Source organism: Eschrichtius robustus, chromosome 3 (assembly GCF_028021215.1).
Source record: "Eschrichtius robustus isolate mEscRob2 chromosome 3, mEscRob2.pri, whole genome shotgun sequence".
Taxonomy (NCBI): Eukaryota; Metazoa; Chordata; class Mammalia; order Artiodactyla; family Eschrichtiidae; genus Eschrichtius; species Eschrichtius robustus.
This window is the reverse complement of record NC_090826.1, coordinates 10,116,887-10,188,975: the sequence shown is the minus strand read 5'-3', so window position 1 is coordinate 10,188,975 and position 72,089 is coordinate 10,116,887. Positions and strand designations below refer to the sequence as shown.

The window sequence follows — 72,089 nt, the reverse complement described above, 5'->3', positions numbered from 1 at the left end:
AAACTGGATTTTACAAGGAAGTACACAGACAATCCCAGGAGAGGATTCAGGAGCCGGAATAAACTTTGGTCAAACAAAGAACGTTTTCATTTGAGGGGATTGTGTTGGGGCACTGGGTGGACGGTGCAAACGCTGATTTAGTGAAGTGTGTGGCCAACTTGGGAACAGGTGAAAGTCACTGATGCTGGGCAGGGAGGGCACAGGCAGGTCACGTGGGAGTTGGAATGAAGAGGGGATCCTTTGAAAGATTTCCGTGTTCTGATTAACGGTCTCACACCCACTGTGATGGGTGCCTGGAGATGACGTTGTCAGTGGACAAAGGAACAAAAAGGGAGAGAGCACGACCCGCATCCTGGCCTGGACAGAGCAGTCGTGTTGGAGACCCACAGAGGTGGAAAGACACAGGGGTTCCCATAGCCTTGACAGTTTGCAGGAGGCTTGAGGGTGGGTGTGGGGAAAACAGAGGAGGGTGGCCGCTGGAATGCTGATTGGTCCACTGGAGTCTTGTTCTCTTTACAAGTTTGCTATGGTTGCTATGAACTGAATGTTTGTTCCCCATCCCCTACTCCTCCTGCCACACCCAAACACACACACATCCCACAGATTCATATCCTGAAGCTTTAATCCCCAGTGTGATGGGATTTGGAGGTGGTCCCTTAGAAGGTAACTAGGTTTGGAGGACGTCATGGAGATGGAGCCCCATGATAGGTTTAGTGCCCTTAGATGGGAATGAAGAGACCTGAGCTCCCCCATGCCCCACCATGTGAGGAAACTAGGAAGCTAGCTCCCTCCACAACCCGACCATGCTGCCTCCCTGATCTCAGCTTTCCAGTCTCCAGAATCATAAGATATAAATTTTCTTTGTTTAAGCCACTCAGTCCATAGTATTTTGCTATAGTCGCCTTAATCAAGTAAAACACATATGAATAGGATAGCAAGAGTGTATGGGATAGTGTAAGCCTTTGTGGTCCCATGAATGTTTTCTTTGGACAAATCACACAAAACACAATAAGAAGGTGATGCTGTCCATAGTAGGTTAAAATAAAATGCAGGTCACATGATTGACTTTCTACTGTAATCCATTCTTATATAAGGTTCCCTATGAATATAGCAATCACTCTTTCATTCATTATTTCGGGTCATATCTTATTAATATTTACTATAATCCTGGGGTTCCACTAGGTGTAGATGAAGTTTAGGAAGTGAAAGTTACATGAATCCAATCCTTGTGGAATTGAAACCCACCTCACAGGATTAGCAGAAACTGGAAACTAATAGAAATTCTTGAGTTTGTCTCACAGAACAGCAGAGAAGGGAACAGCTTGTTTAAAACACTCCTCTTGTAACCTGAGGTCACCTGTCAAGCTCGTCTTCATTGTTCCTGCAAATTTCATACCCTGAAATCTTCCCATACCTTAAACAATACATTACAACACTCCTTTAACTGTGACCTATAGATAACACCTCTGACATATAAGTCACTATAGTAATGGTTCTTTAAGTTGTTTTTTTCAGGTCATGGATCTAGTCTTGCCCAGTTCAAACCAGTCAAGACCAGCGACCATTCATTTGGGCCTGTGGCAGTGCACAGTGAATGACCATTTGACGTCAGAGGGCTAAAAACTGCATCCTCAGATCATGCTAATGCCACCATCTTCTGAACATGCATCCCATGTAGTAGCATGTAACAGAGATATGCCTGCACAAAGCAGTGATTACCTCACCTTTTTCCTGCCTTCAGTCACCTTTCCCTGCACCTCCTACCTTACTATACCCTTCACCCATAAATATCCCTGCTCCCTTGCCTTTGAAGTGGTAGATCTCAGACTTGTTCTCCGGTCTCCTCCCTTAGCTGCCTTGTAAATTAGCCCTTTCTCTGTTGCAAACCTTAGAATCCTGTTGTTTGGCTTGCTGACTGTTGGGCAAATGAACCTGGTTCAGTAACAGAATATTGCAATTCATATTTGTAAGAATCTTAGATCAGCATGCTGAGATGTCCAAAGGGTGATCATTATGGTGAAAGCACCAGAGATTGCAAAGTTCTGTAAATTTTCATTATATTTCCACTCAAGTTTCTGTATTTTATTGAACATTTTCTATTGTCAGATTCTTTCCCATGACCAGTGATGAAAATAGGGGCATTATCATTTTGGAAAATCAAGACCCAACCTACAGTGAATTGGAGAATTAAAGAGACAGAGTTTAAGAAGCTTCCATGAGGAACAAAAAAGAGGATTTCAGTTTTTTAGATTCCACATATAAGTGAGAACATACTATGTTTATCTTTCTCTGACATATTTCACTTAGCATAATGCCCTCATAGTTCATCCTTTTTGTGGAATATGGTAGGATATCTTTCTTTTCATGGCATAATACTATATAGATAGTATATATATTATATATACTATACATATATGTATATATACACACACATATGAGGAGGAAGTTCAGGAGAGATGCTTCTTCTATCTGTATTATTGGAATATTTTACACTGAGAATGTTGTTGTTTATTACTTGGGCAAATCCAACAAAAGAATGGAAAACAAATGGAGTTTTCTTTCATAGGTAATTTACGTGGACATATGTATTGACTGCAAGTGCTATTTCTTCTGTACCCTACATGTTTATATTATTGTCAGCCAGCTAACTTTGATTTTCTCCAAATTGGCATTTTAGTTAAAAATAATATTCGACTATAAACTGATGATAAAGCTTTCCATGGACCATGCAGTTATAATCTTTTACTGCCATGCAAGTCTCTGTGGGCAGTTATGGGCAGTGATTGAGACACTGTTCCTGCCCTTTATGGGACAATATCTGTCTAACAGGGGAGATTGTCATGAAAAAATAATTTTAATAAGTATCGTTATCCTATGATCCAGAAATCTCACCCTTTGGTATCCGTCCAAATGACTTGAAACCTTATATCCACACAAAAACAGGCACATGGAAGTTTATACCAGCTGTTTCATAATTGCCAACACTTGGAAGCAACCAAATTGTCGTTCAGTACATGAAAGAATCAATAAACTGTGATATATACAGAAAATGGAATGTTATCAAACCATGAAAATGCATGGAAGAACACTCAGTGTCTATTACTAACTGAAAGAATCAATCTGAAAAAGGCTACATACTGTATAAGTCCAACTATATGGTATTTTGGAAAAGGCGGACTCTGAGAAGAGTGAAAAAAATCAGTTGAGGTGTTGAGGTGATGAGGTGGGGTTGATGTGGATGAGGGATAATTAGGCAGAGCAAAGATGATTTTTAGGGCAGTGAAAATACTCTGTATGATACTAAAGTGGTGGATACATGTCATTATATATTTGTCAAAACTCAGAATGCACAACACCAAGAGGGAACCTCAGTATAAGCTATATACTTCGGTTGATGATGATGTGTCAATGTAGGTTCATGTGTTATAACAAATGTACCAATCCAGTGGGGAATGTTGATAGCTGGGGAGGCTATGCACATGGTGGGGGAAGGATTTAAATGGAAACTCTCTTACCTTATGCTCAATATTACTTAGAACAAAAAACTGCTCTAAAATATAAAGTCTACTTTAAAAAGTATAATTGTAATCCTTCCAGTTCTGAAATTTTGTTTTTCTAAGTATTTTTTAAAGAACAAACAATTCTTTTTGAACGGTCTTTAAAATCAGTTTTAAAGACACTTTTCTTTTGAGGATCCAAATCAAGTTAACATTTTTTTAAATATCCACATGCATTTTTTTTTTTAATTGGAGTATAGTGCTTTACAATGTTGTGTTAGTTTCTGCTGTACAGCAAAGTGAATCAGCTATACGTATACATATATCCCCTCCTTTTGGGATTTCCTTCCCACATAGGTCATTACAGAGCACTGAGTAGAGTGCCTTGTGCTATACAGTAGGTTCTCATTAGTTATCTATTTTATACGTAGCAGTGTATATATGTCAATCCCAATCTCTCAGTTCATCCCACCCCCTCTTTCCTCCCTTGGTGTCCATACATTTGTTCTCTATGTCTGTGTCTCTATTTCTGCTTTGCAAATAGGTTCATCTGTATCCTATTTCTAGATTCCAATATATGTGTTAATATACGATATTTGTTTTTCTCTTTCTAACTTACTTCACTTTGTATGAGTCTCTAGGTCCATCCATGTCTCTGCAAATGGCACAGTTTCATTCCTTCTTATGGCTGAGTAATATTCCATTGTGTATATGTACCACATCTTCTTTATCCATTCCTCAGTTGATGGGCATTTAGATTGCTTCCATGTCCTGGCTATTGTAAATAGTGCTGCAATGAACATTGGGGTGCATGTATCTTTTGGAATTATGGTTTTCTCTGGGTATATGCCCAGGAGTGGGATTGCTGAGTCATATGGTAGTTCTATTTTTAGTTTTTTTAAGGAACTTCCTGGCAAGGGATTAATCTCCAAAATGTACAAACAGCTTATGCAGCTCAATATCAAAAAAACAAAAATCCAATCAAAACATGGGTGGAAGACCTAAATAGACATTACTCCAAAGAAGACATACAGATGGCCAAGAGGCACATCAAAAGCTGCTCAACATCACTAATTATTAGAGAAATGCAAGTCAAAACCACAATGAGGTATCACCTCACACCAGTCAGAATGGCCATCATTAAAAAATCTACATACGATAAATGCTGGAGAGGGTGTGGAGAAAAGGGAACCCTCTTACACTGTTGGTGGAAATGTAAATTTATACACGCATTTTTTTAAGTACTGAATTGTCTTTGTAATTTTAAAAGACAATTTATATCTTCTATATTTATATAAATTACAGCACAAATATTTATACTAAATGAGCATTAACATTACAGCGATGTTTTTAGAATGCTGAACACTACAGACCTGCTTGCAACACTGGTTTATGTCATTTGGTTTGATCTACCAACAGGTGGCCTAGGAGTCATGAGGCTCAGAATGTCTATCACCAGAGAGGAATGGAATCTTTCCTGTGACATTCCCCCTGCCCCTTCCAGTGCTGGCTGCCAAAGCACCTTGGGTGAATGACGATTCATTGCTGGCCTCATGTAAATGATGAGTCCTTTCTTCTTTCCTTCCTGTTGTAAGAATAGAGGGTAAGCTTGAGGAATGAAGAACCCTGGGGGTGTCTGCTAGCAGGGGAAAAGAAGGCAACAAGTCATTTATTGAGCTCCTACTGTATGCCAGGTCCAGCGCTAGGGCCTCAACATGCATCATCTCATTCATTCTACAGGAACCCCATATGCTGCTTGTGCCTGATTACCTCCATTTTATGGAGAAGCTGTGCCTCTTGCCTAAGATCCCCCCCAGCCCAATATCCACTCCATCCCCTGAGCCAACAATACCAGCCCCTGAATCCTCAGCAAGGAACCTTCATTTGGGTGCCCTTTGTTTATGGTCTCTGTGATGGTTAATTTTATGTAACATTGATTCTGGGTATTTCTGAGATGGTGTTTCTGGAAGAGATTAGCATTTGAATCCATCAACTGAGTCAAGAGATCTGTCCTCACCAATGTGGGTGGGCATCATCCAATATCTTGGGGGCCTGAGTGAACAAGACACTCTTCTCTCCCTCTTTCTCTTCTTGACCATGAACATAGCAGCTTTTGGCTCTTGAGACTTGAGACTCCAGGACTTACATGAGTCGTCCCCTGGTTCTCAAGCCTTTAGCCTCCCACTTGGAGTTACATCATCAGCTTTCCCAGTTTTCAGCCCTAAGCTTTGGCCTGAGTTATAAAACTGGCTTTGCTCGTCCTCTAGCTTTCAGACTGTGAGATTCCTCCGTCTCTGTAACCGTGTAAATCCATTCCCGTAATAAATCCCTCCTAATATATATCTGTATGTACAGATGACTCTTGAACAACATACCTTTGAACTGCTCAGATCCACTTACCCGTGGATATTTTTCTATAGTAAATGTAGCCCTACACCATCTGCAGTTGGTTGAATCTGAGGATGTGGAACTGAGGGTAGGGAGGGTTGACTATGAGTTATAAGATGTATATAGGAGGTGTTTTTTTATACATGCTGATATGTTGATAATAAAGCATGCTATACTAGTCTTCCCTGATAGGGAGAGATAGTAGGTATTATAGGATTAATGTCAGTCTTTCAATGACATGACGTAACCCTACAAAAGGATATAATTTCTTTTTTTTAATTAATTAATTTATTTATTTATTTATTTATTTATTTTTGGCTGTGTTGGGTCTTCGTTTCTGTGCGAGGGCTTTCTCCAGTTGCGGCGAGCGGGGGCCGCTCTTCATCACGGTGCGCGGGCCTCTCACCGTCGCGGCCTCTCTTGTTGCAGAGCACAGGCTCCAGACGCGCAGGCTCAGTAGTTGTGGCTCACGGGCCCAGCTGCTCCGCAGCACGTGGGATCTTCCCAGACCAGGGCTCGAACCCGTGTCCCCTGCATTAGCAGGCAGATTCTCAACCACTGCGCCACCAGGGAAACCCCAGGATATAATTTCTTAATGTGGTTTGGAAATACTAAAACCCTGTTATATGCCCGTATGATTTTAGTATTATGCTAAAAGGAAATTGTATGTCTTTACTGGTCACAACTAGTTTAATTCAAGGAGGACCACTACCCCCTCATGACAAGCATGGGTTGACAAGGACAAGAGACTCTGGTTCATCTGCAGTGTGGACGACCCCTTCCAGAACTGGAGGTCTTGACTTGTGTAGTGAAGCCCTTTCCCAGCACACACGAAGGCCAGGAACTGGGACTAATGGACCCACTTAGAGAACTATGAGGACTGCTCATGTCCAGGGTCATGGCCTGAGTCAGCAGTGAGGGCCCTGTCAAGAGCTCGTCATTGACCACTGAGTATTTTCCCCTTGTTGTGTGTATTAACCCACTGAACAGCCACAGAAGTATGTAAGGAGGTCAAAGATGTCCAAGACAGAATAGAGAACTGATGGGAATAGTAGGGTTCCCGATCATAGACAATTTGGTGCATTTTCTTTCATCAGTAACTGGAGATTACTGAGGTGAAAACAGAGAAAACAGGGTAATATACCATGGAGGACACCAGTACATTTACACTGAAGGTCTCTTTATTTCTGACCATTTCTTTACAATCACCGCCCCCCCCCAAGGAATAACGACAACATGTGTGTCTCCAGCCCAAATTTCCATCCAGAAATTTAGATTCATATTTCTGATGCTATAAGCACATGTCCCTGAAAGTCCCCTCACCTCCCAGCGTCTACATTTCCAGTGCAATCCTGCACCTGTGCTGGATCACCTTTCCTTTTCCCATTCACATTGAGCTGATGTCTGAAATCACAGGTCTGTTTTCCTTTCATGATGCATCTATTGTCTAGATTTTGGTTTCCAAGTGCCCAGAAGAAAGCTTTTGATAGATGCACCCAACTAGGCAGAGATATAGCAGTGGTATAGAAAGGGCTCCTCTTGATAGAATGTCTTATTGCCCCAGCGAGGACATGGGCTGGAGCTAAGCCAGATGGCCCTGGGACATCCTAAATTCCTCATAATCTCAATTAGCTCATCCCGAAGCTGGGCAAGTCTGCCCAGGTGGAGAGCCCCATGAGGGCTGTAACTTTCCTGAGGGGCAGGATAAAACTCATCACTTAAATGGGGCATACCAGTGGTGTGACACAGAAGCTTCTCCATGATGGTCATAGAGAGGAGGTTCCCACACAGGCTAAAGGTCCTGAGCTGGGAACAGTGGCTCAGGACAGGCAGGACGGACTCAAGTTGAAAGTCACTGATCCCACACTGCTCTAAGTTCAGTTCCTGGAGGGAGGCTGCAACTTGCTCCAGGAGAACTTGGAGGAGCACAGGACTAAAGTCGGTCAGCGTCACACCACTCAGATCCAGGCCTTTTAGCTGACGGATGTTTGGGCACTGAGACAGATGGATCAAGTCTGAATCTGTAAGCCGGCAGTTAGTTATTGAGAGGTTGTCCAAGGGAGTCTTCAGGCATCTGGGGAGAAAACAAGCAATTAGGTCTGAGAAACCAGGGTGGCATGAGCTAAAGTTGGCAGATAGTTGATTTGCCCAAAGCCAAGGTCCTACTAACTGCCTTAAGAAGGTCGATACCTAGAATGACCAGTCTCATTTTAGACTGACTCCTGTCATCTTCTTTGTGTGAGTGGGTCAACTTTACAGTATCTTGAAAGCTCTTTCCTCATGGGTCAAACAGAGTGAAACTTACTTCACCTCTTTTAAATGATGAATGAAGATAATGAAATGCACTAGAACCTGCTCAGCAGAGAGCCCAACACTGAGTCTCAATCAAGTGTGGGCATCACTGAATTTGAATACTGGGAGAGAAAACAGAAAATGCTTTCAACTCAGGCTTCTTTCAGACCATGCTTAAGCCCTAGGCACCTGTATCTCTGGGCCAGTTGAGGCTGGTGGGAGACATGTATAGAGAATCAAACTGGACAAGATCCCACATCATCAACAGGGGTTGCCAGTCTGCAGAGGCTCACTTACAATCCTGCATCATCTGCAAACCATCTACCACTTTTTATTATCTGTGGCTCCTGCTCCACTACCATCCTCTCAGAATCATGCATTTCTTAAATATTAATTAACTTTTCTGGAGCAACAGACAGGCTTTTAGAGACTGGGAATTTGAGACAAGCTCATTGTGTTCACAAACCTGGTAAGCACAGAGATTCTCTCTCTCTTTCTCTCTCTTTCTGCCATGCAGCTTGTGGTATGGTAGTTTCCCAAGCCCTCGCCATGAGTGCAGAGTTCTAACCACTGGACCTCCAGGGAGTTCCCCAGAGCTTCTCTTTAGAATTGCTCGGGTCTGAGATGGTTTCCCTTCTTTAATGCCCTCTTCACTTACCTAATTTCCTAAGTCATCTGACATAGATATCTCTTCCTAAGGAAGAACCCATGTCCACCCTCAATGGATCCTAACCCCATGATCTATAGCTTTCTACTAAGGTGTCCCATTACAGAAACTCTATAGCAGTTTGTTCCTCTACCTTGATTTGTGTGGTTATGGGATACCACACTTCAGGATAGAGCAGCAAATGACACAGTTCACGTGACATTCTAGTGTTGTGTTCACTGTTACCTGGTCAGTGGCCCACTCTCACCTAAGCATCTGGTCCAGGCAGCCTTCAAGGAAGGAGGGAGAGTCCATATAGAGATCCCGGAGGTGGTGCAGCCTGAGGAACTGAGAGGTAATTTGGATGACGTGCTGCTGTTCCTGCTCCTCAAAGGCAGACACAAGAATGGGGGAGAGAAGGAGTCTCTGCACATTACTCATCTGGCCCAGGAGAGGAGCAAACATGGCCAGGGTGGACAGATGCCAGGCGCAATTCACTTGCACCTCCTGGATACAGTCCAACTGCACCATACTCAGGACCTTCATAATATTTTCCATGGGCATTGAAACGATCTTCAGCTTCTTACAGCACAGGTGTATGGAAACTTTTCTCTGCTCCACCCACCTGATGAGGTAGGCGAAGAAATTATCCAGGGTCCTTTTCTTCAGGCAAAGTTCTATGAACACCTCCAAGGAAGCCAAGGGCTCCTGTGTCATTGACCTGTGCTCAGCCACTGGTACCATTCCTGAGCTTGAGCACCCGTGAGTGCTGGCTCCAGACCACACGCTCCAGAAGATCTGGCCAGTATCCCGTAAATCCAGCACTCGCAGTTTGCACCTCCTATGGGGAACAGATTAGTGGGGGTGCATTAAAATCCACACAGAATAAAACCACTGTCTCAGAATTGACAACAGACTGTCCACCTGTGTTTTTATTTCACATTTCTGTCATCACCTGCTGACTCCCCCTCTTCTCTCTCTGCCTCACTTTTCTCCGTCTCCCTTTCCCCTCCGCCCCTTTCTAGTTCTTCACTTCTAGTACTGTTAAGCATCACAGGAAGGAGACGGGGCATGTTCTTTCAACCCCCCTTGCATCTAAGGTACCCTTACATATCAGGAAGGCATTTCCCATAGTGAGCCAAGGCCTCTGAACTCCCTCACTGGCATCATCAGAACCCTCTGGTCCATCCCTTGTCCATCTACTTTCCCTCACCCCACCTGTCTCTTCCAGGAAGCCCAGGATTTTACCAGGCTATACGAATCAGACTCACCTAGGGCGAACATTCTGGGCAAGTAGGACATCAAGTGCTTCCAGCACTGCTTGTAAGGGCCCCACATGAGGCATGTCTATCAGGTCCCCCAGAGGCAGGCGGACAAAGGGCCAGGCTTGCACCATGGCCTTCAGGATCTCGATGTGTCTCCCATGGAAGGCCTCCATGAACAGTGGTGGGAAGAGCTCAGTGGGCAGATCTTCCACAGCAGAAATGGCTGAGGCCTCATCCCTCAGCAGGCTTGTTCCCGCCAGGTCCAGGAGTCTGGGTGGGGTCTGGACACTCATTCTGACTCTGCTCCAAAAGGAATCCTGTGGAAACTGCCAGGGAACAAGGCATCGATTTCAGGCCAAGCAGGAGCACACCTCAGACTGTCTCCCAAACCTTCAGAAGTACCTACTCAGGCCAAGGTCACTGCTCTGGCAGAGGCGGAAGTGCCTCAATTAGCCCATATTACACTGTGGACTCAGGGGGCAGAAAACTATAACATGGTCCCTACTGGATCCAGAACAAGCATCTTACAAGTACCAATGAGGAGGAAAGGCAACCACTAGCTCATTCAGTTCCATCCACTGCTTTGCTTAATTCCTGTCCTACTGGGAATTGGGTACCAAGGAGCCTGAAAGCTTACTCCAATATTTATTTGGGAAGGACTTCCAGACCACGACTTAGCGCCCTAAATCTATGGGAAGAGGAGTGTCATGTGGACCAATACACCCTACATCCTCAGTTACCTCAGTTAACTTGGCTGGTAAAGATTAAGGAGATACTCCTACAATGAATGCTATTTGTCCACAAAATATATATTTTAAATTTAAATTTCAAGAAATAACATTCCAAACAGATGTTTTTTATTAAGAATATCTGCTTGAGGGACTTCCCTGGTGGTCCAGTGGTTAAGACTCTGTGCTCCCAATGCAGGGGGCTGGGGTTCAATCCCTGATCAGGGAACTAGATCCCACATGCTGCAACTAAAGATCCCGCATACCGCAACAAAGATTCCACGTGCTGCAACTAAGGCCTGGCTCAGCCAAATAAAAATATAAATAAATAAATATTTTTAAAAAATAATATCTGCTTGGTGGGGACATTTAAAAATGAGATAAGCCAAAGAACAAATCAGAATATTTGAGATTTAGCCAAAACTACACTGAGAGGCAAAACCAAAACCTGAAATGTGTTCATCTGAAAAAAATGATTTTTCAAAAACTCTCTGTGCCATCCAGAGATCCATGCTACCCTTTAAGATTAGCTAACCATGGGTAAGAAGAGGGTGTCCTTAGCTGAGGTTGGAAACTTACCGCTATGATGGGGTTGGCGGGGTGCTCAGACCTCAGACCATGTGGAGACCCCAGCCAGTGACTCTGAAGCCAGAAGATTCTGCATTCCTTCTTCAGAGGCTGAGGCTTTTATACACATTTCTAATCGCATCATCCCTCTGGTCAACTACTAACTCAATCAGAAAAAGATCCTTGATTATATTCCATACTGCCCATTGGATTGATCCTGATTGGATCTTCATTCTTCTCCAGATTACTTGATTGAATCAGATATCCATTCAGGAAACAGAAAGAATGATGGAGGGGGAATCAAGGACCCATTCATGGATTCACTCCACAAACATTGATTGAATTCTACCGATACAGACAGTTATATTCCTGTGGGTCAAACAGGAAAGGTATTATTGCTTCCTGATATCGGACAAGAAAAAAACATAACTTGAAAGCATCATTATTGGGGGATCTTTGGCCATATCAAAGTTATCAAAATGTCCCTGAATTAAAACAGCTTCATTAAGACAGTGGTATTGTTCCCAAAGAAAACAAAATAAACGTGTTTCTGTATCAACTTGTCACTTGGATGTTATGTAGCAAGGATAGGAGATGATGAGCCTATTCAGGGAGCAAGGGAAGAGCTTTTGTGGATGTGGTTGGTTTTCCAGCCTTAAGCCAAGCCTTCTGTGAAGGTGGGCATGTCAAGATCACAGTGAGAAGTAAAGGTGGGGGCTTCACCTCTTGGAGCTGGGCATTCCTGAAGGGACCACTGAATGATTGCAACAATTGAAAATAAAGAGTTTTTATTCTCTTAAGGAGGATGGAGATTTAAAGACATTTTTCTGGGTGATATTTAGAAAGTAAAAGAGAGTGGCTCAGAGGAAACAGTGTCACCTTTGAGGGTGTTTCCTCCTAGAAAGTGGGATCAACACAGCAAACACCATGAAAAGACTAAATCTAAGAATGTGAGAAGAGGGAGAGATGTGAGTCCTGGGATCAGACATTTCCAAGACTGAGAGCCACTGAGGGTGGGCACGGTGGGCTCTTTGGGAACTTGGAGCCAGGGAAGAAATAAACGTGGGTCAGTAGCAAATAACACGGTCATCCAGGGGCAGGTGCTATCAGGAGCGGTTTTCTTTAAGTGTTTTTCTCACTGAGGACACTTTCCAGATGGCAAATAGCCCCAGACATTTTCCTGGGTATTGGAAGCTGAACCATAATCCTATTGGCCCCTTTGCAAATGTATTTAGATAATTACTGTTTTCTCAAACTTAGCTAAGTTCAAGACAGATTCTGAACAAGGAGACACCATTAGGTACAGAAATAAAGTTTTTTTCTCTTCATAAAGAGAGAAATTTTTTTCTCTTCTATTTGGTGTTTAAGGTTCTACCGCATTCAGGGATGACTCCCACCTGGGTTGCATCACACAGAGATTCTTTTGAAGTTTAACTTCACAAATAAAGGGAGACCCTTTCTCCACCTCTAAGAATTTTCCATGTCTCTCTCCCACCCCATTTATTTGATGCCCAAACAATTCTTATATAGCACTGGCCACCAAGTCAAGGACTCTTTAAGGGTGTTTTCCCTCTGGGTCACGTTCCGGAAGATACCTTTCGCCACATTTCTGCCATGGGTATAAATGGCCTTTGCATAAAATAGGGTTAAATTGGATTCTACTCAATAGACATTTTAACTCCCAGGCCAACCGTCCCTTTTAGTAAAGACCTGCGGTAGAGTGAGATTAGTACCAATGATAATCATAACCATCTCTGTTTATTGAACAAAAACTGGGTAAGAATGGTGCGGACACTTTTTATTCACTACCTCAGATCACCTTCAGAGAAAATCTAAACGTCGCTGCTATTTTCCCCATTTTTAGGCTGGTGAATCAAGGTCTCTTCCAGGTAGAGGAATCTTCCCATTTCTGTGCAGTGAATAATTAGGTGACAGGATCAGAAGGACCCCTCAAATGGTCAGACAACCTAAATGTTGCAAACGACTGACAGAGAACCTTCACATGATGTTAGTGGAAATGCGGAAATTGCAGAGTTTAAGCCGGGGATGTTTCTATGGGATGGCAGTTTCTATGAGGTCCAAAAAGACCATTGTTTTAAAGTGAGAAGTTGAAACTAATTCTCTGAAAAAAACTCAAGGGCTGATATGGAAAATAGCAAAAGTGGCTAGACTCCAAGTTGGTCATTGTCAGATTTGTGGGCATTTGTGGGATAATCAGAAGGAGATGTCCTGCCTGAGCAGTAATCTGTTGAGGGAGATGTGTCAGAAGAAAATCAGAGACAGACACAGGTTTACATGGTGAAGGCAAATTTTATTCAGGACTATGACAATAGAGGAAAAGATACCCCAGCTTGTGACTTGGCTTCATTCAAACTTCAACAGATAGAAATAGGGATTCACATCCAAAAAGCAGGGGGGTTACTGGCTGGTAAATTAATAAAGTCTGGGAGGGATTCTGGCTGAACCAATGTAACAGATTTCTTGCTAAAGGCAACCCAGCATGATCTGATTCCAATAGTGGGCAGTGAAGAATTTTGATCAGATTTTTGGGGTCATCAGATATAAATGGTGGGGATTCTTGCTGAACTGACTTATGGTTCTTATTGAAACTAGATTTTACAAGGAAGTACACAGACAATCCCAGGAGAGGATTCAGGAGCCTGAATAAATGTTGGTCAAACAAAGAACGTTTTCATTTGAGGGGATTGTGTTGGGGCACTGGGTGGACAGTGCAAACGGTGATTTAGTGAAGTGTGTGGCCAACATGGGAACAGGTGAAAGTCACTGATGCTGGGCAGGGAGGGCACAGGCAGGTCACGTGGGAGTTAGAATGAAGAGGGGATCCTTTGAAAGATTTCCATGCTCTGATTAACGGTCTCACACCCACTGTGATGGGTGCCTGGAGATGACGTTGTCAGTGGACAAAGGAGCAAGAAGGGAGAGAACACAACCCGCATCCTGGCCTGGACAGAGCAGTCGTGTTGGAGACCCACAGAGGTGGAAAGACACAGGAGTCCCCATAGCCTTGGCAGTTTACAGGAGGCTTGAGGGTGGCCTCCAGAGGAGGATGGCCGCTGGAATGCTGATTGGTCCACTGGGGTCTTGTTCTCTGTACGGTGATGGGTTGCTATGAACTGAATGTTTGTTCCCCATCCCCTACTCCTCCTGCCACACCCAAACACACGCACATCCCACAGATTCATATCTTGAAGCTTTAATCCCCAGTGTGATGGGATTTGGAGGCGGTCCCTTAGAAGGTAACTAGGTTTGGAGGACGTCATGGAGATGGAGCCCCATGATAGGTTTAGTGCCCTTAGATGGGAATGAAGAGACCTGAGCTCCCCAACGCCCCACCATGTGAGGAAACTAGGAAGCTAGCTTCCTCCACAACCCAACCATGCTGCCTCCATAATCTAAGGTTTCCAGGCTCCAGAATTGTAAGAAATAAATTTTCTTTGTTTATGCTACCCAGTCTATGGTATTCTGTTATAATAGCCTAAATCAACTAAAACACAGGTGCATGGGATAGAAACAGTGTACAGGAGGTTAATGTCTTTGTAGGCTCATGATTTTTTTTTTGAACAAGTCACACAAAACACAATAAGAAGGCGGTGCTGAACGTAGTAGGTTAAAGTAAAATACAGGTCACATGATTGACTTTATAATGTAATCTGTTCTTATATAAAATTTCCTATGATTATAACAATCACCCTTTCATTCATTATTTCAGGTCATGTCTTACAAATGATTATTACATTCCTGGGATTCCACTAGGCCTAGATGGAGTTTAGGAAGTAAAGGTTACATGGGCTCCATCCTTGTGGAATTGAAACCCAACTCACAGGGTTAACAGAAACTGGTAACTTGAGTTTGTCTCACAGAACAGCAGAGAAGGGAACAGCTTGTTTAAAACCCTCCTCTTGTAACCTGTCTTCACCTGTCAAGCTCTCCTTCATTGTTCCTGTGAATTGCATGCCCTGTAAGCTTCCCATACCTTAGACAATATATTACAAGATTCCTTTAACCACCCTCTAAAGATAACACCTCTGACATATGGTTCACTACATTAATAATTTTTTAAGTTTTTTTTCAGGTCATGGATCTAGTCTTGCCCAGTTCAAACCAGTCAAGACCAGCGACCATTCAACTGGACCTGCATGAGTGTACAATGTATGACATTTTTACATGAGAGGGCCAAAAACTCCATCCTCAGATCATGCTAAAACCACCATCTTCTGAACATGTATTCCATGAAAAAGCATGTAACTCAGACAAGCGTGCCCAGAGCATCTATTACCTCACCATTTCCCTGCCTTGAATCAACTTTCCCTGCACCTCTACCTCCCTATACTGTTCACCCATAAATATCCCTGCTCCTTTGCCTATGAAGAGGAAGATCTCAGACTTGTTCTCCTGTCTCTTTTCTTGGCTCCCTTGTGAATAAGGCCTCTCCCAACTGCAAACCTCAGAATCTTGGCCTTTGGCTTGCTGACCATGGGGCAAATGAAGCTGGGTAAGTAACAGAATGATGTAATTCATATTTGTGATCATCTTAGATCAACATGCTGAGATGTCCAGAAGGTGATCATTAGGATGAAAGCACCAGTGATCATAAAGTTCTAGGAATTTTCTTTATATTTCCACTGAACTTTTATGTATTTTATTGAACTTTTTCTATTATCAGATTCTTTTCCATGACCAGTGATGAAAATAAAGGCATCATCATTTTAGAAAATCAAGAGCAATCATACAGTGAATTGGAGAAATAAAGAGACAGAGTTTAAGAAGATTTCATTGAAGAAAGAAAAAAGACGAGCTGACTTTTTTTAGATTCCATATGTAAGTGAGAACATACAGTATTTCTCCTTTTTTTATTTTTGGCTGCGTTGGGTCTTCGTTGCTGCTCACGGGCTTTCTCTAGTTGCCGCGAGCAGGAGTTACTCTTCGTTGCGGCACGCGGGCTTCTCATTGCAGTGGCTTCTCTTGTTGCAGAGCACGGGCTCTAGAGCACAGGCTCAGTAGTTGTGGCGCACGGGCTTAGTTGCTCCGCAGCATGTGGGTCTTCCCCAGCCAGGGCTCGAACCCATGTCCCCTGCATTGGCAGGCGGATTTACCACTGAGCCACCAGGGAAGTCCCATACAGTATTTGTCTTTCTCTGACATATTTCATTTATCATAATGCCCTCAAAGTCCATCCTTTTTCTGGAATATGGTAGGATTTCCTTCTTTTTATGGTATAATATATATACATATATATTTTTATATATATGTATATATACATACATATATATGTATATATACATATTTCTATATAGATATATCACATTTTCTCCATCATCCATTGAGGGACACTTAGGTTTTTTCCATATCTTGCCTATTGTAAATAATGCTGCAGTGAACTTTGGGCTGCCAATATCTTTTTGAGGACAGGATTTCATTTCCTTCAATATTTACCCAGAATTGGAATTGCTGGATCTTACGGTAGTTCTATTTTCACTTTCTTGAGGAACCTCCATACTGTTTTCCACAGTGGCTGCACCAACTTACATTCCCAACAGCAGTGCACAAGGGTTCCCTTTTCTCCACACCTTCCTCAACACTTGTTATCTCTTGTACTTCTGATGACAGCCATTCTAAAGGGTGTGAAATGATGTCTCCTTGTGTTTTTTATTTGCATTTCTCTGATTAGCGATGCTGATCTTTTCAGTACCTGTTGGCCATCTGCATGACTGTTTTGCCAGAAAGATATTTAGTATGAATTGTGAGGTCAGAAACATGCAGTCCCCTGCAAATAGGCAGAGTGTAAAGAAATACAGTATGTAGGTAAACCTGAAGTATGTTTTCTGTAGGGTAAGGCAAACCAGGCAGAGAACTTGGGGTCTGGGGTGGAGGGTAGCTTCTCCTGAAGGGTGGGACCCAAGAGATTTGGTGCCATCCCCTGGCTCTGATGTTGAGCTGCACACCCAGCCCGGCAGTGGCTGAACTGGTCATCTGTTCTGCCATTTCGTTATTGTGCTTTACTCTTGGAAAACCCACTGTCACCTAGAGCACCACCAAAATAAATAAATAAATAATAAAAGTCAACAAAAGTCACAGGGATCTTGGGAAGTAAATGATGTCCCCTGAATGTCTGAATAGAAGCACAAGTCCTTGTCCCTATAACTGGAATATCCTCCCCAGCACCCCTGGTTCTCACTGTGCACAGTCACAGAGGCCATCTCCAAACTCTCCCCACTCATGTTCTCAGGATACAATTCTTCACCTTCGAAAAGTAGAAACTTGGGGAGGGCTGGGACGCTGCAAGATTGTCCCCAGGGCTGAGTCACCCCAAACTCCCATCTCCCACTCCTATTAGTGTCACTGACCCCCTGTGTAGCTCTGATGCCACCTCTCTCTCCAGGAGCCCCTCACACCTGGCCTCTGCCCACAGAAGATAGGAACCTGCAGGAAGGAGAAGACTCAGGGTCCACGACCCAGGTTGTTTAGCTTCTCCTCCTGCACAGACACGGCCAAAGGTCTGATGGGAGTTTCTGGAGTCCAGCTTTACGCCCATCCTGAGGCCACCTGCATTCTTGTCCCAGCTCCATTTCCATAACCTAGGAAGCAGGGCCATCCCAGAGGGGACTCAATTAGACTTTCCTCTATAAGTTTAACACTCTTGGTCTTCTCCTAAGCTTTTCCTCTTCCAAGACTTTTTTCAAATCCAGGGTCCTGTCCTTCCACAGGGCTTCCTCCAGGCCTCCCCCCTGGCCCAGCTGTCCAGAGGATCTTGCATCTTCAGCTACCAGGGAGCACTGTGGGCCCAGAATCGGCTTCTGTGCAGGATCCCCAGAGGAAGGTGAGAGAACTTGCATTGCCTTGAACTTTGGGGAAGCCAGGGATTGGAGGCTGGGGAGGTGGAGCGAGACCACCCAGGCAGGGGATTGCTAGGGGACCACCTAAAGTTTGTGAGTAGGGTTGTGACATGACCTGATGCATATTTCCCAGTCTCCCTGTTTGCTGTTGGACAATATTGAGAGGTTAACAAGGAAGCAGGATACCAGCAGGAGACACTTTGCTGCTCTTGGCAGGGGATCCTGGCTTGCACTTGAGCGGCCCAGAGGACAGCTTTGGGGATGTCCTGAAGGCAGAATCAGCAACATTTTGATCTTAAAGTGAATGTGAGGTAACAGGGTAAGGCAGGTTTCCAGGAACCCCCTAGAGCTTGATTGTGATTTCCTGAGATTGGGAGGAATGGAAAAGGAGCAGGTATGGAAAAAGAAAGTAAGGAGTCTAGTGGGCCATGTATGTTTTGAGATGATTACATCATTGAGTGAAAAGAAATATCAAGTAGAGAACAGCACATGCAATAGAATTCTATTTATATAAAATCATATATATATTCATTCAAGAGCTATTGGATAATGCCTCCCGTGGAACATATATTTTACACGTGGTGTTGCAGGATTTGTGGGGTGTAAGGGTGACTCCAGCCCCAACAATTTCAAAGCCAGGCCCACTGACCAAGGTGGGTCTCAGGTCCAGAAGTGCAAAGGCACTTTTTCTTCTGATGTCATCAGGGTCACGGTGGGTCAGGTCAGAGTGCCATGCTCAACAGTTTTCTCATATCAGAGGCTACCGGTGGCACCCCAAAAGCCAAATATGTCCCACACACATCTTTTGGGACAAAGTTCTAACAAATAAAATTTGTGGCCAGAGGTTAAAAATCAAGTTTTATATCACAATTTACTCTCCAATGTCCCTCGGGGGAAAAAAAAATAGTAAAAGAAAAATGTAGCAACACTGAATTCACCTTCCTAAAAGGCATCACTCGGCATGAACTCAGAAGCAGCTTCCCTGATGTAGGGTCCTGTGTCCTCCAGGTCTCCCTGGTCCCCTCCTGCAATCCTTCACTCACCCCCCACCTGACCCTGGGGCATGTGGGGTTCCTATCTCATGTAGGAAGATGCCAGGCAATTTTACCTGAAGCTGGGGATTTGTACGAGGAAAGGAAGAAAACTGTTCTCCCACAACTGTAGTGGGCAATGGGTGGGAAGACCCCCAGATGGGAGTTGGGGACTTGGGTTTCAGAAACCACATGCAGCCAAGCTTCTCCTTTTCCAGTGGCTGTGGGAGTCCAAGTCCAAGAAAAACAAAACCCAGCATGAAAGCCGGATTCAGGAGTGACCCGGGGTACCTACAGTGTCACAGGAACCTCAGAAACAATTTCTTTCTCAAACAAAGCATCTGAGGTCCAGGGCGCGAAGTGAGCTACCAGCAAGGTAATGTCTGGCCAGAACTGGGACCTCGGGGTGAGTCCCAAAATGTTGGTAGGTCAACAGGGCTTAGCCTTCCAACTGAGGCATGAATCCTCTGAGCGTCTGTATACCTACGATCACCAACAGACCCCAGAAGTTTTCCAAGAAAAAACAGAAAATCACGGGACGGGGAAATATGATTTTTTTTAACATCTTTATTGGAGTATAAGTGCTTTAAAATGGTGTGTCAGTTTCTGCTTTATAACAAAGTGAATCAGCTATACATATACATACATTCCCATATCTCCTCCTTCTTGCGTCTCCCTCCCACCCTCCATATCCCACCCCCTTAGGTGGTCACAAAGCACCGAGCTGATCTCCTTGTGCTATGTGGCTGCTTCCCACTAGCTATCTATTTTACATTTGGTAGTGTATATATGTCCATGCCACTCTCTCACTTTGTCCCAGCTTACCCCTCCCCCTCCCGTGTCCTCAAGTCCATTCTCTATGTCTGTGTCTTTATTTCTGTCCTGACACTAGGTTCTTCAGAACCTTTTTTTTTTTTTTTTTAGATTCCATATATATGTGTTAGCATACGGTATTTGTTTTCCTCTTTCTAACTTACTTCACTCTGTATGACAGCCTCTAGGTCCATCCACCTCACTACAATTAACTCAGTTTCGTTTCTTTTTATGGCTGAGTAATATTCCATTGTATATATGTGCCACATCTTCTTTATCCATTCATCTGTCGATGGACACTTAGGTTGCTTCCATGTCCTGGCTATTGTAAATAGAGCTGCAATGAACATTGTGGTACATGACTCTTTTTGAATTATGGTTTTCTCAGGGTATATGCACAGTAGTGGGATTACTGGGTCATATGGTAGTTCTTTTTTTTTTTTTAATTTATTTATTTATTATTTTTTTGGCTGTGTTGGGTCTTCGTTTCTGTGAGGGCTTTCTCTAGTTGCGGCAAGCGGGGGCCGCTCTTCATCGCGGTGCGCGGGCCTCTCACTATCATGGCCTCTCTTGTTGCGGAGCACAGGCTGCAGACACGCAGGCTCAGTAATTTTGGCTCACGGGCCTAGTTGCTCCGCGGCATGTGGGATCCCCCCAGACCAGGGCTCGAACCCGTGTCCCCTGCATTGGCAGGCAGATTCTCAACCACTGCGCCACCAGGGAAGCCCCATATGGTAGTTCTATTTTTAGTTTTTTGAGGAACCTCCATACTGTTCTCCATAGTGGTGGTATCTATTTTTTTTAAACATCTTTATTGGAGTATAACTGCTTTACAATGGTGTGTTAGTTTCTGCTTTATAACAAAGTGAATCAGTTATACATATACATATGTCCCCATAGCTCCTCCCTCTTGTGTCTCCCTCCCATCCTCCCTATCCCACCCCTCTAGGTGGTCACAGAACACCCAGCTGATCTCCCTGTGCTATGCGGCTGCTTCCCACTAGCTATCTATTTTACATTTGGTAGTGTATATATGTCCATGCCACTCTCTCACTTTGTCCCAGCTTACCCTTTCCCCTCCCTGTATCCTCAAGTCCATTCTCTAGTAGGTCTGCGTCTTTATTCCCATCTTGCCCCTAGGTTCTTCATGACCATTTTTTTTGTTTGTTTTTATTGATTCCATATATATGTGTTAGCATACGTATTTGTTTTTCTCTTTCTGACTTACTTCACTCTGTATGACAGACTCTAGGTCCATCCAGCTCACTACAAATAACTCAATTTCATTTTTTTATGGCTGAGTAATATTCCATTGTATATATGTGCCACATCTTCTTTATCCATTCATCTGTCGATGGACACTTAGGTTGCTTCCATGTCCTGGCTATTGTAAATAGAGCTGCAATGAACATTGTGGTACATGACTCTTTTTGAATTATGGTTTTCTCAGGGTATATGCCCAGTAGTGGGATTGCTGGGTCATATGGTAGTTCTATTTTTAGATTTTTAAGGAACCTCCATACTGTTCTCCATAGTGGCTGTATCAATTTACATTCCCACCAACAGTGCAAGAGGGTTCCCTTTTCTCCACACCCTCTCCAGCATTTATTGTTTGTAGATTTTTTGATGATGGCCATTCTGACCGGTGTGAGGTGATACCTCATTGTAGTTTTGATTTGCATTTCTCTAATGACTAGCGATGTTGAGCATCCTTTCATGTGTCTGTTGGCAATCTGTATATCTTCTTTGGAGAAATGTCTATTTAGGTCTTCTGCCCATTTTTGGATTGGGTTGTTTGTTTTTTTGATATTGGGACTCAGTGTTTTTATCTGAGTTAGAGATTATATGGTACCCATTCAACAGAGCAACAAATAGATTCAGAGAGGAGCAGTAACTTCTTCCAAGGCACACAGCCTGTAAGTGGTAGAACTGGAAGCTCTGTCAGTGCTCTCAAATACTGCCCTATGCTGTGCCAGCACCCACTTTAAGCCTTGTAATAAAATACTGGAGTCTTAGGCTCCTCTCTTACAGGAGGAAGCGTGAAAGAACATGAGGTTCAGATGTTTACCATGTTGTTTTCTCTGCGGAACGTTATTCCAGAAACCGCACAGAGAAAATAAAAGTGGAGTAGCACCACCTACCACGGTGGTTCCCAATGTGGGGTCCCCAGACCGGCAGCATCAGCGTCACTTGAGAACGTGTTCTAAAAGTGACTTCTTGGGTCCACCCCAGTCCTACTGATCCAGAAACTCAGAGGGTGGGACCAACATTGGTGTTTTAATAAGCACCTCCCCAAACACCCACCACATCTGCCGGGGATGCTGAGCTGCCTCACTTTGAGCATCCACGTGAGGCAGGGATGTAGGAAAAACATCCTCTCTGGCTGGATTCCTCCCTCCTTTCCACTCATTTTCAGAAGGTAGGGAAACCCCCCCACCAATCAGGCTACTGCTATTGGTTGTGCAGCCCAATTGTTAATCTGATAGCAATGTTTTCGTCTGACTTTTGAGCGCTTAGTAATCCGGCTCAACTACTTCCGGTCACTACAGTGTTAACAGCCACTTTTTAGACTCTGTGTGAGTGTGTGTGTGTGTGTGTGTGTGTGTGTGTGTAAGGTCATGGAACGCTGACCACATATGGGCAGCCATGGGCTCTGGGATCCACTCAGTCCCACCTCCACCCCTAACCGTTGTCCCTCCACCGTCTCAACTGCCTGGAAAGGATTAGATGGATGGAGGGATAAGTGATGGAACATGTACTGAGCCCAGAGAGCTCCTGCCTGGCATCCAGGCTGCAGATGATTCATGATCCCCCAAAGTGTCCACATCCTCATCCCTGGAACGTGTGAATACGATCATTTATATTCAAAAGGAACTTTGCAGTTGTGATGAAGGATTTTGAGATGGGGGATGACACTGGGTTATCCAGTGAGCCAGTGAGCCTCACATAATCAGAAGGATCCTTAGAGAGGGAGACAGAGAGGAAAGAAGATGCTACACTGCTGCATCTGGAAATGGAGGAAGGGGACACAAGCCAAGGAATGTAGGTGTCCCCTGGTAGCGGGAAAAGGCAAGGAAAGAATTGACCCCTACACCCTCCAGAGGGAACACAGCCCCGAGAATCCGCTGTGAACTTCTCACCTCTAAAGCTGTAAGGGAAGAAACTTGTGTTATTTTAGGACAGTGAGTTTGTGGTATTTGTTACAGCAGCAACAAGAACTAGTACACCACCTTTCTGGACCTCTAACAAACCTGCCAAGCTCCTTCCCAGCTCGAAGCCTCACATATGCCATCCCTGCAGCCTGAGCAACCCTGTCCTCCCTCCCCACCTGTCCCTGCACCTGGCTCATCCCTCTCAGCATTCTAGTCTCAGCCTCAATGTCCCCTCCTCAGGGAAGCCCTCGCTCACTAGGTCATGTCTCCACGCCTCCATTACTGCTCTCATGTACCCCTTTAGTTCAGCACAACCCCAGTGATCTCCCTTATGACCAACTGGTCCCCAAGGTCCTCACTTCTGTAAGCCTGTCCCCCAACATCACCCTCTCCTGAACGCAGGAAAGGGATGCATTCAACCTCCCTTTCCTGCTGGACAGAAGGCTGTGAGGCCAGAGGCTGCCTTGACCACGGCTCAGTGGATGTTTGTGGGATGAATGGATGGTGCAGGAGGTGTGAGGAGGCCAGCTGGCTCCATGTCAGCTGTCACTTATGTCTTCTACCACACCCTTCCTCTATTCCCCATTCCTCATGTCACTCATTCATTCAACAAACATTCCTGGAGGATATGTACCGAGTTGTGAGAACTTGGAGTCATGTTACCTCTCTGGGCCTCAGTTTCCCCTTGTGTGAAATATGGGAACTTATGGGTTCTTCCAGTTACTCTTGACATTCAAGTCTGTCTTCTGCACATATGTGACACTCCTTGTGTCAAAGGGCTTTATTTGTGGGCTGGAAAAGAAAGGAAACTGTGGGTTTGGAGGAGGGGTCAAAAGTAGAAAACACAGACCAGGATTCCAAGGGCCACTCAGATGGGCCTGATTTAAAACTCTGGAAGTATCTGCAGCCACCTGCTGTCTGGCAGGTCTGATGGTGCATGACCCCGGCGGTGGGTCTCCATGTGATTCCACCTGGGCTGTGATGGGGTGGCAGTTCTCAGGAGTGTGGGACAGGCCGCAGGCGAGCGGGAGGCCCCGGAATCGCATGCTCCTGCTGAGACATAGCACCAGAAGGTGGTCTGGGGCAGGAAGAAGTGTAAATGTTCTCCCTCCAGGTGGCCTCGGGTGATGGGAGCCATCTCTGCTTCAACTGCTCATAGAGTCCGTAGTTTGTAGGGGGAGCTGCAAGGCAAACCAGAGTCTCAGTGAACAGGGCTTAGAGGAGGATGCCAGTGTTGATGGGACAGGAGAATGGTTGGCTGGACCCTGCAGGTTCTCCCAGGCTGCCGTACCAGGGAGCTAGGCTGGCCGTGCACCAGAGGGGAGAAGGAGGCTTGCAGGAGAGTGGTGGTCCTGCCAACCCCCGAGAGCCTCAGGGTGTGGCCTGCTCCCTGTGGACCTAGGAGGGACCAGGCACTGTGAGAAGCCTTGGAAAATTCAGCCCCATGACCTGATTGAGGGTGGCCCCATCAGCTCCTGGATAATAACTGCCCCACCCCAGTAGGGAAGGGAGCAGCGCAAGCTTGTGAGAGTGACCTTGCGAGAAACCCTTGCAAAGTAATGCATTGTGACAAGACGCTCACTCTCCACAAAAAGATAAGTGCAAAGGCTAGGGGCAGCTTGAAATGCAAATCAAACCAAGGCACTCTCCTGGTAAATCTGTGCAAAGTCTTGTTACTGAGGGAAGGACAAAATCCACAATCCTTATTGTGGCCTATGAGCCCCTACCTGGACTTCCTCTACCCCTGCTTTGCAGCTATGTCACTCGCTATTGTCTCCCCTGGGATGTTCTTCCCTCCAATTCCTGCATGGCTCCCTCCTTCTCAACTCAGTTATTTCCTCCAGAAAGACCGTCCTTTTTCATCCCATCCAAATGAGAATCAACATACCTGCCTCACTTTCTCTCCGCTACCCGTTTTCTTTTCTTTATACCACATATCCTGGTGCAGTGTACTGGATCTTAGGTTATCTTACTCACTAATGATGTCTTCTGTGTGTCTTCATGGGGGTGTCAATTCCCTGAGGGCAGGAATTCCTCCCTATCTGTCACTGCTGTGTCCCCAGGTGTTACCATAGGGCATGGCACCTGGGGATTACTCGGTCAGTATTTATGAAATGGATGATGGAACTGAGTGTGCAGTGACGCTGGCCTGTGCTCCAGGTAAACATGCTGCTGCAGGTGACAGTTTCATCACACAGCAACATCATCCAGCAACACAGGGAGAGGGCAGGTGGCCTGGAGGGTAAACAGGACTCTTTCCCTATCTTCTCATTCTAATGCTCTTCTGGAGTCTGAGTCACCTGTGAGGTTCTTCCGCATAAGGTGGGCACACCTCAGCCCTATGCAGTTATGAACCCTTTAGAGCCCAATAAAGGGGGTGATCTTGAATTATAAAATTACCGAGAAGGGGGAAGTCAGCTTTCTCTGGGAGCCACAGCAACTTATGTCTATCCCACGTGCGGAGCTGGGGCAAGCCTGGGTTGTAGTTATGCCGGTTGTAATGGTCGTCGTACGTGCTGATCAGATGGCGGCACGAGGGCTCCTGGTGATGGGTGATCAGGTGTTTGTACGGGAGCCCCTGGAAGGACAGACGCAGGGCACATGTTACCAATCGGAGGAAGGCATCCACCTGGCTGCGGCTGGAGACAGAATCTACCCGCCACGGAGATCTGTGGTGCTGATGGAGAGGGGGCCCCCACGGGAGTGTGGCTGCCTGAGCCCTGGGAGCCACCAACAGGAAACACACTTGTCTGCCCACCATGACGCAGTCCACCTTCAAACACACATCCCACCTCAGCTGCAGTCAGTTCTCTGTGTGAGAAGCTCCCAGCCTACGCCAAGACAACTCATCCCGAGACCGAGCTAGGGGGATGCGTTAAAACAAAAGTCAGGATACCCAGCTGAATAGGGAGAGTCTGAGCCATCTCACTGCATGCACTTGTGATCTGAAATTACGCCCTTTGATTTGTCTCAAGTCTCATCCTTCCAAGTGCCGATTTCCATGGCAAGTGAAAGATGTTAAATGCTGAGCCTGACGTCTGCTCCTTCTATTTCAATCAGTTACTATGGGAAGAGTCAGAGAATGCTCCACAAATTGCCTTCTCCTGCAAAGGATGTATGTCTCCCTCAGCTGGCAACTCAGGGAGTGATTTCGATGGTGCGGAGTTATTTACAGGGAGAAGAAAGCCGTGTTCTCCCGACTCTGGGACGTTTGCCTGAATCAGTGTTTTTCCTAAGAAAATCCTCTTGGGCCTAAAAGGGAATCCTAGAAGACTGGGCTGATTTACAGGGAGGATAATGTGGATTTCCATGCTCGTCCTCTTGTCTGGAGTAGTGGGGAGGTCTGTGTCTACTATGGCCTAAAAACACTGGCTGCACCAAATATTTCAAGTGGTGGTTCCATAAATCAGTCAGATCACAATGCCAGAAGGAGACGAAGGGGGATGGGCACAGACATTAAGCAGGGGTTCCCAAGATCCGCATCACCAGGTGTCTGGAGTATATTTCCAAGGTCAGGGAAAGCAAGTTGGAGGGGTTCTCATCAGCCAAGGGAAGTTCTGAGGAGGCAACACAGCAGGGAAAGGAGAGAAGCCAAGAGGGATTTTCTTGCTGTTTCTCTTGGTTTGGGGCACAGTTCTGCTATCTTGACCATGTACACAAGATTTTTGTTTTGATCAGGTACGGTAAGCTGACAGACATAGAGACAACTGCCTTTGAAAGAAGAGTTTATCACTTACAATTCCCAAGAGGAGGGGGCATGTCACATCACACAGGACCACATGGGAAGCAGAAGGGTCAGTCAGGAGGCAGAAGGACTGAAGATAGAACATGGCCCAGAGCCTTCGTTGTGCTTTCCAACAAAGGAATGGGCAAAGCAGGGTAGGCATGTTTGAGAAGTGTAGGATTGCACAGTTTGGATAAATTCAGGGTGTCTCTGGTTGTCCCTGCCTGGCCCTGGAGTGGGGAATATTGGCCTCGCATGTGAGCATTAGATAAAGGAGGTGATTGGAGGGATGGGCTCTGGATTGGTTGGTTTGCATCTGAAAGGCATGATGGCAGGCAAGTTGTTTACTGTCCCTAGGAATTAGCTAGCCCTGGGAGGGGCAGCCTCTCCAGGATTAGCAAGGCCCCTAAAAGATCAAAGTAAAATACAGAAAATAAAAAACATGATTAAAACACCTGCCTAGGGGATAAAGACTCCATTGATCCATGGTCAATCTGAAGAGCAGATGCAGCATTTGCCAAAGGAAGAAGAGTAAAGTGGGGAGGGAGATGGAAATGGAGGCTGTCGCAGTAGGGGAGCACAGGGTGAAGCACACAGAGGAGCTGACAGAACTGAAGCAGCCACGTGGAAGTGATGCTGTGTCCAGTGTCCTCAGCACACAAACAGGCTATTTGAACAGAATCCCTAGGAACGAATATCCAATTGCTCGGTTCTATTTTGTGTATGTGTTGGAGGAGGTATCTTAATTTTATCCAGACTCTATGTATGTGTGGTTATCCCTTCATCAGGGTTTGTGATGGGACAACAAATGTCTTTAAGAAAGGGCACCAAAGGTATACTGAGAGCTAGGCTAAATGCCTTTACATTGATGGTTAGGGGATGGTTAGGATTGTGGGTTCTAATTTTGACTTCCTTGTATTAAAATATGTTTGTGTCTTCAGTGCACACTAATGCTAATGGTTGGCAGCACCAAAGCATCAGCATGGTCCGAGGACCATGCAGTGTGACCCAGATATGACAGCACAAACCAGAGATGCCAACAGGGTCCAGGGATGCTAGCACAGAACTGAAAATCTGGCACTGTTTTATATTGACATGAATCCCCAAATGCAGAAGTTGAAGAGTCAACTCTGGCAGGTGGTAAAAAGGGATCTGAGGAGACTCTTTGCTTGATTTCTTGATTTGCTGAGCAGCCCCCCTGCTCAGTCCCTTACCGACAAGCTACACAGCTTCAGACAAGACACTCGCCACCCTTGGGCACATTTAATCTGAAAATGAGGGTGCTGAGCTGGACAATCCCTTGGGTCCCTTCCAGCTCTAAAATGCTCCATCCTGAAGGATGTCCATCCCTCATTCTGTGCCTCCCTGCCCCCACCCTGAATTTAGGCAAAGGTAGTGTTATGTGGGGTGGGAGTGAGGGGACAGAAATCACCTCTATGAGCAGCACGCTGGCAGAAGAAATAACTTGGGGGAGCACCCAGATCATGGTGGGGACAGGGCATAGTTGTGCACCCAGTGGGTGAGCACCTACAAGCTTAATCTCTCCAGGCTGAGCCTGGTGGGAAGTACCCATGAGGGTTGATATAGGAAGAGGCTTTCCCTCCTGTTCCTGGAAGGGCCAGGATCTCTGAGCCTCTGGCACCTTAATTTGATAAAGGTCTCAAATGTCTGGTCTTGGGCGTGGGAGGCATGTTCTGAGGTTGCAGTGCCCTGCTCCCTGTTCCGAAAGCCTGGAACACAGCCACACTCACAAACAGGCACCCAACAAGTGAGGGTGCACTGAACGGTCCTTGACTTTTCATACAAAAGAACAGGATGCTTGGGCATATCTACTGCAAACACTGTCTGTTTAAACTTCACCATCACTTAACTTTTGGAGTACTTTGTGTAATTCCTGACTACATTTACCTTAATTGAACACTTACCTTTGTTTGTTTCCCATATTCTTTGCCTGCACCCTGTTGGAAAAGTGTGAAGGAATGGGTGAAATGGCCCAGGAAAGTGCTGGGATACCAGCCAAGGGGAATGCTACCAGCTTGAGATTAGATTGACATCTGTCCACCCGGTAAATAAGGGTAAATGACATTGGCAGCCCCCTGGCTGGGGAGGGTATTTAATGAGGTTACTCCCGAGTTTCTAAGAGGGAAATGGGTCTAGAAAGAGTCTGGCTGTTAGTGTCTCCTGAGCATCGGGAGGAAGTCAGGCCTGAGTGGGGGGTCCCGAGCCCTCTTACCTCAACTCTCCTCTTGCTGTACCACCTGGAGATCTGGTCCAGTCTGTGGCCTGGGAAGGGGACATACTCTTTTCTATAAATGGTCTGGGGTGTTTTCTCAGTGGCTTTGGTGAACTGAAAAAGACCAAATATTCAGGACAGTTTCTGTGATGCCCCTTCTCAAACTTCTGCTGCATCCCCTCCGCTCCCAACCATTGGAAGCTGGGCAGAAAAAGGGTAAACATGGGCCCCGGGCATCCTGCACAACACAGGCTTATCTGTGCCCCCCTCCCTTCCAGTACTTGAAAAGGAATGTGCTCAGGGACTTGGCACCCCTCCAAGAGCCCTTGGGAAAGCTGTTTTGGTGTCACCTGACCATATCTCATGGTCTGCACCTGTTTCTGTTCTCTCCTCTCTCTCCCTGCTCCTCCCTCCTGCTTGACTCCTCCCTTTCTTTTTCTCTTTTGTTCCTCACTCTTCCCAACTCTACTCTTTCTTTCCCCCATTATATTACATTTTTGTGGTTGATTTTTTTTTGAAATTCATTGTGGTAAAATATGTATAATAAAAGGTACCATTTTAACTATTTTTAAGTGTGTGGTTCAGTGGCATTAAGTACATTAACCCTGTTGTGCAACCACTACCACTCTCCATTTCCAGGACTTTTTCATCCTCTCAAACTGAAACTTTGTCCCCATTAAGCAACAACTCCCCAATTTCCCCTCCCTCAGCCCCTGGCAACCATCATTCTACTTTCTGTCTCTATGAATTTGACTACTCTATGTACCTCAGATAAGTGGAAGTATACAGTATTTGTCTTTTGGTGACTGACTTATTTCACTTAGCATAGTGTCTTCAAGTTTTATCTACACGGTAGCATGTGTCATAATTTTCTTCTAAAGACTGAGTAATATTCCATTGTATGTACATGCTCCATTTTGCTTATCCATTCATTCGTCATTGGATTACATCTACCTTTCAGTTCCTGTGAATAATGCTGCTGAGAACATGAATGTGCAAATATCTCTCTTCAAGATCCTGCTTTCACTCTGTTGATAGTGTTGATAGAGTTCTTTGATGCATAAAGTTTATAATTTTGATGAAGTCCAATCTATCTATTTTTTTCTCTTGTTGCCTATGTTTTGGGTGTCACATCCAAGAAATCACTGCTAAATTCAAGGTCATGCAGTTTTTCTTCTATGTTTTCTTCTAAGAGTTTTATAGTTTTAGGTCTTGTATCTAGGTCTTTGATCCATTTTGAATGAATTTTTTAATATGGTGTGAGGTAAGGGTCCAACTTCATTCTTTTGCATGAGTATGATGTTAGCTGTGCTTTGTAACAATCTATTTTAAATTGATACTAACTTGCCTTAACTCATTAATAAAAACTCCACTCCTTTACAGCTCTGCCCTCTCCCATTTTATGTTATTGATGTCACAAATTACATCTTGATATACCATGTATGCATTAACATGGATTTATAATTATTTTTATACACTTGGGTTTTTTAATCATGTAGAAAATAGTGGAATTACAAAGCAAAATTATAATAATAATGGTTTTTATATTTGTCTGTGTATTTGTCTTTACCAGAGGTCTTTATATTTTCATATGGCTTCAAGTTACTGTCTAGCATTTCTCCATTTCAACTTCAAGGACTCCCATTAGCATTTCTTGCAGGGCAGCCCTAGTGGTAATGAACTCCCTCAGCTTTTGTTTATCTGGGAATGTTTTAATTTCTCTATTTTTGAAGTAGAGTTTTGCTGGCTAAAACAGTATTCTCAGTTGATAGTGGGGTGGGGATTTTTTGTTGTTGCTGTTTTTGAGCCCTTTAAATACATCACTCCACTGCCTTCTGACCTGCAAGGTTTCTTTTGAGAAATCTAATGATAATCTTATTAGGGCTCCCTTGTATGTGATGATTCATTTTTCTCTTGCTTCTTTAAAGATGATCTCTTTTCCTTTGACTTTCAACAGTTTGATTATAATTGTCTCTGTGTGGGTCTCTTTGGGGATTTATTTTATTTGATCTTCATTGAGCTTCTTGGATTTGTAGATCCATATCTTTTCTTCCAGTTTGGGAAGTTTTCAGCCATTATTTCTTCAAATAATCTCTCTGCCCCTTACTCTCTCTCTTTTATCCCATAATCTGTATACTGGTCAGCTTGATGATGTCCCATAAGTCCTTGGGATCTGTTCACTTTTCTTATTTTTGCTCCCTAGACTCAATAATTTCGAATGATCTGTCGTCAAGTTCTCTGATTCTTTCTTCTGCTTGTTCAAATCCACTGTTGAATGTCTGTAGTGAATTTTTTTTCAATTTAGTTATCGTGTTTTTCAATTCCATTATTTTTGTTTGGTTCCTTTTTATAATTTCTATCTTTCATTAGTATTCTCATTTTGCTTATATATTATTTTCCTGATTTCCTTTAATTCTTTGTCCATATTTTCTTTCAGATCTTTAAGCATATTTAAGACAGGTGGTTTTTTCTAAAATTCTTTTAAATTTATTTACTTTATTTATTTATTTTTGGTTGTGTTGGGTCTCAGTTGCTGTGCACGGGTTTTCTCTAGTTGCGTCCAGCAGGGGCTACTCTTCATTGAGGTGCACAGGCTTCTCATTGTGGTGGCTTCTCTTGTTGAGGAACATGGGCTCTAGACATGCGGGCTTCAGTAGTTGTGGCACACAGGCTCAGTAGTTGTGGCACATGGGCTTAGTTGCTCCGCAGCATGTGGGATCTTCCCGGACCAGGGATCGAACCCATGTCCCCTGCATTAGCAGGTGGATTCTTAACCACTGCACCACCAGGGAAGCCCCTAAGACAGGTTTTTTAAAGTTTTTCTCTGGTACTTCCATTGCCCGTGCTTCTTCAGGGACCATTTCTGCCACTTTATTTTCTTCCTTTGAGTGGGCCATCTTTTCCTGTTTCTTTGTATGCCTTATGATTTTTTTGTTGAACACTGAGCACTTGAAAAAAACAGCCATCTCTCCTAGTCTTTGCAGACTGGCTCCACTCAAGGAAAGTTCTCCGCTAAGTAGCAGGGCATGTTCTGAGCCTTGGAATCAGCCAGGTATGAAGGTTTAAGTTCTTCTCAGGACTTTTCTGAACATGAGCATGCATCCTCCTTAGGCCTCTGTGTGTGTGTGTGTGTGTGTGTGTGTGTGTGTGTGTGTGTGTGTGTGTGTGTGTGCATGCATGCGCATGCTTTTTATTTCCCCTGTGTGCGTGGCTGCTTTAAAATACCTTAATTATCTGAGGAGTCTCTCCCTGGCTTCTTCTCAGAGCCTTAGATGTTCTATTGCATTCCTTTACCTATAATTTCTTGCCCCCAGACATTTGCAAGTTTGTAGTCCCCTGGCAGCTTTCATTAACTGTGACCACTGCTGCTTTTCAAGCTCTTCCTAGCCTAAAATATGAACTACCCACTTTTCCCTGTCTGATCTCTCGAGTTAGGCAGAACAGAGACCAATCCCTCAGGCAGCTTCCAAACAGGTTACAATGTTGCTCTGCTCCCTCTGGGTTCCAGGGAGGGAACTGGGAGCTGAGCCACTGCTTCCCCCACACTGCACCACACTGTGCTGGGGAGGGAATGAAGAAAGGGCAAGTAAAAATGCCATGGAATCTCCTACTATTTTGAACGTGGCTTTTTCTACTGGGCATTTGATTTTTTGCTATAGACCTTTGTTTTGCAGAGATCCCATATAGTGGTTTCAGTTAGGCTATAGTTGCTTTTTAAGTGTTTCCATGGGAGAACAAGGAACCTGGAGCTTCTTAGTCTGCCATCTTTCTGACATCGCTCCAACTCTGCTCTCTTTACTCAAGGTGTTGGACCAGTCCATAATATCCCTGGGTACTGCCTTGCCCACAGGAGCCTGAAGGGATTGGCCCTTGGATTACACACCCCTACTCCCCAAACAAAGCCAAGTGCAGTCAGAGCTAAAAATGGCCAAAAGCCACATCTGGCCAGAGGGGTGGTAAATGTTAATGTTCCCCCATGAAAACAGCCTTTTCCAGTTCTCAGAAATCACCGTCAACCTTCCCCGCACTTGCATCAAAGCTGCCAATTCTATCTCACCCTCTTCCCCTTGCCTATTTTCCAAGAAGACGTGAAGATGTCTAGATGTCTCTGCAGAAATTTAAGTGGGTCGGTCTTGATTGCCACGAATGAAGATATTCTATTTTAAGTAGGCCAATTCAAGCAAAGTATTTTGTGATGACCTTTAAGGTACATGGGAACACCAAAAGCCCATTTGTTCTGTTTTGAAAGTGAAAGCTGAAATGCACAGGCAGAGCAAGGTTGTGCAACAGGTGCCAGAGAGCAGCAGTTCATCCCTGGACATCAACACAAGGAGTGTCAAGCCTGCCTTGGCAGGTAACACATTCTGGGAAGGACCAGCCCAGGGAGAGCAGACATTCTTCAAATCAAGGTGCAGTGGAATTAGGGACAGGGAACATTGGATGCCTAGAAACACTCCACTGAATATAGAACTGCAAGGCACAACCATATTGACACCTGTGCTATGATGTTTTCAAGATGTAATAGGGACCTTGATGATTGCTTGAACGTAACTCCTCTATGTATAGCACAGAGTCCCTACTGCCACCTTCTTAAGATGCAGTCGCCTATGGCCCTTTGAAAATAATAATGCCCTAACTCCTCCCTCTCCCTGCCAGGTCTCCCTCTGAGCCCTCTGCCCACCTTCTCTTTTCTTACCTTCCTCCTCTCCTCCAACCAGTTTCCAGTCAGCACTCTGGTTGAATACTTGGCCTCAATCTTCCAGCTTGGAGTGGAGAACGACTGTGGACTTACTGCAGTAAGAAACTGCATGGTAAGGATTTGCTCCAAGCTTCTTTGACTTAACACAGTTTAAGGTTTCGGGGGTGGGAGATGTTATGAAGTTGCTGAGTTTGGGATGCCGTTTTTTTCTTTTCAGCAGTCAAAAGGAGTGGTAGTAGATGAAACTCTGCTAACTTCACAGAATAAAAGGGCCCTGAGAGTCCACTTTCAGCCTCCAGGGAGAGGTGATGTGATCTTGGATTCCCTACTGTTGACTGTCTCCATGGTGATGATAGAGTCTGAGTATACTCTCCTTAAGGGGGCAGCTGATTCTTCAGGAGCAAAATTGACACCACAAAAGCAAATCAAACCAACAACAATCACCACAAAAGCAAGAGGCAGAAGGATCTGGTTTCTATGTCACCACCTGATAAAAGGCATCATCTTTGCTGCATTTTTACCACTAGAATGAGTTGAGATGATCACATTCTACTACTTAATGAGTGCTGATGTGCTAGGTCCATACTGAGACTTTTACATGTACTCGTTTAATCCTCAAAGCAGCCCTATGAAGCAGGTGCCAATGATTGTACCCATTTTATGGATGAGGACACTGAAGCAAGGAGGGATTAAGTAGCTGCCTCAAGTCTCACACGTGGAGAGCTGGGATTTAAATCCACTCTGATTCAGGTCTAAACCACTGGGCTCTACTCACTGCCCATCTGCCACTTTGTCTAAGGGGCTTGAGGAAGAATCCTATCTTTGTGGTCAAACTAATAATATTGTTCATTCAGATCATCTCCATTCATTCATTCCAGAGTCATTCTAGCAAGCATATGCCACATCCTTGGCACTGAGCTGGGGCTACAATGCATCAGTGGCTAGGCCAGGGCCCCATCCCTATAGAGCTCAGTCCAATGGGATAAAGACCATGATCTTGCTTATTCATTAAGCCAAAAAATCAGGAACCACCTAGATATCTACCAACAGAGAGCTGATGTGGCACATCATATAAACAAATACCCTGTAGCTGTTAAAAAATGCTGACATAGGAAGATGCCTGCAATATATGGTTAAGTTAAAGAAGCAGTACACTGTAGTCTTGCTTGCCACGAAATGAAGACATTCCATTTCAAGCAGGCAATTCAGAGAAAGTGTTTTCCAATGGCCTTTAAACAAAAATAGAGGAACTCCAGGAAATTATTTGTTCCATATTGAAACTAACTATGTGGCAGGGAAAGGGCATGGAAGATAGAGCAGAGCAAACTTCTATTTGGCAGGTACCATAGTTTGGGCAAGTCTTGAGCCAGGAAGATGGGCTATCCTTTCAATCAAAACCCAAGAGAGCTACGTGTTCTCTTTAATTCCATTTTTAAAAACTTTTTATTGTAAAATGTAACACAAACATGAAAAATTACATTAAAAATAAATGTACAGAAAAACTGAATTCTAGTAAACAAAACCCCACCAGCATGTAGGTCAAGAAATAAAACATTCCCAGCACCCCAGAAGTGTTCCCATATGCCTTCTTCCACTCCAACCTGACTTCTGTGGCAATCTCTTCCTTGATTTTCTGTATATGCTTAGCACCAAAGGATGCATTCCTAAACACTAAAGCTTAGTATTGCCTGATTGTGGATTTAAATGGAATCCTCTAGCATGTATTCATTTGAGTCTGAATTCTTTTCCTCAATATGGTTAATGTTTTTAAGAATCATCCATGTTGCACGTAGCTGTGGTTCCTAAATATTTTTGGACACAAAACATGTCTCCTAGTAGCCAGATATAGCCATTTCTCTAGGGCAGTGGTTCTCAAAATTTCTAGTCTCTTAAAAACTATTGAGGACCCAAAGGGCTTTTTAAAATGTGGATTATATTAGTGGTCTTGAGCCAGATTGTACCAGTTCGTGAGAGCCAACACTACATTCTGTAGTCACGTTGGTAGCTTGAAATCAGTCATGACAGGAATATTACACCACAGAATTGCCCAACCCAATGAATTATATTATATATTAATTAGTATTTATTAATTTGTAAGTAACAACAAACTTTCAATCTGTTGTAATATGTTGTTTTGTTTAAAGGAGAAAATCAGTTTCACATAGATATGTAGTTAGAAGAAAAAGAAATATTTTACTAGCCTTTGCAGTTAATCATAGATATTCTTTGCTACTACACCAAAACTCAACAAGTGGCGGTTTTTAAAGTTTAGTTGCAGTGTGGAATCTGAAACTATTCCGTGAACTCTTTGAGCTCTGTTACATTAAAATCCACTGGTTGATCTTGTGCTTTGGATAGATCTTTAACCCATTTGTAAGCTTGTAACATGATGGTGGTCATTTGGAAAAGATAATTTTACTGAGCAGATCTTCCAAATGTTGACATGTTTCATTATACTATATCCCCAAAAAATCACATTTGCTAATATCCCTACTGATATCATCAGAAAAGCACTTATTAGGAAGTTGACAAGCTCACAGTGGTAGATACAGGTTTTCCAAAATTCTAGTTTTAGCTTGAAAGCTCAAAATTTTTGTCATTGGTAACAACTACTGACCATTGTTTTCCTTGAAGTGACAGCCTTCCATCATTCATTTTTGAGAAATCATCCGCCAAATGTTCCAATTCGAATAACCATGATTTGTCTGCCAGTCGTTCTTTCAGGTAAAAATAGTGTTTCATTAAAAAAAACAAAAAAAAAAACCCTGGGAATTCTCTGGTGGTCCAGTGGTTAGGACTCTGAGATTCCATAGCAGGGGGCCCAGGTTGATCCCTGGTCGGGGAACTAAGATCCCACAAGCTGAAAAAAAAAAAAAAAAAAAACCCAGCTAATTTCACTCACAACTCAAACAATCACACACAGAGCATTCTTTCTCAAGAGAACCATTGAACCTGGGCACGCAACAGCAGAACTTTCTCATGCGTCCTTCCCATTTCATCACATAGCATGTGAAAAAGACATCTGCTCAAGGGTCAAGATTTAATAAAATTAATAATTTTTACTTCTTCATCAAGGACACTCTATGTGAAACTAGCAGTTTTTTTAAACATCTTTACTGGAGTATAATTGCTTTACAATGTTGTGTTAGTTTCTGCTGTATAACAAAGTGAATCAGCTATATGTATACATATATCCCCATATCCCCTCCCTCTTGCGCCTCCCTCCCACCCTCCCTATCCCACCCTTCTAGGTGGTCACAAAGCACCCAGCTGATCTCCCTGTGCTATGCAGCTGCTTCCCACTAGCTATCTATTTTACATTTGGTAGTGTGTATATGTCAATGCTACTCTCTCACTTCGCTAACACATATATATGGAATCTAAAAAAAAAGAAAGAAATGGCTCTGATGAACCTAAGGGCAGGATAGGAATAAAGACGCAGACATAGACAATGGACTTGAGGACATGGCATGGGGGAGGGGTGAAGGGTAAGCTGGGACGAAGTGAAACGCAATTTTTTTAAAAAACTGCGAGTGTGTGGTGGCGAAGAATACAAATGTTAATGGCACTACCTTGATTTATGCACAGGCTCTGGCAGTTTTACCCACCATCACTTCTGCACCATCAGTGCAAATGTCAACAACGTGGAAAAAGGCAAATATTACATTGTTGGTGGGAATGTAAATTGATACAGTCATTATGGAGAACAGTATGGAGGTTCCTTAAAAAACTAAAAATAGAATTACCATATGACCCAGCAATCCCACTACTGGGCATATACCCAGAGAAAACCATAACTCAAAAAGACACATGCACCCCAGTGTTCATTACAGCACTGTTTACAATAGCCAGGACAAGGAAACAGCCTAAATCTCCATCAACAGATGAATGGATGAAGAAAATATGGTACATATACACAATGGAATATTACTCAGCCATAAAAAGGAATGAAATTAGGTCATTTGTAGAGATGTGGATGGACCTAAAGACTGTCATACAGAGTGAAGTAAGTCAGAAAAAGAAAAACAAGTATCGTATATTAACACATATATGTGGAATCTAGAAAAATGGTACAGATGAACCTGTTTGCAAGGCAGAAATAGAGACACAGACATAGAGAACAAACATATGGACGCCTAGGGGGCAAAGGGTTGGGGGATGGGATGAACTAGGAGATTGGGATTGACATATCTACACTAACTAATATGTATAAAATAGATAACTAATGAGAACCTGCTGTATAGCACAGGGAACTCTACTTCACTTCACTGTACAATAGAAACAAACACAACATTGTAAAACAACTATACCCCAATAAAAAAACAATCATACACACCAAAAAAAGAAAATAGTGTTGACCTTGAAGATCCCCTAAAAGGAGCTTGGGGATCTCCAGGGGTCTGTGGACTATGCTTTGAAAACCTCTGCTCTTAGATATATACCTAGGAGTGGGGTTTCTGGGTCATAGGGTATGTGTGTCTTAACTTTGCTAGATAATGCCAAACTATTTTCCAAAGAGTTATATCAATTTACATCCTCCCCCAACAGTGTATGAGTGTTTGTTTACATTACTCCACACCTTCTAGTACTTTTTTATCATCCCAAACAAAAATTATGTACCCATTAACAATAACTCCTCATTCCTTCTTCCCTCAAGCCCTGGTAACCTTTATTCTATTTTTTTGTCTCTATGAATTTGCCTACTCTAGATACCTCATAGCTTATTTCACTTAAACAAATGTTTCCAAGGTTCATCTGTGTTGCAGCATATGTCAGAATTTCATTCCTTTTTATGGCTGAATAATATTCTACTGTGTATATATATACCACACTTTATCTGTTGATGGACGATTGGATTGTTTCCACCTTTTGGCTATGTGAATAATGCTGCTGTGAACATTGGTTTACAGATAGCTGTTTGAGCTACACTCTTTTGAGTATTCACCTAAGAGTGGAATCAGCACCACAAAGCTATTTTGCACAGCAACCACACCATTTTACATTCCCACCAGCAATGCACAGGGTTCCTGTTTCTTTATTTTTTGCCAACATGTTATTTTTCTTTCTTTCCGTTTTTTTTTTTTTGTAATAGCCTATCCTAATGGGTGTGAGGTGGTATCTCATTGTAGTTTCGATTTATATTTTCCCAATGGCTAATGATATTGAGCATCTTTTCTTGTGCTTATTGGCCATTTGCATATCTTCTTTGGAGAAAGGCCTATTCAAGTCCTTTGCTCATTTTTTAATTGTGTTTGTGTGTGTGTGTGTTGAGTTGTAGGAGTTCTTTATATTCTGGATATTAATCCCTTATCAGATATAAGATTTGCAAATATTTTCTCTCATTTTGTGAGTTGTCTTTTCACTCTCTTGATATCATCTATTCCTATGTAGTTTGTATTTTATGCTACGTAAATGAATTATTTTTTATTTCATTTTCTGATTCTTGCCTATATATTAAAATGCAATTAATTTTTTGAAACAATAACTTTATGTCCATCAACCTTGTTAATTATCTTATTAATTCCAATAATTTCCCTGTAGATTCTTTGTGAGTCTGCACACAGGAGTATAGCATCTGCAAATAATACTATTTTATTTCCTCTTTTCCAATCCTAACTTGTTTTATACTTGTCTTTTGCATTGGCTAAGACCACCAGAACAATGTTCATTAAAAATGGTAGTGAGCAGCTCTTGTCCTGTTCCTAATACCAAAGAAAAAAAGTTTAATGTTTACCATTAAGTATGATGTTTTTGTAAATGCCATTTATTGAGTTCAAGAAGTTTCCTTCTATTCTAAATTTGCTTAGACAGTTTCCAAAAATAAATGTTTAATTTTTTGCATCTATTAAGATAATCACACACTTTCTCTCATTGAATCCATTAATGTGATAAATTGTATTGATCAATTCTGCAATGTTAAACTGATCTTACATTTCTAGTATAAACTCTAGTATATATGATCATGATACAGTATCCTTTTTCTAATATTTATGGATTCTGCTTGCCAAATATTTTTTAGAAAAATTTTTTGCCTCTATATACATGAGTAAGATTTTCATAGTCGGCAGTTTTCATTTCCTCAGTTTTTGTGGTATTTTATTATTAAGATTAATTTAACCTGAAAGTTTTACTGAGCTCTGCCCACCAGAGCAACAGCCAGCTCTACCATCCACCAATCCCTCCCATCAGAAAACTTCCACAAGCCTCTTAGATGGCATCATCCACCAGAGGGCAGACAGCAGAAGCAAGAAGAACTACAATCCTGCAGCCTGTGGAACAAAAACCACATTCACAGAAAGATAGACAAGATGAAAATGCAGAAGGCTATGTAGCAGATGAAGGAACAAGATAAAACCCCAGAAAAACAACTAAATGAAGTGGGGATAGGCAACCTTCCAGAAAAAGAATTCAGAATAATGATAGTGAAGATGATCCAGGACCTCAGAAAAAGAATGGAGGCAAAGATCGAGAAGATGCAAGAAATGTTTAACAAAGACCTAGAAGAATTAAAAAACAAACAAAGATGAACAATACAATAACTGAAATGGAAACTACACTAGAAGGAATCAATAGCAGAATAACTGAGGCAGAAGAACGGATAAGTGACCTGGAAGACAGAATGGTGGAATTCACTGCTGTGGAACAGAATAAAGAAAAAAGAATGAAAAGAAATGAGGACAGCCTAAGAGACCTCTGGGACAACATTAAACACAACAACATTCGCATTATAGGGGTCCCAGAAGGAGAAGAGAGAGAGAAAGGACCTGAGAAAATATTTGAAGAGATTGTAGTCGAAAACTTCCCTAACATGGGAAAGGAAATAGCCACCCAAGTCCAGGAAGCGCAGAGAGTCCCATACAGGGTAAACCCAAGGAGAAACATGCTGGCACATATAGTAATCAAATTGGCAAAAATTAAGACAAAGAAAAATTATTGAAAGCAGCAAGGGAAAAATGACAAATAACATACAAGGGAACTCCCATAAGGTTAATAGCTGATTTCTCAGCAGAAACTCTACAAGCCAGAATGGAGTGGCATGATATACTTAAAGTGATGAAAGGGAAGAACCTACAACCAAGATTACTCTACCCAGCAAGGATCTCATTCAGATTCAATGGAGAAATCAAAAGCTTTACAGACAAGCAAAAGCTAAGAGAAATTAGCACCACCAAACCAGCTCTACAACAAATGCTAAAGGAACTTCTCTAAGTGGGAAACACAAGAGAAGAAAAGGACCTACAAAAACAAACCCCCAAAAATTAAGAAAATGGTAATAGGAACATACATAGTGATAATTACCTTAAATGTGAATGGATTAAATGCTCCAACCAAAAGACACAGGCTTGCTGAATGGATACAAAAACAAGACCCATATATATGCTGTCTACAAGAGACCCACTTCAGACCTAGGGACACATACAGACTGAAAGTGAGGGGATGGAAAAAGATATCCCATGCAAATGGAAATCAAAAGAAAGCTGGAGTAGCAATACTCATATCAGATAAAATAGACTTTAAAATAAAGAATGTTACAAGAGACAAGGAAGGACACTACATAATGATCAAGGGATCAATCCAAGAAGAAGATATAACAATTATAAATATATATGCACCCACCATAGGAGCACCTCAATACATAAGGCAACTGCTAACAGCTCTAAAAGAGGAAATCAACAGTAACACAATAATAGTGGGGGACTTTAACACCTCACTTACACCAATGGACAGATCATCCAAACAGAAAATTAATAAGGAAACACAAGTTTTAAATGACACAATAGACCAGATACATTTAATTGATATTTATAGGACATTCCATCCAAAAACAGCAGATTACACTTTCTTCTCAAGTGCGCAGGGAACAGTCTCCAGAATAGATCACATCTTGGGTCACAAATCAAGCCTCAGTAAATTTAAGAAAATTGAAATCATACCAAACATCTTTTCTGACTATAATGCTATGAGATTAGAAATCAATTACAGGGAAAAAAAGTAAAAAACACAAACACATAGAGGCTAAACAATACGTTACTAAATAACCAAGAGATCACTGAAGAAATCAAAGAAGAAATAAAAAAATACTTACAGACAAATGACAATGAAAACACAACGATCCAAAACCTATGGGATGCAGCAAAATCAGTTCTAAGAGGGAAGTTTATAGCAATACAAGTCTACCTCAAGAAACAAGAAAACTCTCAAATAAACTATCTAACGTTACACCTAAAGGAACTATAGAAAGAAGAACAAACAAAACCCAAAGTTAGCAGAAGGAAAGAAATCATAAAGATCAGAGCAGAAATAAATGAAATAGAAACAAAGAAAACAATAGCAAAGATCAATAAAACTAAAAGGTGGTTCTTTGAGAAGTTAAACAAAATTGATAAACCATTAGCCAGACTCATCAAGAAAAAGAGGGAGAGGGCTCAAGTCAATAAAATTAGAAATGAAAAAGGAGAAATTATAACAGACACCGCAGAAATACAAAGCATCCTAAGAGACTACTACAAGCAACTCTATGTCAATAAAATGGACAATCTGGAAGGAATGGACAAATTCTTAGAGAGGTATAACCTTCCAAGACTGAACCAGGAAGAAATAGAAAATATGAACGGACCAATCACAAGTAATGAAATTGAAACTGTGATTAAAAATCTTCCAACAAACAAAAGTCCAGGACCAGATGGCTTCACAGGTGAATTCTATCAAACATTTAGAGAAGAGCTAACACCCATCCTTCTCAAACTCTTCAAGATCAGGAACAAGACAAGGATGTCCACTCTCACCACTATTATTCAACATAGTTTTGGAAGTCCTAGCCATGGCAATCAGAGAAGAAAAAGAAATAAAAGGAATACAAATTGAAAAAGAAGTAAAACTGTCACTGTTCGCAGATGACATGATACTATACATAGAGAATCCTAAAGATGCCACCAGAAAACTACTAGAGCTAAACAAACAATTTGGTAAAGTTGCAGGATACAAAATTAATGCACAGAAATCCCTTGCATTCCTATACACTAATGATGAAAAATCTGAAAGAGAAATTAAGGAAATGCTCCCATTTACCCTTGCAACAAAAAGAATAAAATATCTAGGAATAAACCTCCCTAGGGAGACAAAAGATCTGTATGCAGAAAACTATAAAACACTGATGAAAGAAATTAAAGATGATACCAACAGATGGAGAGATATACCATGTTCTTGGATTGGAAGAATCAATATTGTGAAAATGACTCTACTACCCAAAGCAATCTACAGATCCAAAGCAATCCCTATCAAATTGCCAATAGCATTTTGTACAGAACTAGAACAAAAAATCTTAAAATTTGTATGGAGACACAAAAGACCCTGAATATCCAAAGCAGTCGTGAGGCAAAAAAAACGGAGCTGGAGGAATCAGACTGCCTGACTTCAGACTATACTACAAAGCTACAGTAATCAAGACAATATGGTACTGGCACAAAAACAGAAACATAGATCAATGGAACAGGATAGAAAGCCCAGAGATAAACCCACGCACATATGGTCAACTAATCTATGACAAAGGAGGCAAGGATATACAACGGAGAAAAGACAGAGTCTTCAATAAGTGGTGCTGGGAAAACTGGACAGCTACATGTAAAAGAATGAAATTAGAACACTCTTTACCACCATACACAAAAATAAACTCAAAATGGATTAGAGACCTAAATGTAAGACCGGACACTATAATACTCTTAGAGGAAAACATAGGAAGAACCCTCTTTGACATAAATCTCAGCAAGATCTTTTTTGATCCACCTCCTAGAGTAATGGAAATAAAAACAAAAATAAACAAATGGGACCTAATGAAACTTCAAAGCTTTTGCACAGCAAAGGAAACCATAAACAAGACAAAAAGACAACCCTCAGAATGGGAGAAAATATTTGCAAATGAATCATCCGACAAAGGATTAATCTCTAAAATACATAAACAGCTCATGCAGCTCAATATTAAAAAAACAAACAACCCAATCCAAAAATGGGCAGAAGACCTAAATAGACGTTTCTCCAAAGAAAACATACAGTTGGCCAAGAGGCACATGAAAAGCTGCTCAACATCACTAATTATTAGAGAAATGCAAATCAAAACTACAATGAGGTATCACCTCACACCAATTAGAATGGGCATCATCAGAAAATCTACAAACAACAAAAGCTGGAGAGGGTGTGGAGAAAAGGGAACCCTCTTGCACTGTTGGTGGGAATGTAAATTGATACAGCCACTATGGAGAACAGTGTGGAGGTTCCTTAAAGAACTAAAAATAGAATTACCATATGACCCAGCAATACCACTACCGGCCATATACCCAGAGAAAACCATAATTCAGAAAGACACTGGGGCTTCCCTGGTGGTACAGTGGTTGAGAATCTGCCTGCCAATGCAGGGGACACGGGTTCGAGCCCTGGTCTGGGAAGATCCCACATGCCGTGGAGCAACTAGGCCCGTGAGCCACAACTACTGAGCCTGCGCGTCTGGAGCCTGTGCTCTGCAACAAGAGAGGCCGCGATAATGAGAGGCCTGCGGACCGCGATGAAATGTGGCCCCCACTTGCCACAAGTAGCGAAAGCTCTCTCACAGAAACGAAGACCCAACACAGCCATAAATAAAAATAAATAAATAAATAAATAACAACAACAACAAAAAAAGATATCTCAATTCTTTAAAAAAAAAGACACATACACCCCAATGTTCATTGCAGCACTATTTACAATAGCCAGGCCATGGAAGCAACCTAAATGCCCATCGACAGATGAATGGATAGAGAAGATGTGGTACATATATACAATGAAGTATTACTCAGCCATAAAAAGGAACGAAACTGGGTCATTTGTAGAGACATGGATGCATCTAGAGACTGTCATACCGAGTGAAGTAAGTCAGAAAGAGAAAAACAAATATCGTATATTAACGCATATATGTGGAACCTAGAAAATGATACAGATGTACCTGTTTGCAGAGCAGAAATTGAGACACAGAAGTAGAGAACAAACATATGGACACGAAGGGGGGAAAGCGGCGGGTGGGTGGGGGTTGTGGTGTGATGAATTGGGAGATTGGGATTGACATGTATACACTGATGTGTATAAAATGGATGACTAATAAGAAAATACATAAATAAAAATTTAAAAATTTTTTTTAAAAGATTTAGTTAACCTCATAGAAAGAATATGCCTACTTTTTATATTCTCTAGGAAAGTTTACATAAGATTAATGTATTTCATCCCTGAATATTAAATAAGTCAAGGCATCAAGGCCAGGAGATTTCTCTTTTGTTTATCTTTAAGGCTTTTCATTGTAGACTTAATATATTTTATTAGTTAAAAAACGAATCAGATTTTTCTCTTTCCTTTTGTGTCAGTTTGGTGAGTTGTATTTTTCTAAGAATTTACACATAGCATCTAAATTTCAAATTTGGGGTCATACGTTGTTCATAATGTCCTCTTATCATCTTTTTAATATCTCTAAGATCTGTGCTGAAGTCCCTTTTTATTCCTAGTATTTACTCTTTGTGATTCTTCCTTTTCTTCTTTATTGGTCTCATCAGATATTGATCAATTTTATCAGTCTTTTTAGTGAACCAAAATGTGGCATTGTTGATCACCTCTATTGTGTCAATATTTTATGGTTTAAGGATTTTGCCCAAAATATATTTAAAAAGTATATAAAGATAAGTATGTTGAAAAGTATAAAATACTTCTTAATACTTAATCATTCAATCATCTTAGGAAATTCTCAGACAGCTATTTTATCTACATAATAAAGAGAGCTATTTTACAAAGGCTTCCTTTTTCTTTTTTTAACCATTGTTTCTGTGGGTTTCTGTTGTTAGCTCTTCTCTTCTTGTATGCCTGGTATCTGAAAAACTAAATGGTAAGGTCTAGGATGATATTATCTTCCATCAGAGATGATTGTCACTTGCTTTTCCAATCACTTATGCATATTAGAAACTGGGGATCACTTTAATCCAGTTTAGGAGCAGACACTTTTGGTCATTAAATAATCACAATACTGTGTGCTCAGCACCACACTGGAGGAGCTACAGCAGACTCTGTGCCCATAGGACGAGGGTCTAGTTCCAGAGAAGGTGGCACCCTTCTATGGTGAGACCTCAAAGATGGATAATGAATTGACTTCTCTTCTCCTGGTCTAGTACATCCCAGAAATACTTCTTAAAGGTGGGCAATCAGCTTTGGGTTATTGCACAAGGAACGGGATGGGGTGGGGGGTTGCTGGGTACTCAGACAAACTTGGCTTCCACTTCCAGTCCCACCTCTTACCAGTTGTTTCACTTTGGCCAAGTTCCTGGGTCAAGCCAGCCTTGGTTTCCTAATCTGTAAATTGGGAGTAAACATCATGTACTTCATAAGAGAAGATTATGAGAATTCAGTGAAATGTCACCTACAGAGCACTTCGTAAAATGCCTATCACATATAAGGGGTCAATAAATGTTCAACCATCTCTTCCTTTTGTGCCTAAACCAAGTTTATTTTAGTAACAAAATCCATTCCTTTCCCTATATTAGAGGAGTAAATTTGGGAAATTGGGGCAGAAATATCCCAAAGGGAACAATTCTAGATTCTCTTTGAAGAGGGGATTCCTGAACACAAAAGCAGCTTGTTATCCCCATCAGAGGATATGCTGTGAGTCTGATAACCAGCACCTCTGTAACGGTATCTGTTGAACAGCAGATGCCTAGTCACAACTTACATCGATTCAGCCTGCTTTACACAAACACCCCTATGCATTCAATATGATTATCCCCATTTCAAGGCAAGAAAACTGAGGGACTAGGAGGTTAACTAAATATTGGGCCTCTAATTGATTCCAGACCATGTGTCCTCCATCACTCTGCCTCCCGGAAGCAGCTTTGCAGAAGCAGCTTTGCACAAGCAGCAATAACAAACCCAGAATGTGTCTCTTCAACTTAAAATTAAAACTGTTCTATCCTTTGGTGATGACATAGCAGGGAGTTGTTTCACTGTAAGGAGGTCAGACTCTTGTGGGGTTTTTCCTATGATAAGTGCTTTGAAAACTGAGCCCCAGGCACTGCCTTAATTGATTCAACCTTGCACAGCAATTTGCAAGAAACCAGCTGCAATGTTGGAGCAGGGGTGTTGTAGCCAAGAGCAAGCCTTGGCAACCTGGGAACAAGGAGCCAATCTGCTGACTCTGGCATCCTTTGCTTTGTTAGATGGAGACAAGGATGTTAGAGGCAACACACCAGTAATATTGCAGCCTGCCCAAACTCCTCAAATGATTCTTGGAAAGGTTCATTTGAGTTAAGAAATTTTCCCTTTCAAATACAGACCTGCCAGCCAACTCCATCCCACTCGACCAGTTGTCAAGCCAATCAATTTTCGTTTTGCTTTTGGGATTGGTGGTTACGATCAAACTACTTCCCCCAAAGCTGAGACCTGCTAGGAAAAAAAGGGAATGGGACAGGCTTCTTTGTAGCATCTATCAACACGTAAAATTGTGCAGGATCAAAAGTCCTTCTTGAATCTATCACAGAGAATCACAAGTGCAGAAGGGGGCATGTGCAGAAATATTCACTACAGAATTGTTTGTGAAAAACTGGAAAGAGACTAAATGTGTCCACCACTAGGGAATGGCTAAGAACTGTAATATGCCATACCATGGAATACCATGCAGTAGCTAAAAAGAGCAAGATATATCTATGTTGTTTACTAGGCTAGATTTCTAAGATACGTTGTTGAGTGAAAAAAAAACTCAAGTGGCACAACATGTACAGAATAGTATCTGTTATATACAATATGTGTCAAAGTCATTCCACAAAATAATCCTCTATATTTTCTGTGGGTACATATCTGCATGTGTGAAAGCATAGAAACAGGTTCTGAAGGGTTGGAAAACCTACCCTCCACCCCCTAAAAAAGGTAATAGTGGATGAATCCAGATAAAAAGGAATAGAGTTGAGGGAGGGTGGTAAAAAGACACTTCAGCCTTATGTCTAAAAGGAGAATTTTTTTTTAAAAGGAAATTCCCTGGTGGTCCAGTGGTTGGGGCTCTGTGCTTTCACTGCTGAGGACGCATGTTCTCTCCTTGGTCTGGGAAGTAAGATCCCGCAAGCCACGTGGCACGGCCAAAATAAATAAATAAATAAAAGGAGAATATATTTGTGTATCACTTACATAATTTAAAATTAAATTTTAAGGTAGAATGGAAATGAAAATATTATGAATGAGAGTGTGAAAAGCTGTAATATTGTCCAAAAGTAACTGTTGCCCCTCTCCGGGGAGGATTACGCTTCCCTGTTCTGTCAACATCAAGCTTGGTCATAGGACTTGCTCTGGCCAACGAAAGGTGAGCAGAAAAGGTGAGCATCACTTCTGAGCAGAAGCTTGGGGAGCCAGTGTGTGATTTGCCATGTTCTTTTTCCCTCTGCCATGAGACTGGAGATATTTCAAATAGAGCCTGTATCCAGGAGTAGACGAATGTGGAGCAGAGCTGTCGCTGACCTTTGAGGGTCATGTAATAGGTAATTGAGCAGGAAATAGACCTTTACTGTCATAAGCCCTGAGACTGTGGGGCCATTTGTCACTGCAGTGGGGCTTAACCTGTACTAGGACAGGAGGAGAGAGCAGGCAGGCACTCTGGAGCAGAGGATGCAGGGGTAAAGGGAGACAAGGTCTGGGGTCAGGCAGTCAAGGAGTTCCTGGGTGGGGGTGAGGAGTACCCTGGGGAGGACACAGTTTTTTTCTACTTTGCCCTGAGATCTTGTCCTCGATTGCCTTCTGACAAAAGAAAGTAATCTGGGATGCAACACGTTATTTTCTATCTGATGGCACTTGCCCCTGGCTAACTGGCATATCTTTCCAGCGAAAGTCCTGGGAACTCACTGAGAAAACACTCCTGGAGCACCTGGGCTTAAAGGTATGGGGGTGTCCATCTCTCCTGAGCCGTATTAGTGGGGCACATCAGTTGTGCATTCCTGGAGTGGGCTACAGTTACCAATTCCAAAGCCATTCAGACTTAGAGAAAACTACAGTCAAGGAAGCAAAACAAGCAAACAAAAATGATGGCAAAAAGACTTGACGCTATCAATCTAGTTCAGATCAGAGGGAGGCTGACACCCAGCTGGATGGGAAATGACTCACATAAGGTCATGTGGCTCAGTCGTGTCTCTCATTTTATTCTGAATGATAGGAAAGAAAAAAGCTAATGGACCGTGGGGCTCAGCAAAAAAGGTTTGTTGTCAGACAGACCAGGGCTGCAATGCTCAGTGCCCGGCCAACTACACAGCCTTGGGTAAACTACTGAATCAGCTGGCCTTGAGCCTGACTGGAAAGGGTCAGGAAATGAGTATTGTTATTAATGTCTCTGGGCCTCAGTTTCCTCATCTGTAAAGTGGGCTTAAGAATACCCACTTTGGGGGAGGGTGGGATGAATTGGGAGATTGGGATTGACATGTGTACACTAATATGTATAAAATAGATAAATAATTTTAAAAAGAGAAAGAATACCCACTTTGTAGAATTCATGTGAGGCACACATGGCGGGGAGGGCGGGGGGGCGGTATAGCTGGTGTATTAAATTAAGACTATGCAGATGATGACCTGATGAATGAGGGGGCACAAGCCACCCACACAGGGTCAGCAGGGAGCTCCCCCGCCCCGCATCTGAACTCCTGCTCTGGGGAAGCAAAAACCCACGGGTCATTTCAACTGAAGGTGCTGTTTCAATACACTCACACAAAGGAGGTAAAGTAACAGGATTTATTATTATTAATGAGCAGTGGGGAGAGCAGTCCTCTGTTCCAGGTCATGAGCGAGCAGGATACGGCCAGCAGGGCAGCAAGCAAGCACTTGTTCCTTCTAAGGTGATTGGGGTGGAGGTCACTAACTTTTCACAGGCTCAACTCTAAGTGGTTATTTTAAAAGGTGACCAGGGCAAAGCAAAGCAGGAACTTGTGGTAGGAATCCTAAGCTCGGGTCTTTATCAAGATGTCCAGACTCTGGATGTGAGCAGGGCTGTCATACTATAAAATGCTTAGGCAGAAATCCAGCACATCTGTTTCTCATCACAATGAGGTGGTAGATTTAAACAGCCCAGTATGGCGCCTAGCATGCAGCTGGCTCTCAGTGAACATTTATTCCTATCCCTTTTCCATTCCCTGAGCCTCATGACGGGCTGCAGGAAGGATAGCAATGAATCGGTAAAGGAGAAGAGACGAGCACTGGGTCTCCAGATCAAACCAGCCATTGGGGGTGAAAGTGCTTTATCTCTCCCATGATCTGCAGAAGGAAGCAGCTTCAGAAATGAGCCCACCCAACAGTTCTTCCAGACACTAAAGTGTAACCCACTCATCTCCACTGAGCACCATCTTCCTGTGGCTCACCCACTCCTCACCAACACACTGAAGAAGAGCTGACCACCCAAATTTCCAGAAGGCCAGCTCATGTCCCTCTACCTATCTCCAGAGGCAGGGGTGAATCAAGACAAGAATCCAGAAGGGGAGCCTACCCAGACTCAACTCGGAGGCCTGTCTCAGAAGGGGCAGTGCTCCCCAACAGCTGAGTGGCCACCAAAATATGTGCTTTCAGTGAGTGATTCCTATTTCTCCAACAAAGATGGTCTTCCTGCTGTGAATGGACCAAGAAGCCATCCAATGGGATTCCTCTCTGTCCCATGTTTCAGCATGAACTTTCAACTGAAAGCAAGGTAAGGGCAAACATGGGGTCCTTTGTGCAGTAGACTTGGATATTGGCCTATAAAAGCCACTGGCCAACCAGAAGCAGAGCCTCCTGAAGGCCAGATGGGGCCAGCATGAGAGCCTGGGCCATCCCTTTCAAAGGAATTTTTATTCCTAAGTGGCAGGTGGTCAACTTGCCCAGTGGTCCTTGACATCTCTTGCCACTTCCAAGGACCTTGACTCAGGCTTCAATTTAGCTTGTATAGTGGAGTGAGTGTTAATGTGAGGGAGTACTCACTCCATCCTCCATGCCCATCCAAGCACCAGGTGGAGTTGACCCCACCTTCCATCCCAGGGATGGCATGGGACTTGGGGCTAGTCAGTCATAACATTCCATCCTCTTGGTTTTAGCAACTAGATACACCACTCAGAAAGCCAAGAAAGCCATCGAGTTGCAATGTGATTTCCACTGGGACTGCTGAGAATTAGGCAAGTTCATAATTATCGATTTGACTCTGGGAGAATACAAGCATGGAGGTACTCAGGGCCACAATATAGAGAGAGGAAGGTGAAGTTCACACAGAAGAGCATAGACTAGAGAAAAGAAGAGAAGGCAGCTGGTGACACTGTTTGAGTTCCTGGATCAAACCATGCCTGATTTATCCCTGGAATTTGTAGCTACATTAGCCAATACGTTCTCTCTATGATTTAGGCCAGTTTGAGTTGGTTCTGTGTCTTAAAACAGATACAGTTCTCACTAACATGTCTTCAGTTCTTGGGGCCCTCCTTTGATTTCCACTGTTGACATGGTTGAGTTTGGTCAGACTTTGCCTTCATGGGTCTCTGACTCGGGACTCAGCTTCCCTCTGGACTCTGCTCCTCGAACATGTTGCTTCCGGGGCCTTGGTTGGAAGCCTGACTTTGACTCCAAGAGCTCCAGAGCTCCGTCAGTCAGATGGCTCCAGTCTTCATGTGCCACTAGGTGTCCACCATCATGGAAAACCTACCCAATCCGTCTTCACTCTTCCAGCCCAGCAGTTGAGACTCTGAGCTCAGAGGCAGAGAACGGCGGGAGAAGTGTCACCACGTACCCAGAGGAAAAGGGTGAGACCAGTTTCTCCACATCCACCCAGCATTAGGACATCAGAGCCCTGCCCTCTGAGCCAGATTGGAAGAGGCCCATGAGACTGCCCATGATGTTTCTGGGTTATTCCAAGGCCCAGCCAAGTAGACACTCCTGTTGCCCACAGCCTGGTCAGCCTGAGCAGCCTGAACTCTCCCTCGGGGAGGCCATGAGCAGTCTTTATATGCTCATTCACTCTTGCAAATAAATGGTCACTGAAGAATGTCAGCTCAAATTTTCCCTACAGTGAACATGGCTAGAGAGCCCCACCCTCCTCCCAAACCTGTCTCTTCTACTGCTCTCCTTCTAGATATCAGAAACATGCATTCTAGGATTCTAGAACCTGAAGCAAGAGGAAATGGCATCCTCAACACTCTCCCCAGCCCTACTCAGAATCACCTACATCAGCAACAAGGAGCTCCAATGGGAACTGGATGATGGCGGAATTCACACTCTTGCAACTGCAGCAGGAAGGAAAGATGGTCACAACTCCTTTATAAAATGGACCGCAGCATTCAGAATCCTCGTGGAGCAGGGCAAGTACAAGCAGCCCAGGTCAAGGGTGACCAACACCCCGTGAAAACCATCCTCCATGTGGTGCCAAGTCACTGGGACTCCCAGGTCCTACAGCCTCTTCTTGTACAACAGCGAATGGTCCTGGAGAATATCATACTCACAGCTCACGATGCAAGCTTTGGGGAGCTGAGACACTACTTCATCATCTGCAATCAGGGGTGAGTTCGTCAAATCTAGAATGATGTTTGTCTCCAGATAGGCAGTTTCATCCAGGGGCGCATGCGGCACGTAGCCTCTCTTCTTAAACTTCTCTGGAATGTTTTCTGCACCCAACCACTTTCTGTACTTTTCCCAGACTTCGACAGGCAAGTGGGCTCCTTTTAATACGGTGCTTTTCCAGGAGGGGCTGATGTCCAGGTAACCACACCGACAGTAGAAGGCCAAATTCTGCCTGAGCAGTGGAACATTCTTGTTCTGCTGATAAGAAGGAGGCTGGAAATCCAGGGCTTGGAGAGCGACGTAGATCAGGATCTGAGCACGGATCTTGGGGAGATCAGAACTGTCCACAAGGTTTGACAAACTATTGTTGCCACGCCCCCACCCACACTGTCACCACAGACCACGACCCGGGCTGGATCTGCCCCATATGTATTCAAGGACTTCAAGAAGTGGATGGTAGCCACCATGGAGTCTCTTACTATCACCAGAAACCTATGCTTGAGCATCCTGTGATATCGGAAAAGGAAGTAAGGAACACAGTTTCCTCTCACCACAGAGCCAAAAACACCTGTGTCTAACATTCTTCAGCCCAGATTTCTTCCATTAATTTCTTTTTCTGAAGCCTGGGCAGGTGACGTTAAGGTAGAAAGCTTAAACTAGGTGACAAACATAAAGCCTTCAGTGCCGGGCACATAGGCTCAGAAAGTGGTATGCTATTCCCACTGTCTCAATGCCAACTGGGGGGACAGTCTGTGACCACACGAGCCCTGACATCCACCTAATGGTCAACAGCTTAGCTATCGCCAACATGATCCCCAGCTTTCTGAACCTACCTGATGCTGCTTCCCTGACTCACACCTGTTTTTATTCTTTTATAAGGCTTGCTTGGGTGTAGATTCTAAGTAATCCTGCCATGCTCACAAGTTTTGTGGGAGGATCTTGAAGACTTAAATACCAGAAGGGGCTAGCAGCTAACATACGGTCCCTCCAGATCAGCCACGCCCACTCCAGACCATGGCTCCATGTTCATGCGGCTACGCCAGCTTGGCAGTGCTAGACCGCCTCATCTTTCAAGAGATTCCAGAAATCTGGGGTTGGCAAGAAATTTCACCATTTTAAATGCTGACCTCACTTTTTTTTTTAATTTAATTTTTTTAAGAAAAGGAAATTCTTTATGGACTCAACAAATCTCCTGTCAGGCATTTCTATTCTGATGCTCCCTGTTCTAAGATACCCTAGGTTCAGGCTGGGACAACAATGCTTTCAACTCTGAAGCGCCATCTCCCCTGGAGTCATAAAATAACTTTCTTGCAGGGATTTGCTAGTATATTCTACTGATGATCTCTTGGCTCAGCACAACCAGAACGGTAAGGCATATAGTGGCCAAAAACTGGGTCAAGATTTCCATCCCATTGCAGAAATGGTTTTGGAGGCAAGAATTGTAAAGTGGAGAGTTTCTCCAGGTCTCTCTCTCTCATCCAGGACTGACTTACTTACTCCACTGGCTGTATTTTTTACTTACTCCACTGGCTGTATTCCCACCAAGACGTTGGCAGTGGATATTTCTTTATGGCATGTTGCATTTAAATGAAACTTCAGGAAGTGCTTGATCAGGAGGAAGCACCCTGGCCCTGGTGACGATGTGTCAGGCAGCAGGGCAGGAGGGCGAGCCCACACCACTATGGTGTTCAGTATGCTCTCACATGTGTCCAGTTTGCCTGATGTGGAGACCCAGGGAGGGCCCGTCCCAGGTCTCTCCTGCCCCTTCAAGGTTCTAGATTGTGTGGTGACACTCCCAGATTGGTTAAGAGAGAGAGTGGCTTTTTAATTTTTCCTGCTTCCTTCTGTGGCTCTCACCAGGGTGGACCTCCCTCTTGGGAGCACTTGGAAATGATGTAGCAGTGTTTGAAGTTGTCGGGCTTACGGCACAGGGCACTGTGGACATTTAGTGGAGGGAGGTGCTAAGAGTTCGGAATGTGCAGGGCTGTTCCGCTCAATGAAGAGTGTTCCACCCAGATGTGCACTGGTTGTGAAGCTCTGCACTGTATTTGCTTCACGAAGACCACCCCCCAACCCCGTCCAGTTTCCAGATGATGCAGTGCTCAAAAGGCATCCTTTAAACATACCTAAGGGCCACCCGCAGGAAGGAGTGCCCCATCTCTGCCTCTCCCTGTCTCTCCCTTCCTCTCCCTCTTCCTTGCCCTCCTGCTCACTGGCTTCTCCCACCCCATCCCCTGCTCCTGCTGTCCCTCCCCCTCCAGCCTCCCTCCCCATCATTGCCCTGGCACTCCAGGAATCCCAGCACCTCCCCGTCTTCCCCTTACTCACCCAACTGCTAGAACCACTGAGTCACTCTCTTTGCACAAATGACAGCATAAGCCATGGTGAGTTTCTAGAAAATGAAAGGTTTGAAACATTCAAGCTAGGAAGGCTAGTGGGTTTCCTTTGCCAGCCATCCTCAACTGCCCCTTCTCACTAACAACCATGACAGACGGAGTGCCTAGGTTGATTCTAACAAGGTTTTGCTGACTCTCCTCTAGCTCTCAGCAGCCTTCCTCTCTCAACCTTCTCACTAGCTCTCCTCTGTGGCACTGTCTCAACAACTTTCTCTGACTCACCCCCCCACAAACCCCATCAATTCTACAATTCATTCACAGCATCTGAGAAGCTGTCTGGCCATGGAGCACAGTGGTTCAGGGGGTGAGCTCTGGATTCAGACCCAAGTTCAAATCCCAAATTTGCCTCCTTTTAGCTTGACCTGAAGTGGTAGGGGGCAAGTCCCTTCACCTCCCTGGGGTTCAATTTCCTCTTCTGCAAAATGGGAATAAAGACAGTGATAGGGCTGTTGGGGGCTTAGATGAGATCCTACATATACACGGCTTCCACAGTATCTGCCATGTAAATATTAATATTAATAAATATCAACCAATAAATATTGGCTATTACTATCATTGATAAGGCAGACCAAATCAAAACCGTGGTCGCATTAAATCCCTTATTCTCAAAGACTACACGACCCTGGCATTCCACAGATTAGAAAGCACTATATAAAGGTGGTTTTTCTCCCTAATTCATGATGGAAAAAAGTTAAAACAATAACATTGTCTCAATTTTGCATTTTTTCCCTCATTAATTTTTCTCAACTCTTTGTTGAGAAAAAAAAAAAGAGTTGAGAAAAACTGTCTGTCTGTACCAGAATTTGTCTTAATCAATAGCTACTGTGAAACACAATTGTGTGTTTAATTATTTTTATTTCTTTTGAAATCCTTATTTCCAGCTAAATAGAGGTGGTGGTCACACAACATTTGAATGTACTGAATGCCACTGAACTGTACACTTTAAAATGGTTAATTTTATGTTACGTGAATTGTATATATTTATATACATATATACACACACACACACATATATATACACACAGACACATACATAGATACACATACACAGGCATATATATACATAGGTACTATATATATATACATAGGTACTATATATATCTATATCCTTACCTCCAGAAAGTGGTCAATACACTCCATATCTTAGCCTGAATGATCTGGGCCCCACTAACTGTCCTGGTCATAATAGCAGCTTTGAGACCTTGGGGAGATGACGGGAGCGCCACCGCCCACTGGAAGGTGGGTGTCCACCCAGCTCCGCTCTGAGAAGATCACACTCCGGGCAGGGGGCGGGGTGGTCTGAGGGAAGGACTCTTACTCAAGCTCCCTACGATGCCCCCGCCGCCTTGCAGAACACGATGCCAGGCCTGCGGGTGCTTGAGGACGCCTTGGGCTGGTACAGCTTCACAGGGATCGTCCCGTACCAGAGGTCCTTGACTAGCCCATCCGGATCCTTCTTGAGCGGCGCCAGATCGTGAATGAAACGGACAAACTGGGGCATAGAACAGATTCTCAGTTTCTCAAAAATCGTCCCCTGTTGGTGAGAGAAGAGGAAATGGGGCGGGGAGGGTTTCAGCGTGTGCCGTGCCGGAGCCCTGCCACCGCGGCACCCTCCTCAGAGCGGCTGGAGGGCAGACTGGACCGCAGCCCTGCAGGTCCCCCCGCTGTGCCTCCATCACGCCTGCAGGAAATCTGCCCCCGCCCAGGCCCACGCTGTCCCAGCACCAGCCCCTCTCCATCCTCTCTCCCCAGACAATGGACACCCAGCCCCACAAACCAGGTTTCTGGCCGCCCCTCGAGGGTCCCTCTAACCTGGAACGCCTCCCACCTCAGCCTGGGCGGGACGTCTCTTCCCAGGGGGGCCCTCTGGACCGCCCTAGTCATCATGGCCATCCTGAGCATTTGCTGCTATTTTTAAGACGTGATGACTGCATTGTGGTTATGTTTTTTAAAAGGGATGGGGAGACAGTTCTTATTTTTTAGAGATACCTACAGAAATATTTTTAGATAAAATAATACCATGTCCAGGATCCACTCGTGAGAAAATGGGAATGAGGGTAAATGTGGGAGCACAGATGAAATGAGATTGGCTGGGAGTCAATAATCACGAATGCTATGGGTTGGGTGCCTGGGGCTTCTTTATATTATTCTGTCTCCTTTGAGTTATGTCTGTAAGTTTGCATGATAAAAAATAAATATAAGCAAGTAATGTGGGCTCTTCCCCAGGCACTCTCTTTCCGGTGGTTCCTCACTTTTCCTGTACCAAGGCCATTTTGGCTTTTAGTGAAGCTCGTGGACCTTTTCACAGAATACCTTTGAATACATAAAATAAAATACATAGGATTATTACATTTTACTGAAATATGGTTATCAAAATACTAGAGTAAATGTATGCTGTAATAGTATACCTTATATGCTTCCTTATTAGCACACTAAATAGAAGATCTAGTGGCTGGTCTAATACTATCATAATTTCAAAGGAATGAGGCACATATGCGATTTTTTGCAATCTCTGCAGTAGCTCTAATATGCTCTGAAGATATCCGTGATTCCTCTTGGTGACAAAGTAGAGGGTTCTGCTATCCCAGTGGTAGTTTGTCCCCTTCATGCATAATGGAAGGAAATAATACTACATTTGCATTAGAGGTTAATGAAAATGGGGCAGTTTCCACCCCATCCAAATTCATGGGCTCTTTGCATTCTGTTACCCTTGGGAGGTTCTAGGAACCCCAGGTTAAGAAGCGCTACTGCACTCTACTGCCCTGTTTTACTCTCCTCACAGCACCTGCCACTTGGTCACTTGGTTTATTTGTAGTGAGTTTGCTTATTTATTGCTGCCTCCTCACCTCCCACTGCCATGAGTGTCCAAACTCCCTGCAGGCCGACTCTGTCTGGGACTTTATTTCTCTTGCCCATCACTGATCCTCCGAGCTGGAAAGGGAGAATGACACACAGCAGTTACACAACACAACTTTGTAGAAAAAAACAAATCAAAAAAATAGCAATAAGGCTACTATTTATGAACGGCTTACTCTGTGCCAGGCATGTAAAGCCCACTCTGGATAGATTAACTCATTGCATCCCCACCAAATGCTCTGAAGTGGGGTCTCTTACTTTCCCTGATTTTGCAGATGAGGAAACTGAGTCACTATATTTGGAAACCTGGAGTGTAGACTATGAGAGTCAAGGCCAGAAAAACCACAGGACTGAACCATCCCATCTTGTAAAAGCTGACCCTGCAGGTAAGAAAACTGGTTCCTGGGTTCTCCCTCAAGGTCTGCAGTGAGAACAGGTGCTTGCACTCACTTTTCATGAAGTAAGAGACTTAAGAAACATATTTTCTAGGGCTTCCCTGTTGGCGCAGTGGTTGAGAATCTGCCTGCCAATGCAGGGGACGCGGGTTCAAGCCCTGGTCTGGGAAGATCCCACATGCCGCGGAGCAACTGGGCCCATGAGCCACAATTACTGAGCCTGCGCGTCTGGAGCCTGTGCTCCGCAACAAGAGAGGCCGCGACAGTGAGAGGCCCGCGCACCGCGATGAAGAGTGGCCCCCGCTCGCCGCAACTAGAGAAACCCCTCGCACATAAACGAAGACCCAACACAGCCAAAAATAAATAAATAAATAAATAAATTTTTTAAAGAAGAAAAGATGACTACTATCTTTAAAAAAAATAAAGAAACATATTTTCTATATTCAGTCTCTGTCAGCCCTTCTGGAAAAGTACAGTGGATCCTTATTGGCAACATTTACTCGATCCTCACCATGATCTCCTTCCAAGGATCTGATTAAATTACACACACCAGCAGCAATGAGCGGGATCTGACTATAGGACAGAAACAGTTTTCCATCTCTCAAAAGCAGCAAAATATTTCTCTAAAAAGTCACATTCTGTAGTTTTGCTCATCTGTCCTAATTTACCCATCTGCTACATTTCTTTATTGTGTTGTTGGCTGCTTCTAGGTAGCAGGTAGGTAGTAACAAGGGCCCTGTGAAGATTATTCCTATCGTCACAGCTTCACAGAGTGGTGGGTGCCGTGAAGAAAGTAAGACAGGAGGCAGGATGGAATTTCTCTGTTACCCGAGAAAGTGAATCATTTTTTGAATGTTGTGGCTCTTAGCCCAGTCCAGCTTGAGAAACACCAGGAAGAGGTTAAGGACCATGTTACCCGATAGGAATTACTCAGATCTGAAATATGCTGTCAGCCTCCACCACCGTGATACGACTATTAATTCAACTAGAAGATTCTGGCGCGTGTTTCCCCAACTCCCTCCTTAATCCTCAGAAAGAGCAGACAAATAAAACACAAAACTCACCCGTGTCGCCAACAGCTGGAAGAAGCAACGGAGGACCTGAAGTTTCACGGGGTGGCCAACGGCTGCAGGGATGTCTGCAGTGAGGAAATGGTTGCCGACAGCCCACAGCCCAACCCCCACGGAGAACACGCAGGCTGTAGCAAGGACCAGAAGCAGGAGGGAGAACATCTTGCTGATTCCACCACGGGAGAGGCCTGTGCTCAGGAGGCTGTGCTCAGGACAGGCTATTTCGGACTCGGATGGGAGCCAGCAGACCTCCTCCACTTATACATCACAACCTGCCCTCACCGCCTCCCCATGTCCTGCAAGCACTGGTCCAGCCAGGTGACTCACAGACTCAGGTGAGGGTCTGGTTCCAGGACAGGGCCCGTGTGGAGGAGAAAGTGGCTCGTGCAACCTGCTGCAGCTGGAAAGGAGAGCTCCGAAGTCTGAGCTTGCATCCTGGAATTGCTACTAGAAATGGCCTTGGATAAGTCACTGTGGACCTCACAAACACTATTCCCTCCACCAGCCCTGTGACCTCATCACCACCTCCTAATTCCACTCTGGTTGAACTTACTGTTCCTCAGCCTGCCAAGGAGGCCCCAGGGCCTAGGCACTTACAGTTCCCTGCACAACATTCTTCCCTGAGACGTCAGCTCACTTCAACCCCAACCCTACTGCGACTCTGCAACTCTGCTCAAATGTCACCTTCTGAGTGAGGCCATCCCTGGCCACCTCATTTAACACTGTAAGTCCCCACAAGCCTTCCTATACCCACCCTGGTCCCACCTGCATACTCCGTCTCTGTGGCCTTTATCATTGCCTGAGATACCACGTGCTTCACTTGTTCACTTACTGCCTTGAACGTAACCTCTGTGAGGACAGGAATTTTTGTTTTCTTACTTGCTTTGTCCTCAAAGGCTAGATCAGGGTTTGGTACATAGTAGGTGCTCAGCAATGTCTACTGAATGAAGGAATGAACAAACAGGCTTTGTCCTTTTCATCATAAAGCAGAAAAAAAAAAAAAACTGAGCTCACCTGCCTTTCCAGGTTGGGTCAGAGATTGATATCAGTGTTCCAAGTCTTCCCTGACAACAAAGTCCCTCATTCTCTGTAATAATGATGATGTCTACTATCTTTCTCACCTCCCCACCGTGGTGTCAGGGCAGCGGTTTTTACACAGGGGGATTTTACCCACCAGGACACATCCGGAGACATTTTTGGTTGTCACAACTCCATGGGGGCAGGGGCTGGCACCGGCATCTCGCCGGTCGAAGCCAGAGATGTTGGGAAGCATCGTACAGCGCACAGGATGGTCCCCAGAACAAGGAATTATCTGGTCCAATGTATCAATAGTGACGAGGTTGAAAAACCCTGAGTTAGTAAGACTTGGATTTGAATCCTGCCAAATGCCAGCATTCTGATCATGAGCAAGTTATACTCTCTCATCCCCCAGTTCCAAATCTGTAAAATGGGGTGGATAATAATAGTAACCCCATAGGGTTGTTGGGTGCATCAAAGGCACCGTGTCTGTAAGCATCTAGCCAGAGTCTGGGTGTGGGAACACTTAATAGATGTCAGGGAGCAAGGCCAAGACATTTCTATGTGTTCTCCAAACCCCTTCACTCCCCTTGTGGAGGGAAAGGCACACAGGTGATAATTCTTAATCTAGCCCCTGCTGCTTCTGGGGTGACCACATGATGTGTTCTGGCCAGGGGCTGTGAGTCACCATGCTGCCGCCACTTCCAAGCCTGGCATTAGAATGTTCATGCGATCCTTCATGCTCGCTCTCTCCAGAAAGGAGGGACTCTTGATGGCTAAACTTCACAGTGGCAGAGCCTGGATCTCCGTGTCAGTCCTGGAGGTGAGATGCCAGAAAGGGGACCCAGCAGGAGCACCTATCAGGTGTTGCCTGATGGGGTATGCAGGTTGGTGGTGTTAACCTACTAAGATACAGGATCATTTGTCACGGCTACTAGCCTCTCCTGGGTCATATTGCTGCAGTGGCAACATAAAAGCTGGGAAGGACTTCTGCAACGCCAAAGTCTAAATTTACTTTAATTCTGCGTAACTCTTGCTTATTTCCTTGCGCTTTTATCCTTCGACTGCAAGACACTGAACTCACTCCCAGGAAAGCCACTGATCCTGACACCTGAACCCTGCATCCACCGCCATCTGAGGTGAGCAGTGAAGGAACCCAGACTGGCAGACACCCAGGCACTCTTCCACCTCTGCTTCTGACCTAGCACGATAAGATGGGCAATTTACTCACCCCCTCTCTGCTGGCAGCTTCTTCACTTATAAAGCAAAGCTGGGGTCCCAGCTCTGTGTCCAGTGCTGAGCCAAACCCTCTGCATGTGTTAATACATTTAGCTCTCCCATCAACGCTTTATTTAGGTAGACTCTCTTCTTGTCCCCATTTTATGGAAAAGGAAACTCAGCCTCTGTGAGGCTAAGTAGCTTCCCAAGGTCACAAAACTCATAAACCTGAGTTGTAGGGGAGCCTCATAACCAAGCAAGGTTCTTCTCAGGCCCTTAATTTGAGCGCTGCCAAAATTTCAAGGAATAAAGAAAACGCTCAGCAGACCTTACCTACGCCTCAACCAGTCTCCCATCCAGCCGCTGCGGAAACGTGGCTGAACAGCAACGGACTCAGCAGGAACTCCCAGCTCATTGCGTAACCGGCAGCCACGTTAAAAATCTGTCAGGGCTTCCCTGGTGGCGCAGTGGTTCAGAATCTGCCTGCCAGTGCAGGGGACACGGGTTCGAGCCCTGGTCTGGGAAGATCCCACGTGCCACGGAGCAACTGGGCCCGTGAGCCACAATTACTGAGCCTGCGCGTCTGGAGCCTGTGCTCCGCAACGAGAGGCCGCGATAGTGAGAGGTGCGGCGCGCGCACCGCGATGAAGAGTGGCCCCCGCTTGCCACAACTAGAGAAAGTCCTCGCACAGAAACGAAGACCCAACACAGCCATAAATAAATAAATAAATAAATAAATTTAAAAAAAAAAACCTGTCAGGCCTAAGATTTATTACTTTATGACAAAGGTAAAGAAGTCTATCAGCTATTCAGACTTACCGATTTTTTTAAAACATCCTTTTTTTTTTAAATTCTGCAAGTAGTATGCATTCATTTTGGTGTATCACCATACTGATTTCTTTCCACACTAGCAGCGGGGTCCCTTGCCCGTAGGATAGAGCTGTGTCAGGCATTTAAATAATACTTTCTGGATTTTTGTGATGTTGATGGTATTTTCACCTTTTAAAAATTTGTAGTTTTCCCATAATTCGAAAAGAGACATGTACCACAATGTTCGTTGCAGCACTATTTACAATCGCCAGGACATGGAAGCAACCTAAGTGTCCATCGACAGATGAATGGATAAAGATGTGGCACATATATACAATGGAATATTACTCAGCCATAAAAAGAAACAAAACTGAGTTATTTGTAGTGAGGTGGATGGACCTAGAGTCTGTCATACAGAGTGAAGTAAGTCAGAAAGAGGAAAACAAATACCGTATGCTGACACATATATATGGAATCTAAAAAAAAAAAAAAAGGTTCTGAAGAACCTAGGGGCAGGACAGGAATAAAGATGCAGACGTAGAGAATGGATTTGAGGACACAGGAGGGGGAAGGGTAAGCTGGGACGAAGTGAGAGAGTGGCATGGACATATACACACTACCAAATGTAAAATAGATAGCTAGTGGGAAGCAGCCACATAGCACCAGGGAGATCAGCTCAGTGCTTTGTGACCACCTAGAGGGGTGGGATAGGGAGATGTAAGAGGGAGGAGATATGGGGATATATGTATATGTATAGCTGATTCACTTTGTTATACAGCAGCAACTAACATACCATTGTAAAGCAATTATACTCCAATCAAGATATTAAAAACAAACAAACAAAAAAAAAACCTTCCTGTACTTCAGCTGATTTTCTTGTATTATCTTTTCTCTGAGGTATTGGATACGAAATTAGTTAAAAGAGTGTTTACTGTTACATGAATATTAAGTAGTATCGTCTTTATACATTGGTACTAAATAGGCTATGAAAAACCTCAGCTGGGAACATGCTTGTCAAGCAACCAAAAATTTTTCACCATTGTGTACGTGGCCTTAAATGACTGTGAAAGCACCATGAGTATGGATTTCAATAAATAATTCTATCAAGAATCCATGAATAACGAGGATGGACTATGTTTGCTTCAACCTCGTGTTACTGTTATTGAGTAAGTGCTTCTCTTTCCTGATAAGTTATAATCTCCTCAAGAGAAAGAGCTATGTTTTATTCATCTCTATGCTTCCCCCACAACTAGCCCAATGCCTTTCTCATTTAAAAAAAAAATTTGCTAATTGTGTCTTTTTTAAATTAATTTTTATTGGAGTATAGTTGATTTACAATGTTGTGTTATTTTCTGCTGTACAGCAAAGTGAATCACACATATACATACATACACTCTTTTTTAGATTCTATTCCCATATAGGTAGAGTTCCCTGTACTATACAGTAGGTTCTTATTAGTTATCTATTTTATATATAGTAGTGTGTATATGTCAATCCCAATCTCCCAATTTATCCCCCCGCCTTTTCCTCCTTGGTAACCATAAGTTTCTTTTCTACATCTGTGACTCTATTTCTGTTTTGTAAATAGGTTCATTTGTACCATTTTTCTTAGATTCCACATATAAGCGATATCATAGGATATTTGTCTTTCTCTGTCTGACTTACTTCACTTAGTATGACAATCTCTAGGTCCATCCATGTTGCTGCAAATGGCATTATTTCATTCTTTTTTTATGGCTGATTAATATTCCATTGCACATATGTACCACATCTTCTTTATCCATTCCTCCATCGGTGGACATTTAGGTTGCTTCCATGTCCTGGCTATTGTAAATAGTGCTGCAGTGAACACTGGGGTACAAGTATCCTTTCGAATTATCGTTTTCTCTGGATATATGCCCAAGAATGAGATTGCTGGATCATATGGTAGCTCTATTTTTAGTTTTTAAGGAACCTCCATACTGTTCTGCATAGTGGCTGTATCAATTTACATTCCCACCAACAGTGCAAGAGGGTTCCCTTTTCTCCACACCCTCTCCAGCATTTGTTGTTTGTAGATTTTGATGATGCCCATTCTAACTGGTGTGAGGTGCTACCTCATTGTAGTTTTGATTTGCATTTCTCTAATAATTAGTTCTGTTGAGCATCTTTTCATGTGCCTCTTAGCCATCTGTATGTCTTCTTTGGAGAAATGTCTATTTAGATCTTCTGCCCATTGTTTGATTGGGTTGCTTGTTTTTTTTTATATTGAGCTGCATGAGCTGTTTGTATATTTTGGAGATTAATCCCTTGTCAGTCGCTTTGTTTACAAATATTTTCTACCATTCTGTAAGTTGTCTTTTCATTTTGTTTACAGTCTCCTTTGCTGTGAAAAAGCTTTTAAGTTTAATTAGGTCTCATTTGTTTATTCTTGGTTTTATTTTCATTACTCTTGGAGGTGGATCAAAAAAGATCTTGCTGTGATTTATGTCAGAGAGTGTTCTGCCAATGTTTTCCTCTAAGGGTTTTATAATATCCAGTCTTACATTTAGGTCTTTAATCCATTTTGAGTTTATTCTTGTGTATGGTGTTAGAGAATGTTCTGATTTCATTCTTTTACATGTAGCTGTCCAGTTTTCCCACCACCACTTATTGAAGAGACTGTCTTTTCTCCATTGTATATTCTTGCCTCCTTTGTCATAGATCAGGTGACCATAAATGTGTGGGTTTATCTCTGGATTTTCTATCCTGTTCCATTGATCTATATTTCTGTTTTTGTGCCAGTACCATACTATTTTGATGACTGTAGCTTTGTAGTATAGTCTGAAGTCAGGGAGCTTAATTCCTCCAGCTCCATTTTTCTTTCTCAAGATTGCTTTGGCTAGTCAGGGTCTTTTGTGTCTCCATACGGATTTTAAGATTTCTTGGTTCTAGTTCTGTGAAAAATGCTATTGGTAATTTGATAGGGATTGCACTTAATTTGTAGATTACTTTGGGTAGTATAGTCATTTTCACAATATTGTTTCTTCCAATCCAAGGACATGGTATATCTCTCCCATCTGTTTGTGTCATCTTTGATTTCTTTCATCAGTATCTTATAGTTTTCTGAGTACAGGTCTTTTGTCTCCTTAGTTAGGTTTATTCCTAGGTATTTTATTCTTTTTGATGTAATGGTAAATGGAATTGTTTCCTTAATTTCTCTTTCTGATCTTTCGTTGTTAGTGTATAGGAATGCCAGAGATTTCTGTGTATTAATTTTGTATCCTGCAACTTTACAAAATTCACTGATGAGCTCTAGTATCTTTCTGGTAGTACCTTTAGGATTTCCTATGTATAGTATCATGTCATCTGCAAACAGTGACCGTTTTACTTCTCTTCCAATTTGAATTCCTTTTATTTCTTTTTCTTCTCTGATTGCCATGGCTAGGACTTCCAAAACTATGTTGAATAAAAGTGGAGAGAGTCAACATCCTTGTTTTGCTCCTGATCTTAGAGGAAATGCCAATTGTGTCTTAACAGCACCATTAGTGCATAAAACTAAACCAGAGGATTGAGAGTGGTAAGCACAGTGAAAATGTTTATAACCAGCCAAACAATGCAAACTTATTGAAGTACCTGACCAGTAAAATGGTTTCCTCAATTACTATGAAGTTTTAGAGGACTTCCCATGTAAGGATAATCTTTTCCAAAAGGACTTTATCAACAGAAGAGGCAGTAGCCTGTCTGTAAGGGAAGGCTTCTCAGTCCAGTGTGAAAACGTACAGATGATGACTAAAACATACTTATATCCAAGAGATGGAGGAAGTTGTATGAAATCCTTTTGCCAGACTGTGAATGGTTCATTAAGCAGTTTTAAATGTCCAGGAGCAGTAGGAACAGGCTTCCCCAGGTTGTATTGTTGGACAAGTGGGACAAGTGAGGTAGGCAATTTTGCAGCCTTTTTAATACTCCCTCAGCAATATTGACTCATGAATGCTATCATTTTGTCAGTAGGCCAATTGTTTAATACAGGTACAGTGGTGAGGAGTGGGAATTTTAGAGTCTCCAGTTAGGACTGGGTTATTTGGTCCAAATCTGAGTTTTCTCTTTTTAATCAAACAAACAATTGAATTTCCAATCTTGTTTTTCCTTTTCTCAGGCCACTTGTTGGGCTTCTCTAGCCAGTTTTTCTAAGTTATCTTTTGGGGAGATATCCCTTTGTACCATGACAGAGGTTTGCCTGCTGTTGGTCCCTTTAAGGACAGCATTCCTTGTGGAAATATCAGCAAGTTGTTTCCCTTAGCTTCCAGAGACTCAAGTTTAAAACTCCCCAGAATCTTGATAATGGCTAAAGCAGTCAGTAAAATATTGCATCTAATAATTCCTGAACAAAGAAGTCACTTTTAATTTTATTTCTGCTGGAAGTAAGGAAACCATATTGTTTCCACAACATTCCAAAATCATGAGCTACTCCAAAACCATAACTACTATCAGTATAAATATTGGCAGTTTTATCCTTGGCTAAAGTACAAGCCTGTGTAACAGTGTGTAATTCAGCTTGTTGGGCTTAAGCAGCCATAGGTAAAGATGCTGCCTCAACAACATCAAAAGGAGCTGTAATAGCATCCCTAGCACAATACCGTCACCTTTAAATAAGAACCATCAGTGAACCATGAGAACTCAGTGTTACCCATAGAAGCTTCTTGTAGATCACCACGAGGAGTCAGAATGTGATCCACCAGCATCAAGCAGTTGTGAGGGACTTCCTCAGTGACAGAGGGGAGAAGAGTAGCAGGGTTAAGGTTATTACAACGTACAAGAGTTATGTGAGGGGGCTTCCCTGGTGGCGCAGTGGTTGAGAGTCTGCCTGCCAATGCAGGGGACACGGGTTCGAGCCCTGGTCTGGGAGGATTCCACATGCCGCGGAGCAACTAGGCCCGTGAGCCGCAACTACTGAGCCTGCGCGTCTGGAGCCTGTGCTCCGCAACAAGAGAGGCCGCGATGGTGAGAGGCCCGCGCACCGTGATGAAGAGTGGCCCCTGCTTGCCGCAACTAGAGAAAGCCCTCGCACAGAAATGAGGACCCAACATAGCAATCAATCAATCAATCAATCAGTAAATCTTTAAAAAAGAAAAAAAAAAGAGTTATGTGAGGAGCAGTTAACAAAAGGACTTCATAGGAGGTGAGGAGGCTGAAAGAGAAATGTTGAGTGTGATGGCAATTCTGGAGAGCTTCTAATGCATGAGGTACGAAAATGGTTAAAGGGAATCCCACAACAATTTTCTCCATGGTCCTAACCAAAAGCACAGTGGCTATGATGGCTCCAAGGCAAGGGGTATCCCAGTGCCACAGGGTCCAGTTGCTCGCTATGATACCATATGGGTCTGTGATGGTCTCCATGTTTTGGGGTGAGTACTCCAAGGGCATTCCCTTCCTTTTTTTTTTTTTTAAATATACAGGATAGCCCATTCTAAAGGCTCAGACCTTTATTTGTTTATTTATTTTATAAATTTATTTATTTATTTTTGGCTGCATTGGGTCTTCGTTGCTGTGCACGGGCTTTCTCTAGTTGTGGTGAGTGGGGGCTACTCTTCGTTGTGGTGTGTGGGCTTCTCATTGTGGTGGCTTCTCTTGTTTTGGAGCACGGGCTCTAGGGCGTGTGGGTTTCAGTAGTTGTAGCACACGGGCTCAGTAGTTGTGGCTCGCGGGCTCTAGAGCACAGGCTCAGTAGTTGTGGTGCACAGGCTTAGTTGCTCCGCATCATGTGGGATCTTCCCAGACCAGGGAACGAACTTGTGTCCCTTGCATTGTCAGGCAGATTCTTAACCTCTGTGTCACCAGGGAAGTCCTCCCTTCCTTTTTATATACAAAAAGGAAAAGGGAATCTGATAATTGGGATGCCAAAGGGCAGGTGGGTTCATCAAACTTTCCTTTAAGACCTTGAAAGCTATGTTGTCTGGTTTTCCCATTAAAAAATAAGTTGGGGTTGTTATTCTTTAGTAAAACATTCAAAGTTTTGACCATGAGAGAAATTTGGGATACAATTTCAGCAATAACCAACCAGCCCAAGAAAATCTCACAATTGGTGCTTAGTTTTGGATTTGGGGGAACTTAAAACACCATGAAGTCTGTCTGGATCTAGGTGTATCTGTTGTTCTGATATCATAAACCTTAAATGTTGAACCTGGCTTTGGTCAAGCTGCAATTTTCCTTTGGCGACCTTATATCTCTTTATGGCTAAAAGCTTTAGCAAGCGGATGCTGTCTTCCTGTGAGGAAGCTTGAGAAGAAGAAAAAAAGAAAGAAACCATCCACATATTGCAATAGCACAGAACTCCTAAGGAGGTTTATATCATAGGTCAGCCTTCAGGATTTGTGAGAAATAAGGACTCTCAGTAAAACCCTGAGGCATTACTGTCCAGGTGCATTGCTGTCTATGCCAGGTGAAGGCAAAAATGTATTGGCTAACCTTATCAACTGGAATAGGAAAGGATGTACTGCATAAATCAATTATAGTAAAGAATTTGCTTCCAGTAGGAATAGATGTCAGTAGTGTCGGGGAGGTAGGAACGACAGGGTTTCAAGTGATAACAATGATGTTTATTGAGTGGAGGTCCCTGAAAAACCTCCATCCTTGGTCCTTAAGTTTCTCACCAGTAAAATAGGAATCTTACAGGGAATAGTGCAAAATAATAAGACCTTGAGAGTTGTAATAAATTATGGATGTTAGGATTTGAAGTGCTCCTTATGTATTGGGTATTGATTAATTCTGGAAAGAGGTTTGAAGAGATCTTTTTGAATTTTTATGGGAGATATGCTGTGCATTGTGCCAAAGTCAGTTGGAGATTTTGCCTTGGTAGCTGATGCACTAGGGACAAATGAGCAGTGTTTCCAGAATCAGCTCTAGTACCGTCAGAGACAGCAAATAAAAGATATCAAAGTGTCATTTAATTTACCTGGTTGGATGCTTTTATGACTACTGTCAATTTCTAGAATTATTCCCCCCTTTGGGGAGAAAGAAATGTGGGCATGGTACTTCTCTAAGAAGTCTTGGCCTTATAAATGGAAAGTTGTAGAAGAACTAAGGAGAAAAGGGTGTGCATCTCTCAAAGGGCTAAACCAAAGGGAATAGGTTCAGAGACAGGAACCTCTTCAGATTTATTAGAGATCTCCACTATTTGAACTCTTTTAGGACTCCATGGCAGGGACTGTTTTATAGTAGTGTGGTTGAGCACTGAGAGTGTGGCTCTACTGTCAGTTAGGACTGGAAGAGATTCATCTTCAACTTGGAGAAATGTTCTCCAGGCTGATTAAGATGAAGGACTGGAAAGAGCCCCTGTAGTTCCTCAGAGCCCCATTATTGAGAACTGGGAGGACATTGGAAAGTCCGGTTAGAAGACTGAAAGTGCCTGAAGCACTTGAATTTATAACAATCTCTTTTCCAATGCCCTGGCTCTTTGCAATAATAGCAGAAACTAGAAGCCTTTGGGTTTGGGGAGGGGGGGGTGGCTTCATTTGCTGGTGTTGAAGATTAAGAATTTTGGTAGTCTTCCTTTGAGGTGATTCATCTAGAATGAGAGAGAGCTGGTTTGACAAATTAACTAAACCTGGTATGGACATAGTTTCCATTCCATCCTGATCCTTTTTACTAGAAGGAAAAGGTCCCAGTTCAGCACATCAATAAACACAGGGTTAAAAGCTATCCAGGTGGAATCAATATCTGAAGGAAGACAAGATTTTTAAAATAATCTGACATCCATTGTAATAGTCATGAACGGGTTCATCAGATTTTTATGAGGAAGTCTAAATCTGGTTTCAATCCACAGGCTTTGGAAAATCCCCAGGAATTTCCCAGTGAAGTTGCCTAGCAATTCCCTGAGTCTGATCATATAAGTTAGTGGGCTGGTCTTTTGGTTGTACTTACAGACCTTTCAGGATATTCGCCATTAGTGGTTTTCATCCAGTGCTTGGCCTGGCCTTCACCAACAAGCATATGAACTAGCTGATATAAGTCAGAGAAACAGATTGATAGTTTGAATAACTATATTAAATTCCTCAGCAAATCTGTGAGGATCTTTGGTTACTTTGGGAAAATCTTTGACTATGGTTGGAGTTCAGCTTTAGTCCTGGGAGTATAAGAAATTAAGGGGTTAGCCTCTGTATCCTTGGAAGGCTTCATTTTAAAGGACAGGCTGTGACGTGGATGGACCTATATGTTGTTATACAGAGTGAAGTAAGTCAGAAAGAAAAACAAATGTCGTATAATATCGCTTATATGTGGGATCTAGAAAAATGGTACAGGTGAACTTATTTGCAAAGCAGAAATAGTCACAGATGTAGAGAACAAACTTATGGTTACCAAAGGGGTAAGGAGGGTGGGATGAATTGGGAGATTGGGATTGATATATATACGCTACTATGTATAAAATAGATAACTAATGAGAACCTACTGTATAGCACAGGAAACTCTACTCAGTGCTGTATGGTGACCTAACTGGGAAGGAAATCTAAAAAAGACTGGATATATGTATATGTATAACTGATTCACTTTGCTGCACAGCAGAAACTAACAACATTGTAAAGCAGTTATACTCCAATAAAAATTAATTTTAAAAAAAGAGTATGCAGTCAAGAAATTTAGAAGAAAAAAGTATCAAAGATGTATGTTTGGCAGTTAATTAATAAAAATATTACGTTACTAACACAACATTGTAAATTAACTATATTTCAATTTAAAAAATAAAAAATAAAAATATTTTTTTAAAAAAAGGACAGGCTCTGATAAATTCACAGGAAAATGGAATGGGAAGAGTTTCAGAGAAAAAGAAGGGCTGGCTGAGAGAATTAGTAATGGGAGCTGAGGGTATAGAGGAGATGTAGGCAGCACAGAAGCGAAGGAGGAAGATGGCGCTGGAGGTGTGGCCTGAGATTTAAAAGCCAATGAAATGGAGCCTGAGACTTTAGAAGCCATTTATCTTTCTTTAATGGTTTGTTTGCCTCAGTTAATCTTAAAATCTAATTTTGCAGAGAGGCAATTTTGGGTTTTGATAACATATGGAATCCTCAAAATACCAACTGAAATAGGCATTCCATTCAGTTTTGGAAATTTTAGAGCTATGGTAGTCCAATTCAGTTTTTATTTTTAAGATTTTTTTTGATGTGGACCATTTTTAAGGTCTTTATTGAACTTGTTACAATATTGCTTCCGTTTTATGTTTTGGTTTTTTGGCTGTGAGGCATGTGGGATCTTAGCTCCCCGACCAGGGATCGAACCCACATGCCCTGCATTGGAAGGCGAAGTCTTAACCACTGGGCCACCAGGGAAGTCCCCAATTCAGTTTTAAGAAAAGTAATTTTGACAACTTGCCCGTAATAGCCATTGATAGTCTAAATTGCCTTTGGCTAGGTCAGTCCATTTAGTTAGGAATGTGAATGAGGAATGATGGTGGTTATTAAATATATAATAGGCTAGAGTACCTGTAGGGAGGGTACCCTCAAAATAGGTAGATAACTAGGATCCCATTTTTCAGAAGACTTTCTCTAGAGAAAGAGAATAATTTTCAAACAGCATAAATAGCTTACATCTCAAAACAGTTTAAACAACTCAAATAAGAGAAATAGTGTGCAACTCCAGTAGCTCAAATACCTCAAACAAACTGTAGGCTTAATACCAGCCAGTTCTAAGGGAAAAACGTGGTCCTTGAGGAGCCAGGCTGAAGGTTTCTAAGCCCAGTTCCCACAGACCAGCTCCTATTCCAAAGGAATGGGCCCAAGGCTGAACCAGCACAGTTCCAATGAAACAGCCCCTGTTCCTGAAGGAATGGGTCAAAGGCCAGCCAGTTCCAATGAAACAGTCTGATTTCAAAATCAGACCAAAGTGCCAAACCAGTACTTGCATACAGAACAAGACCTTGACCAGAAAAGACATAATCTTAAAATAGATC

General features: G+C 43.2%; 3 protein-coding genes across 3 annotated transcripts; all 3 read right to left on the bottom strand.

The window, feature by feature from the left end:
- Positions 1 to 7,385: 7,385 nt before the first annotated feature.
- Positions 7,386 to 10,381, bottom strand: LOC137760503 (PRAME family member 15-like). Its single transcript, XM_068537494.1, has 3 exons — positions 10,095 to 10,381; positions 9,092 to 9,664; positions 7,386 to 7,959 (listed from the first exon to the last, which is right to left on the bottom strand). Exons 1-3 carry the CDS (start codon positions 10,379 to 10,381, stop codon positions 7,386 to 7,388), a joined length of 1,434 nt encoding a protein of 477 aa, XP_068393595.1.
- Positions 10,382 to 24,229: 13,848 nt separating this feature from the next.
- CFAP107 (cilia and flagella associated protein 107) lies at positions 24,230 to 34,000 on the bottom strand. The gene is made up of 4 exons (XM_068537493.1): positions 33,887 to 34,000; positions 29,191 to 29,304; positions 25,634 to 25,811; positions 24,230 to 24,414 (listed from the first exon to the last, which is right to left on the bottom strand). Exons 1-4 carry the CDS (start codon positions 33,998 to 34,000, stop codon positions 24,230 to 24,232), a joined length of 591 nt encoding a protein of 196 aa, XP_068393594.1.
- Positions 34,001 to 49,676: 15,676 nt separating this feature from the next.
- On the bottom strand, positions 49,677 to 59,305 carry AADACL3 (arylacetamide deacetylase like 3). The gene is given in 6 exon segments (XM_068537731.1): positions 49,677 to 52,779; positions 52,782 to 52,933; positions 54,755 to 54,818; positions 56,141 to 56,173; positions 56,176 to 56,356; positions 59,138 to 59,305. Coding segments are annotated over 6 exon segments (1,203 nt in total). The 3' UTR covers positions 49,677 to 52,174.
- Positions 59,306 to 72,089: the final 12,784 nt, after the last annotated feature.

Coding starts and splice junctions, on each gene's coding strand:
- LOC137760503 (XM_068537494.1), bottom strand. CDS start 10,381: ATGAGTGTCCAGACCCCACCCAGACTCCTGGACCTGGCGGGAACAAGC. Junction 9,665..10,094: donor GCCCAGAATGTTCGCCCTAG/GTGAGTCTGATT, acceptor TGTTCCCCATAG/GAGGTGCAAACTGCGAGTGC. Junction 7,960..9,091: donor TGCCTGGACCAGATGCTTAG/GTGAGAGTGGGC, acceptor TTTTCTCCCCAG/ATGCCTGAAGACTCCCTTGG.
- CFAP107 (XM_068537493.1), bottom strand. CDS start 34,000: ATGCAGTTTCTTACTGCAGTAAGTCCACAGTCGTTCTCCACTCCAAGC. Junction 29,305..33,886: donor GGTTGGAGGAGAGGAGGAAG/GTAAGAAAAGAG, acceptor GGTCTTTTTCAG/TTCACCAAAGCCACTGAGAA. Junction 24,415..25,633: donor AGCTGACTTCCCCCTTCTCG/GTAATTTTATAA, acceptor TTTGCCTTGCAG/CTCCCCCTACAAACTACGGA.